At 37.4% G+C, this 72,089-nt stretch overlaps 1 protein-coding gene and 2 long non-coding RNA genes across 3 annotated transcripts; 1 reads left to right on the top strand and 2 right to left on the bottom strand.

Annotated features, from left to right (window-relative positions):
• Window positions 1-15,757: 15,757 nt before the first annotated feature.
• Window positions 15,758-55,926, bottom strand: LOC140164501 (squalene monooxygenase-like). The gene is made up of 9 exons (XM_072187796.1): window positions 55,614-55,926; window positions 53,303-53,510; window positions 52,545-52,716; window positions 22,073-22,169; window positions 21,137-21,431; window positions 20,187-20,408; window positions 19,748-19,864; window positions 18,792-18,891; window positions 15,758-17,370 (listed from the first exon to the last, which is right to left on the bottom strand). Exons 1-9 carry the CDS (start codon window positions 55,653-55,655, stop codon window positions 17,196-17,198), a joined length of 1,428 nt encoding a protein of 475 aa, XP_072043897.1. The 5' UTR covers window positions 55,656-55,926; the 3' UTR covers window positions 15,758-17,195.
• LOC140163947 (uncharacterized) lies at window positions 25,402-29,389 on the top strand. Its single transcript, XR_011860439.1, has 3 exons — window positions 25,402-25,542; window positions 27,739-27,935; window positions 28,776-29,389. It is a non-coding gene; the product is annotated as an uncharacterized lncRNA (long non-coding RNA).
• Window positions 42,551-50,851, bottom strand: LOC140163946 (uncharacterized). The gene is made up of 3 exons (XR_011860438.1): window positions 50,740-50,851; window positions 44,853-44,959; window positions 42,551-43,388 (listed from the first exon to the last, which is right to left on the bottom strand). It is a non-coding gene; the product is annotated as an uncharacterized lncRNA (long non-coding RNA).
• Window positions 55,927-72,089: the final 16,163 nt, after the last annotated feature.

The raw sequence follows: 72,089 nt of genomic DNA, 5'->3' as shown, positions 1-72,089 counted from the left end.
ATATCTTACTAATGGAATTCTTTTTTGAGTATAATACTGTTGAGTATTGTGTAATTAACAGAGAAAAATTGTATGTATTTAGTATCATTTATAAAATAATAGGGTCCAAGAATTAAACCTGGGGATACATCATAACTTATATTTAGCTTTTTTGAAACTTTAACTTCAAACATTTAATAAAAACATTTCCCACAAATGTTGGCGTAATATGATTAAGAATATTGCAAGTATAAAAAACATTTTGACCAAACGGCTCGTAGACCACCATTCTCACTATAATATTGATATGACTTTTTGCTGTCATAAGAGGCCGTGCAATAATTATGCATTATGCATTATACGTTTGCATGTGGAATTTGTGTTTATCCGGGTACCTTACAGTGTTTAATACGGTATGGCGACTTATAGATGTCACGTGCGAATTTATAAAAGCGCATTTATATATATAGCCGAAGTACACTGTACTTGGTTCACTAATTTTCAGGAAATGTTAAACAGTACGCAAAAACCCACAAACTCTGCCAAGTTGCATGCGCACTGGTGCCTATGATTTCATAAAATTACAATATCTGTAAAATGTTAATCAGAAAAGAAAATGTTTGGATGATTTAGAAGGGTAGGTTTTCATTTAAAAATATCAATCCATCTAATTGAAATGCCATGTTACTAATCTGTAGCTCGATGAAAGTACACAGCTGGTTTACTGATCGGTATTATGTTTTAAAATGTTAATCAGAATGCAAAAACGCATATAAACCCTGCATAATTATGCATAATTAATTAGCAGGTATGTAAATTAGCTCATAAATTAACCAAATATGCGAATTAAATGGCGGGCAAATATGATACATTACAAACACGCTTAAGAAATACTTTGACCAAGTTTCAAGACAAAATAGTGCAAAATTAAAGTACCCTCAACACATATGTATTGATTTAGCAAAACATTGGCACTTTTTTTATTTTAGGCCTGGTATATATTACTAATGGAATTCTTATTTGAGTATAATAATGTTGAGTGATGTGTAATTAACAGAGAAAAATTTGAAGATCATTGATGTATTTAGTATCATTAATAAAATAATAGGGTCCAAGAATTAACCCTGGGGATACATTATAACTTATATTTAGCTTTTTTTTAAACGTTAACTTCAAACATTTAATAAAAGATTTTCCACAAATGTTGGCGTAATATGATTAAGAATATTGCAAGTATATAAAACATGTTGACCAAACGGCTCGTAGACCACCATTCTCACTATATTGTGATATGACTTTTTGCTGTCATAAGAGGCTGTATAATAATTATGAGCCCTGTGGTAAAATTTGGGGTGCGAGAATTTTTTGGCCAGCAGAAAGGGGGACAAGCATTTTTGACAAACAGAGAGGGGGTAAATGGCTGATTTCCTTTACACATTCATGTGGCGCCTTTTAAATGAAACACTCTGTAAATGCTTATGAAAACAGTACAGAAACGCTTCCTGCTCGCTGCGATCGCAATATAATTATAAAAGGTTTTCAAATATGGAGTCCCAAAATTCATGTGCAAATTCACTAGGAGACATTTTTCCGTGAAACATATGTGACTGGTTGAAAAATCCGTGAAAAAATCTGATTTTCACGGATTTTTTAACCAATCACACATTTTTGTCTCATAGTGAAATGGGGTGCAAATATTTTTGCATATAATTATTGCCCACATAGCTACATAAATAGACTTTGAAAGTATATATGACTCGATTTTTGTTGTCATTTTACGTTCATGAAAGGACAGACCTGCTTGGTTCACTAATTTTCAGAAAATGTTAAACAGTAGGCAAAAAAACACAAAGTCTGTCACATTGCATGCGCACAGGTGCCTATAATTTCACAAAATTACAATCATCTCTGTGAAATGTTAATCAGAAAGAAAATGTTTGCATGATTTAGAAGGGTAGGTTTTTAAATATATATATATATATCCGTTTAATTGACTTGTCATTTTACTTAGCTGTAGCTCGATGAAAGTACACAGCTGGTTTACTGATCGGTATTATGTTTTAAAATGTTAATCAGAATGCAAAAACGCATATAAACTCTGCATAGTTATGCATAATTAATTAGCAGGCATACAAATTAGCTCATTAATTAACCAAATATGCGAATTAAATGGAGGCAAAATATGATACATCAACACGCTTTAGAAATACTTTGACCAAGTTTCAAGACAAAATAGTGCAAAATAAAAGTACCCTCAACATAAATGTATTGATTTAGCAAACACATTGGCTTTTTTTGTCATTTTAGGCCTAGTATAAAGTTATTATATTGACTATTTATAAAAACAATAAGATACAACGAAAATGTAAATTGATGTAGGCTTATTATGCAAATCGTAGACCTATATCTGATCTGCCGGAAAAAAAAGGTATATTGAACAGTTTGAAAATAGCAAAAACAGTCCTTGGCTATGCCTCTGACTAGAACTGACTTTATGTATATTCAACAGACGCAATAAATATTTCAGTAATCATATTAATGGCAATAATAGTTTATGGACACCATTTTGAAATAAGGGCCCTAACGTAATCTGAGCAGAGTAGTGTTTTGTCAACTCAATTTTATTTCATGCTTGAAGTTTTCTTGTTCTTACTTCTTGACTATTGCCTCTCATAAATACAAATGTGACGTGTCATATCAAAAGGAGACGCTTTTGGGCAGGTTATCAATTTTGAGTGTTTTACATATAGAGATATTTTGCTCCACAAAGCCATTTTCTCCGATGAAATTGGACATTCCTAAGCGAAGATATTGAGTTCGTAAGTTATGGTATTATAAAATTGGAAATTGAGATATCGGCCTTTACAAATATTATTGACAATGTTGAGAGTAGGAATTACCTTGAGAATGTCTCAAAAAATAAAAAATAAAAATTTTAAACATCACAAATTTGCAACAAACCCAAACTGTGGGCAGTTTTTTTGCTATTTCTCCATTTACGATCCTTCCCAAAAGTGTCTCCTTTCGATATACCACGTCACACACGCGTTTTAAATCATTACGTTAAGGGCTGGGGTATGAACGTTTGGACAGTATTTATTGTGGGACATTAGAGCACATCAGACATATCGAATTGCATTCTGAATACGAAGAATGTCATTCTGATATCAAATAATTTTGATTTTTGAAATTCGCAATTTAATACACATTTTATGGCAAATCATTAAAATTGATATTTTGATATTTAACAGTACTTGAAGTTAACTTTATAAATCTGATGATTTATACTTAAAGTGTATGTAGGTGGGATGAAAAGCCGACGATCAATTGAAAATTTTGTCCTTTCGTATTGAAGATATGGATTTTTTTTCCCAAAACACCCAAAAAAATTAGGTCTTTTTGGGAAAAAATCCATATCTTCAATATGAAAGGTCAAAATTTTCAATTGACCGTCGGCTTTTCCTCCCTGCTACATACACTTTAAGAATATGTCATTAGATTTATATAATTTACTTCGAGGACTGTTATATATCAAAAATTTGAACAATATCAAATTTTTATAATTTGTCATAAAATTTGTATTATATTGTGATTTTCAAAAAATGAAAATTATTTGATATCAGAAAGACATGCTTCATATTCAGAATGCAATTCGATAGGTCTGAGGTGCTCTCATGTCCCACAAAAAATACTGTCGACACGCAATAAACGCTCATTTTAGATCCCTTAAGCTTTGAATAAAAATCTAGCCGGGCAACTAGCTGTATCTAACGTTAACTGGACAAAAATGACCGGTCTACCAGAAAGCAATAAATGGCCTCTCGCGGCATAATCATTTTCCCATATTATACACTTTTGCAATGATGATGAATATCTTTAAATAGATTTTGCTTTTCAGTAATTATAATGCATTTACTTGCTAAAGTATGATTTGAATCGACAGGTTTAATAAATGAATCATAGAATTTGACTTGCTGTAAATGATTACTTGTTCGATACGTGTTTACACTTATATCCCTCTCATACTTTCATGTCGCTTGCCGCTGGTGCAATCGGCTTGACGTATCGGCCAATCACAAGCCTTGATTGTGTCCGTTTGTCTGCATTGCGCGTGCGTTACGCCGTTCAGCGGAAGCGGCATGACATTATGAAACCAGCATTAATAGTTACACATTTTATTCATCAGCACACCTTAAAACGGTTCAAACTTCTTGCTCATACTATTAAAATGGCTGCTGAGATAACAAAAGTCACTGATTATTCAATTTGGATATAAATCTTAGATTTTGTATTATGATAATCGAGTATTGCATGAAAACAAATGTTTATGTTGGTATCATAGTAACGCTGATAAACCAGTTAATTCCAGCAACAACCAGTAGAGATGGAGGCAAGTGACGCAAATTCATCGACGTTTTTGCATCTAACTAGTGGTGACATTGTATTTGTATTAGTTGCTGGTGTGTTATCGTTCATTATCGTAACTGCCAATTTATTTTGCCTTCTCGTCCTGTACCGAGCTACTGAATTACGTCCAGCCACAAAAACCTTCATGACATCATTAGCAGTTTCAGATCTTCTCCTTGGATTGTTTGCAATGCCTATAATCGTTTTGTTTGTTGCGCAAATTGGGCAATTTCACACTCAACACTTTTCTGTTTCTTAAATACATTTCTTGCTATTTACTTAACCAGTACAGGTGGATATTCTGCATTATACTTTCGAATATTGATGCTTTCATTGCCATCGTGAAGCCACTACGGTATCCAATGATTATGACTAAAACACGAACTGTATTTTACCACTCTCGTTATTTGGGCTGGAATTGGACTTTGGGCTTTACTAAGCAACACATTGAGTATGTTCGAGAAATCCATATCCTACAGACCTGATTTCCGCATATGTTTTGTTAACATTGAAGAGAGCATGACTACCCAAGTTTCAACGTTTGTTCACTGCGCTGTAATCAACATCGGTCCGGCCTTTGTTATTTTGATCATTTATTTAAAGATTTACAGCGTTTCAAAAGCACGTCTCCGACAACTGAAAATGCTCTGTATGAACATGAATGTTTTAGATCAACAATAATCTTTGCAAAAACACCGAACCAACAGGAGAGCCGAGACGTCTGTTATATTAGTGACAATTGGTTACTTCTTAGGCTGGTTTCCATTTACTATTTGCTTTTTATTAAGTATTAAATCTCAATATAGCGCGCCTCTTTGGGTAAATACATTTTCCATACTGTGTTTTTACATCAATAGTTCATGGAATGTTTTCATTTATTATTTCAGATTAATTTATCATTATACATTTTAGTCAATATTTTAAATCTAGAACATTTTAGAATAAGCGATACAAATTACAGCTACTACAATACATCATTTTGCATCATGTGCGACTTTTAAATGTTATGAAATCTACAGAAAAATCTAATTAGAACAAATCGCATCTACTTTTTTGACTCACCGCATAATGAAACTATTTTCTGCTGAAGAAGAAAGAAAATAAATGAATACGGCAAAGTTCTGTTTGAAGCAGTGCAATTGATTCCTGTGAAAGGGCTTCAAAGAACATAACGATATTATTTGGTTATCAACTTCTCCGATGCCGAAGTCACCCGCTTTCATTAGTATCAAGATGACACTTCATGATTTGCACACGTCGGCCAATTTGGTCAAAAAATTTTCTGTTTTTGAAGCAGCGCCCGCAGGCAGATGCTTCCCAATTTAATTTCACCGAAATGACTTGCATACGAGTAGGTGATATTCCTCAACTTTCGTTGATACACCATTCAAAATACATTACGATAATTGAGCTCAAATGAGATCGAAAATTGTAGGTTAGGCGCATGCACATTCTGTATTTTTATGAGTTTGTTTTGTATGGCAGTACATGACTGAGAAAGAGAATAAGCATAGTTTGTCTTTTTAACAGTCTGTGCAAGGGTTGGCCGGTTTGTAGTATGTATTAACAGTCTAAGTGGAGGTTAACTACGGTGAGACCACCAGATTTTGAAGGGGTTATACTATATTATTCAGTCGTGAATTTGCACTATACTCTGATTAAAAACAAAACGACACGCCATTTTATAAAGTGACTGTAGTGCCCTTAGTGAAACTTAGTGAAACTTGACACCTAGCAAACACAAAAACGTTTTAAAAACGTTTTAAATAAGTTATATTTTGGCTTTTGGTTTAGGTAAAAACGTTTTAATAACATTAAAATGTCGGGTTATATAAAGGTCATGATAACGTTTTAAAACGTTTTGTATGAAAACACACTACAACAATATTATTAAATGTGTTCAAAAAATGTTATTGTAAACTATTTTTACAAACATTTTTGCCAAATATTGTGTCAATACTTAAATAACATTATGTTAAAATGTTTGAACCCAGCAAACACAGAAATGTTCTTAAAATGTTTGTTTTTTTCAAAACCGGCAACCTTTTAAAAACATTTAAATGTCGGGTTATATAAAGGTCACGAAAACGTTTTTAAAACGTTATTGAAAATATTTTGGGCAAACATTTTTCGCAAAATATTTTTCAACCCCAAAATAATATTCTGTTTAGAATGTTTTGTATCAAGTTTTCAAGAATGTTTTTTAAATGTTATTAAAACGTTTTATACCCTTTATATAACCCGACAATTAAATGTTTTCTGTCAAACATTTTTGTTTGCTGAGCAGTAGATTATCAAAAAATGTTTTCTAAGGTTATGAAAACGTTTTCTACTCTTAATATACCCTTTATATAACCCGACATTTAAACGTTTTCTGACAACCTTTTATAACCTTTTGCGAATGATGTCGAAAACGTTTTGTGTTTGCTGGGCAGGGCCTTACCAATTATAATGGTGTCTTTTGTGTGTAATTTAGGAACACTCTTGATTTGCCAGATTACAATTTTATGTTTCCCTAAAAATATAATGGTATGTCTTTTATAACTTACGCAGATCTTCCGAGTGACGTAATTGGCATAGTGACATTCGTTTATGGTGAAAGCTTCAGGAAATGGTACACGGGTATATGCAGGGGGTTATTCTGTGAATTCAAAGAGTTTGCACTATTAATAACGAAACAACACGCCATTTTACAAAGTTACTTGTGTACTTAGTGAAACTTGAAAAAGCTTATCAACTATAGCGTGTCTTTTGTGTGTATAAATTTAGGAGCAAACTCTGATTTGCCCGATTACAAGTTTATGTTCCCTAAAAATATAATGGTATGTCTTCGTTATAAGCTTGGGCAGATTTTTCTAGTTACGTAATGGACACAGTAACATTTGTTTGTGGTATAGGGGTTCAGGAAATGGTAGGGGGTATATCAATTACGTGATTGGTGTATCATAGTTGAACTTGGGGCAGATCGTCCGAGCTACGTAATGGCCACAGTAACATTCATTTATGGTATAGGGTTTCAGGAAATGGTAAGGGGTATCAATTACGTGATTGGTGTATCATAGTTGACACGATTGCTCTTCGTGTATTATGAGCATGATGAGGGCTTCAGGAGGTATATTGTATGTAATCTTTCAACACAACCTTACTTTTGCCAGTAACTAATATTTTTATATGTACATCTGAACGTTATATTTTTCCACCAAATAAACTGATACGAAGTACAATTTCTGTGTTCAAGTGCTTTACTCCAAAGTGTTCTTACAGTATATAGCTTAACTTCTTTGCTTCCACTTCAAACAGTGTTTATAAAACACAAACCTATTTAATGCCCAACATTTCGTTGAACATACACTGTAAATTCAAGTGTTTAGAGATTTTGTAACACTTTTGAACACTGAAAAGTGTTTATTTAGGCCTATCCAATTCACACTAAGTGTATAAGACACCTAAACACCAAAGCAAACACAAAGTTAACACATAAACACAAAGAATAAACATATGACAGTATTAAGAACCTAAACATCGGACATGTTGAGTTCCAAAATTGTTTAAAAAGTAATGAAATAGAACAGTAAAACATCTAAATACTCGTCAGTGTTTATTCTTAAGGCCAAGTAAAAATTAAAAAAACATGTTTCACGTCCGGGTTTTTGAAAAAAAGGAGGAAGAGGGGGCTTTTTATTTTTGATTTTTTACCGCAAAATCGGTGTAAATACCCATATAGAGCTGTTTTAGCGCACACAATAATACCTGGAAAAAGGAGGAGGCATCTTTTTATTTGTTGTTCTGAGAGATATGCCCCTCTTATTATCACAAAACATTCCAAAAGTGTTTCTTGATTAGCAAGGCTGTAGAAAGCATATCTCTACTTCTTAGACATATTTTTGAAAAGTTATGACTGAATTTCAAAAAATAAAAATATAATTGAAGAAACCTCAAAAAAGGAAGCGGGAGGGGACGTGAAACATGTTTATTTGTTTATTTGGCCTAATATTTATGTGTTAACTTTTGTGTTTTGGTGTTATACCTTTACTGTATAATGCCAAAATTGTTACAGACACCCTAAACACTTGGACTCACAGTGTACATTTTAACCCATCCTAACAAACTTAACATTCGTGTCAACACATTATTACTTTGGTTTGTATACCTCATTAAGTAACTCTATCCACCCCCCCCCCCCACTCAAAATCATCACAGCTTCCAAAATTTCAAAGATTTCCTTTGACGCTGCTTAACCCTTTTAAAGGTTTTTTTTTATTCTCACTTGAGGCAATTGAGGTAAACTCTGATGGCACTTGCGCACAATCTGACAATTGAGTTCGTCAACTCTGACACGTCATGTTTGCGCATGGCACTTCATGTTTGCGCACAATGTTCAATCAGGCAATTGAGGTCAACTATTGCACTTCAATGTGGCAATTGCGTTCAACTCTGACATTAATGTTTGCGCACTGTCAGGCGATGGAGATCAAGCTTGACGGGACTTTATATTGTACACAATCAAGCAATTGAGATCAACTCTGATGGCACTTCATGTTTGCGCACAATCGGACAACTGAGTTAAAATCTGACACTTCTTTGTTTGTGGTAATCTGGTAAAGAAGTTTAGATATTTTCGGCATGAGGGAATTTTGAATATCGCATGTTGAGAGACGGCTGTAATCCGGAGCTATTTTAGGCGAAAAAGTCACTGCATGTTGGCAAGTTTAGTTACTTTGCCGCAGTGGTCATCGGAGTGACTATTCAGACTATTTTAGCCCCCAATGAAGGTGTAAATTTTGATATTGTGGGCCAATGCGCACGATGCGCTCAAAATTGTGCAATTTTACCCTTTTTTGGCCCAAAACACAGTATTCGTCGGAATAAAACGGAGGATCCACAGGGCAAATATTGCTTTAATTTTATTAGGATGTTTAGGGGGAAGTCCCCCACTGCCCCGCTTCCGCTACCTATGCTCGAGATTTTTTTAAATCACGCGTTAAAATCTCACATTTTTTTTAGGCAGACCAGCCAAATTTGTGACCTCACGTAGACTTCCTTTAGACAGACCAGGTGGGGAGCGGCAACATTTTCAAATTGACCCGCAATACGCCACTAACATTAGTTTACTGGGACAAATGGGCGCTCAGCGCGCGAAAATGTGCAATTTTAATGCTAAAATGAGCCAAATGTGGACCTTTATTATGATCTAAAACCTGGCCAAAGAAAGATACACATTACAGCTTTTGATTAATTTTGTCCTGGTATTTGGAGGCTTATACCCTTCATTACGCGAGTATTAGCGCTCAAAACTTCCCACATTATAGTACTAAATTTAATATGGCAATAATGAGGGTAAATTTTGCGAAGCGCACGAAAAATGTTCAATTTCAGACTATTTTAGCTCAAAATGAAGGTGACGACTGGTATTTGATGGAACAGCAGTGTGCGCAAAGCGTGCAAAATTTAGTCATTCTATTCTATTTTAATGGCGTATATATATTTTAAGCACGGATTTTGAATTTTCACTGCACGGATTTTTAATCTCACTGCACGAACGTACCAGGAGGCACGTTAAAATAGCCCCTGGATACTGTATTGATTCGTTTTTATGGTCAATATAATTTTTTTTTTAAATAAAACCATCTGATTCGTGCTTCATAATTATTTTTATAACATATGAGGCATAATATTTTGATTGCCGGAGACACCCTTTAAACGTATAAGGTCATATAAAATACATGATATAATGTTAATCACATGCATATTGCTAAAGGCACATACCACTTCATAATACTACCAGGGTCATAAAAGGAATCCGGTCATGTTCTTCGACAATGATTATGATATTTCCAAATGCGCAACTTTGCGACAGAAAACCCAAACAAAACTACACTACAAATAGACTATGTTGATCTTTCTGTTGGTTTTTGGTCGACGTCTTACCCGGCATCCCGATAGACAGAAAACACAAAGACCTACCTATTGTACTTCAGATATAAATTAAGCTTCTGATTTAATTTTCTCTATTCAACTGTTCAAAGTTAAAGAAATATAATAGGGGTTTTGCGTTTGTTTAATTTGAATAATTTGAACCTCAACCCACACAATGCAGTTGAACAATGTTATTAGAAACTAATTACATTATGTGGTGCGCCGTGATAAAAAAATTAAATTAATGCAAGTGCAAGAGTACGCCTACATGTAGTTCACATTACATGTACTTTCGTATGTATATAGCATAAATGTTTGATGCCCATGTATATCTGTGCGATAATAAAATAAAAATTCCTTTATAAGGAATAGGGCGGGCAAATGAAAAATTGTCGTCATCAAATTCTAGACGTGTGGTGTCATTACCAAAGGTGGGTGTTCATAAATATACATTTCAAATCAATTATGTTTACTGACCTGACAGTTTCGACCAGCATCTTGGGCGATGGTACTCTTCAGAGTGATGATTTTTATTCAACTTCTGTACATCAACAGAGGGCGCACCAGCACCCAGAAGTGGATCGTATACGTGACTAAGATAATGGTCCCCTTGTCTCTGTTCATAGTGTTTGGTGCTCTCTTCCTTATCCAGATTGTTTCTCTGATACGGCGGGCTCCCGAATAACATTCCATCTCGAGGACTTGCGCATCTTTGTAATTTATGACATGATTTTGTTGAACGGCATGGTTCGCAGTCGCTGATTTGGATTTTTCACTGACCGATTGTTTTCTTGTTTGGCGAGTAAAGGTTCTTATAAGTTTTAATTCCTGAGATGACCAAATTATCACTGTCATACAGATCCAGATAGTTTAACAGTTACATCAGATGATCGTGTTCAGTCTAGCTTTCCAGGAAGTGACCTTCATTTGAGGTAATCAGGTGTCATGCTGGGAGTCTTGTTCGGCCATAGTATGGGTGAATGAGTTCACCCATTTTGAGCTATTGGTAAAATACGACCGAATAGGCGTTTGTAGCGTACTGCAATAATGGACAGAAAAAAATCGCCGTAGACGTAGTGATGTAACAGGATATATTACCATCGCAATGGGTTTACAATATTTATAATGTATTGCCCCTCATTATAAGCAGATTACACTCATCACCTGTGTATGTGTGCAATGATAGATAGACTACGATATCGCTGTTTTCAAAGGTACTCAAAGGGATCAGCATGATGTGAACATTTCTATGAAATTACGATTGTGGTTTTTATTTTTGTTCTTTAATAATCTATGTACAAATGTAGAGGAACGGCGTAAAGTGCAGCACATACATTCAAAAATTGCTATGGTAACAAATCCTGTTACATCACTACTTTTGCAGTGAATTACAGTAACTCTGATTCTTAACATTTTATTTATCAGCTTGGTCCACCACCTACGTTCACTGGTTCTGATCCAGATATTATCGTCGTTGGTGGTGGAATCCTAGGGGCGACTTTTGCAGCAAGATTGGGTATGGATGGCAAGAGGGTGGTGATGATAGAGAGGGATATGGGTACACCGGAGACATTCCATGGAGAGACACTTCTACCAGGTGGAAGAGTTGCCCTGGAAAAGCTTGGCATGAAAGGTATTTCTAAACACAGTAATGGAAAAAAGTTGATAATTAATTTGATTTAGCGTCCAATCAGTCAATTATCATGCTGTCACAATATATTGCCCTTAAAAGATCACCACTATCACCATATTCTGGGAGGAATTGGAATCGGGATTTTGAGGGACTTATGGAAGCGGTCAAGGTCAAGTGACAATTGGACTTGAATTTGTGTGCACGTTGTTTGGATTCACGGGTCACAGTGTCGATACCCTATATTATAAATATAAGCTTAATACTCCGTTGGTGAGCGACGGGCGATTGGTATTTCACCGAACGCAAGAAAAGGAGTTCTATCTGATTGGCTAGCAATCGATCGCTAGATCGCTCAGTGGTGAACTACAAACTCAAAATGGAGAGATGTATTCAATTCGATTGAAATCAATATTCTATTATCTTGACGCAGATAAAGAAAGTGGCATAGTGTGTATTTTATAGACTTGTGATTTAATATTATATACACGTGTTGCTTTATATTATTGGAATTCTCAAACAGTTGAATTTATCACAATTTTGATGAACGATTTCAAAATCGTTACGGATAAAATGCAGTAAAATATATCCACAGCAAACAGCAGTCCCCGCTAATTAGTGTATTGCATTTCCAGTTAGTGTATTGGAAATAAAACCTGGGTTTTACCTGACAACAAATCGAATTTTCTTGTAATAGCAATATCATATGGGATACTGATCATGCGCAAATCGTAAAAACCTATAATAGAAACTCTGTGGCAGGCTCTGTGAACTCTCATATCGTGTCAAATGAGATTATGCAGTGGGTTGACGAATTAGTTGTCATTTATTGTCATTAGTAGATTTCACAACATTTCATAACATACTACACACAATGTCATAAAGTCGCACCAGATGCAAAATAATGTATTGTAGTGGCTGTTGTTTGTATCGCTTATTCTAAAATATTCTAGAGCTAAATATTGACAGCAAATTAATTTATATGATAATTTATAACATAATAAAGAGAGTGTCAGCTTCATCTTGATACTAATGAAAATTGGTGAATTCGCCATCGTAGAACCAAAATATCGTTATGTTCTTTGAAGCTCTTGAACAGGATCGATGGCACTGTCTCAGACTGAACTATACTGTATTCACTTCTTCAGCAGGAAATAGTTGCATTATGCGTACAATCTTCATCTTGATACTAATGAAAAGTGGTGAATTCGCCATCGTAGAAGTTGATAACCAAAATATCGTTATGTTCTTCGAAGCTCTTTAACAGGATCGATGGCACTGTCTCAGACAGAACTATACTGTATTCGCTTCTTCAGCAGGAAATAGTTGCATTATGCGTACGTGGGTCTACAAAGTAAAAAAAAAAAAAAAAAAAAAAAAAAAAAAGCGCAGTAATTTATAGTGCGCTACGCACAGGCACAACGCCTAGACGTTGATCCACAAGCCTCAGCACACTTTACAGGTTGACGCTGACCACTACGGCCCCACATCATTCCACAAACCATTAAACAACAAATCAGGGACTTTGCTGCTTCAAGAGCGCACACCCTATACATTCCACAAATATCTATCGCAACCAGGATCAGCTCCCCGAGTTTCGTACGGGTTACAACGAGACAAATTAGCAGTGAGTTCCTTGTCCAGGGAATTTCAAGCTAACTCAATTTTTCCACGTGAGCGTACTAGGCACCGCCAGGGTTCGAACCCGCAACCTCTCGCACCACAGTCGAACGCCTTATCGATTGAGCTAACTTGACTGCTATTGAGCTAACTTGACTGCCATTTGTTGTGATTAGATATGTCTGTAAATTTCACATCATTATGCACAATATTCGAAAGTCGCACCTGTGTTGTATTGTAGTGGCTGTAACTTGTATCGCTTATTATAAAACGTTCTAGAGCTAAAATATTGATAATAAATTAATGTATATGATAATTTCTAAAAGTGCCAGAGTTTACCTCAATTGCCTGATTTTGCGCAAACATGAAGTGTCAGTGTTGACCGCAATTGCCTGATTGTGCGTTGTTTACGCAGCGCCAGTGCCATCAGATTTAAACTCAATTGCCAGATTGTGCGCAAACATGAAGTTTCAGTGTTGACCACAATTGCCTGATTGTGCGTAAACATGCAGTGCCATCAGACTTAAACTCCATTGCCAGATTGTGCGCAAACATGAAGTGCCAGAGTTAAACTCAATTAACTGATTGTGGGCAAACATGGAGTGCCAGAGTTAAACTCAATTGACTGATTGTGGGCAAACATGGAGTGCCACAGTTAAACTCAATTGACTAATTGTGGGGAAACATGGAGTGCCAGAGTTAAACTCAATTAACTGATTGTGGGCAAACATGGAGTGCCAGAGTTGAACTCAATTGACTGATTGTGGGGAAACATGGAGTACCAGAGTTAAACTCAATTGGCTGATTGTGGGCAAACATGGAGTGCCAGAGTTGAACTTATTTGTCTCATTGTGCGCAGAGATAAATTGCCATCAAAATTGACCTCAATTGTCCGAATGTGCGAAAAACAGAAAGTGTCAGAGGTTGACCCCAATTGGCTGATTTTGTGCAAATCATGAAGTATCAGCTTCATCTTGATACTACTGAAAGTGGGTGAATTCGACATCGGAGAAGTTGATAACCAAATTATCGGTATGTTCTTTGAAGCTTTTTGAAAGGAATCAATGGCACTGCCTCAGACAAAACTTTAACAAACAGTCTATTTGATGTCAAGTATTTGCTTGGCTACTTTTCTGAATGAACTTAATCTAAAATAATAAATAAAAACATTCCATGAACTATTGATGTAAAAACACAATATAGACAATGTATTTACCCAAACAGGTGCGCTATATTGAGATTGAATATATAATAACAAGCAAATAGTAAACGGAAACCAGCCTATGAAGTAACCAATTGTCACTAATATAACAGATGTCTCGGCTCTCCTGTTGGTTCGGTGTTTTTGCAAAGATTTTTGTTGATCTAAAACATTCCTGTTCATACAAAGAGTTTTCAGTTGTCGGCGATGTGCTTTTGAAACGCGGTAAATTTTTAAGTAAATGATCAAAATAACAAATGCCGGACCAATATTGATCAAAGCGCAATGAACAGACGTTATGACTTGGACAGTGATATTCTCTTCAATATTAACAAAACATAAGTGGAAATCGGGTCGATAGGATACGGATTTCTCTAACATACTCAATGTGTTGCTTAGTAAAGCCCAAAGTCCAATTCCAATCCAAATAACGAGAGTGATGAATACAGCTCGTCCTTTAGTCATAAGTATTGGATATCGTAGTGGCTTCACGATGGCAATCAAAGCATCAATGTTCAACAATAATACGGAATATCCACCTGTAGCGGTTAAATAAATAGCAAGAAATGAATTTATGAAACAGAAAAGTGTTAAATGTGAAATTTCCCAATTTTGTTCAAACGCAAATAACAAAACAATCGAAGGGATTGCAAACAATCCAAGGAGAAGATCTGAAACTGCTAATGATGTCATGAAGGTTTTTGTGGCTGGACGTAATTCAGTAGCTCGGTACAGGACGAGAAGGCAAAATATATTGGCAGTTACGACTATGAACGATAACACTCCAACGATCAATATAAAAGCAATGTCACCACTATTTAGATGCGAAAACGTTGTTGAATTTGTATTATTTGCCTCCATCTCTACATTGGCCGCATCTAGAATTAACTGGCTAATCAGCGTTACGATGATAGCAACATAAATATTTGTTTTTATACAAAATTCGATTATCATATATACAACAAATCTGAGATTTATATCCAAACGGAATAATTAGTGACTATTTTAATCAGCTCCGCGGCCCATTTAGTAAGACTTTTAAAACCGTTTTAAGGTGTGCCGATGAATCAAATGATTAGCCACTAAAGCTGAATTTATACTCCATCGCTGAGTGACGAGCGATTGGTATTAGACCAATATGGTAGCACGCTTTTCCCAACGCAACAAAAAACGCAAAATCTCATTGGCTGAACTAAAATTCAATCGCTATCGTTCAGCGATGTAGCATAAATTCAGCTTAATTGTAAACACGTATCGGGCAAGTAATCACATATAGCATCTCAAATTGAACGATTAATTTATTAAACCTGTCGATATATAAATCAAATTGCATTTTATATACTGAAAAGCAAAAAGGTATTCATCAACATAGTGAATGTGTAGAATATGAGAATAACTTTCATACAGCAAGAGGCAAATTGTTACTCCTTGGCAGACCGGGCTTTACTTCCCTACATAGGACCAGGATCCTGTGACCACTAATGGATCTTCAAGATGTTCCAGCAGTGCAAGTCCTGCCCTGCAGATCCATGACAAAGGGTTAGCTTGGTATACTAAGGGGTGATGGCTTGGCACGTTGGTTTCAACACCTTATACCAACAGTTCCTGGTCTGCAAGAAGGGAGTTGTCACTACTGTAATGTGATTCCCTGATGTCAACAGTTGCTGCACTGGAGAGGAGGGTTCCCGGGAACAAAGCGCTCAACCCACCACCACCCGTCCTAAGTCGGGGGCAGTGCAGCAGAATGTTAGATTGATGGAACAGGATTTATAATATGTCTACCTGGGCTTGATATAGCAAACAACAACTTGCTTCATCTGTACACGTCCTTAAAAAAAGGTAGATTGCAGGACAAGCCAGGAAGCAGATACTGCCATTTCAATTGTTATACCGTTCCGGTTGGTTTATTGCATACACTCTATATGTTAACACGTATGTGTTGAACAACTCAGTTGTTCCCTTCACCTGTTAAACACTTAAAACTTTTAAACAACTGTTTAAAACCATTTAGGTATGGTGATAATTTTTTTTTAAAAGCGCAGTGATTTATAGTGTGCTACGCACAGGCACAAAAGCCTAGACGTTGATCCACAAGCCTCAGCACACTTTACAGGTTGTCGCTGACCACTATGGCCCCACATCATTCCATAAACCATTTAACAACTATTCAGGAACTTTGCTGCTACAAGAGCGCACACCCTAGACATTCCACAAATAACCATCGCAACCTGGATCGGCTCCCCGAGTTTCGTACGGGTTACAACGAGACAATTAGCAGTAAGTTCCTTGTCCAGGGGAATTTCAAGCTAACTCAAAAAATCAACTTATATCCCCGAGAGGACTTCGAATGTAATGGATTTCCAGCGATTATGGATTATACATCAACAGTATTAAATTGAACATGCTGCTTCATTTGTCCAATGAGTTTTAGTAGATTGACTTTTATATCACAGCTTCTGACGTCATAATTTCCTTCAACACGGCATTCCATTTCCTACGTAACTTATTTGCTTTCCAGACAGCATACAGATACGGTTGGTTGTCATATATCTCCTGTATTGTGCCTTCCAGGATTCCGTTTAATACACTCTCAAGCACTTTGGGATCGGTTTCAACTCTATAATAAAGACACAAATTCAAATATTCAAATTTAATTTTCTTCAATGATGGATGAAGTGATATCAGGGCGATATATTTCATTCATGAAATGTCTGACAGTGATATTTTGCATTCATTCTTCTTTAATAAATACAAACTATTCCCCATTCCAGAAAAATACAGCACTATTTTTTTTTATTAAAAGGTCTGTCAAATCAAATATATCTCAATCCTAATCATTCATTTAGTCCTAACTGGAGATAAAAGAAAAAAATAACTATTTTACTAATTCATGCATTTTCGGCATGTTTTCTGACATTCAATCGAGTCACAAAAATCAAAGACTTTGAACAAGTCTTATATCAATTTGTAAGTGCTCTTAGCAAAGTCATATATTGAATTTACAACCGTATGAAAAAATAGGCGAAAATAGTAACTTTTTGCACAAGATTTGCAATTTAAAGAGAATTGGCCATTGCTCATTCTAATGACGCTAGTATATGGACAACAAAGTGTGCTTTTTCATTTAATGACATAACATTTGAAAAATATTGTAAGGAACACTAAGGTTTTGACTTTTAAAACCTACATTTTGGCCAAAAAATGTCTTTGATAGGTAGTTTTCAACATATTTACCACATTCGCCTAGCTATAACATAGAATTGCGTTATCTGTTGACCTAATGACGAAAAGTGTTTATAAATAAAATTCTGATTGGATGAAAGGAACACTTGAGGTTTCGACAAAAACCAATCACATTTCCCATTTCCCAGCCAGAAGCTCCACATCTCTTACGATACTATGCACTCAACCGTGTAATCAAAGACTGTGTGGAGACAATTCACTGCGTGTTTCGAAGCTCGTGGACGGAAATGTGTGCTCAGGCTGTGCATAGATGGTTTATAAGAGAATCGTTTTTGTGTAGAAACCTTTCCATAATTAAGCAGTCAAAATCTTAGGTATATGCCAAAATTTTGCTCTAAATTTCACTTTTTTGTGTTACTTTAATAAAATGATTCGTTATAAAAATGAAACATGTGGTTTCCAAAAATTAGAATGCATAAACTAAAAGTAGTCTAAGTACAAGTCTTTGGGCTTCATTGTTACAGCCTTATTTCCCAAAATTGACCAGATATTAAAAATTGATTTTTATTGCCAGTTGGGGATTTCGCTGTTTCATTTGACAAAACAGGTTAGCATTTTTTATTTCAATCCCAAAAAAATAGTGCTGTATTTTTCTGGAATGGGGAGTAGTTCTATTTGCCAGTTTATATTGCATATTCTAATACGGGAATACAGAGCACTCACTATGTTTCACAGCTCTCGTTATTGTTTGGGCGCACAAGACACAGACATAGTGTTTATGTACGTTTCCGTAAAAAACACTTCAGTGCAATGTTTAAAAGTCAAACGGTCACACCCACTTTTAAAGTAACTTACCCTCCAAATATATTTGCGGCATCGTTGGGTTTGGATCGTTCTTCTTCTGACATACTCCTCAAAGACTTGAACATAAACTGCTGCATCCTAACAAAAGTTTCTGAAAGACAAAATGGAACGCAAGTCAACTTGATTCGACAATAGGCTACGGATTCTTCTAAGAGGCAGGAGGGCGCGTATTCTGGACACTACACATTAGGTGGTGAAAAATATAAATCAACATAAAATATAATCAAATCGTAATTTGTATGATTGTTGTTGTTGTTGTTGTTGTTGTTGTTGTTGTTGTTGTTGTTGTTGTTTATATGTTGCATTGGCGTTGGTATGAATGTGCAAGGTGGGCACGTCCCCCGGGAGTCGATATAGGGGACGCCTTATCGCTTTATATGTGAAACGTGTGTTGACATTTTTTTTAAATATTGATATGATCCGCCGTTTAATTGACACAGGCACAATTATTCATTGAATCATACTATATATTGCCACATAAGTTTCCAGCATGACATAATGTTAGGAACTGTCAAGATTTGATAACCAATTGCCTCAAGCGATCTCGAAGGACACTTTCTGGAAAGCGGGCCAAAGCAAGGTCATCTGATGTAATTGTGGATCATATAATTGCCCTTGCCTGCATGACAAAGAATTTATTTGCGAACAAAAGATGACAACTATATATAAGGTACATGTGGACTAATAGTGTCCTCTTAACACTAAGGTAGAACTAGCCCTGTTTTCATGACATGAAGCTTCATTTAAAAAAAACTGAACTAATAAAATGAATTTGCATGCATGCCCGAAAGAATTCCGGGTATGCACTTTAATAGCAGGACAAAAATGATGAGCGCATTATCCCACTGTTTTGATAACAAACACAGAATCTCTGCAAACAATTTGTATGTCTACCGAAATAGAGCAGCCCATTTTTGGCAATGTTTCCTAATTTTCGGGGCACCTACCGTCGCGATCACACAGAAGCCGGTGTGCAACTTCCGCCAAGACGTTGGTGGAAAACGCCCATTTATGTCGCTCTGTACGAAACTGAAGCATGTGATCCATCATTGACTTGTCATCGGCTGCAATTAAACAGTGTGGATACATATAATTTTATTCTTGTCTTGAATTCAAACTATCTTGATCCGTGTGAAACGAATCATTGTTTAATACGCACGGATAGCATACATCTGTGTGTTGCATCCTAGAAAACCCGCGACAAAATCTTATTCATTTTTGCAAAGCTCCAAATTCAGTTTTTAAACTTTTAAAAAATCGTAAACATGTATGGACTATATTTTTGGACATTTATTTGCAAAAGCTTTAGATTTTGTTACTTCATCTGTATAATATCTTTTTTCACATTTGCGGTACATTTGACGTATCACTATATTGTACACCTACTAAGATCAGTAACTTTGTTCTTGAGAACATCCCACCAAAAGGCAATATCCTGACAGGCCACCATCATTCCAGATGCAGCGATCGGATGACGAGCATTAAAGGCATCGCCTAGCACCAGTACTCCAGGTGTAATGTCAAAATTTGCTGCCATGCGCTTACATCGTACAACCGAAATTCGTGGGTTGTCGTTTAAAGTTTCGATAAAATATTTCTTCATGTGATCTGAGAGAAAAAGAAGAATATATTCATCACGAACCAGTTAGTGTTGAAGTCAGTTTTATAAGCAGGTCACTCGACAATTTCTGTTATATCTGAATTTCGTTTGTTGCGATAGTATTATACAGGATGTCCCATAAAAGTCGGGCTTTAACAAATGAGATGATATTTTAAACTAATAAGCTCTAGGTGTAAGAATGTAACGTAGCGTCGTTATTTTTAGGTATATTATGCACACTTTCACATAATTATTTATGATTTTTCTGTTTTATTTTTAACTATTTTTTAAATGCCGAGAGGTGCTCTTGTATGTTGTTTCATATTCCTCGTATCATGCTTGACGATATCGGTCATACAGTTATGTAAGTTCATATTTTTCTTATTTATTTCGCCCCTTGTGTATTTCTTTATTTTTGTTTTTTGTTTTATATCATTATAGCGCCATCTATAGTTTGATATATTCGATGTATTTTTGTGGTACTGGGGTGAAGTCTTTCGAATTTATCCCGATTTCGTTCTATGACAACCCAAAACCCCCGTGTCGTGTAAAATTCAGATAAGGTGGCTACCTTAAAGACGCTGGTTTTTTTAATATTTCTTAGGAAATACATCGATTTGAAGCGTCAAATTGCAGGATGATATTGAGGAAAATACGAATCATTTTTCAAAAACTCATCAACAATTATAAATTGTGATTGGATGATGCTGTTGATTAGATTACGTCCTTTAATTACCTATCACATAAGGTGCCACATTCTCTTCGCAATACTTTTTCGCATTGGCTGGTGTTGGTCCATCCACCCAAATCATACATCTCGTATCGCGTTCATTTAAGTTGTACACAGACACTTGAGCGTTGGGTTGTCCGAATGAGTTCTCAATAACGTGTGTGTTATTTTGATAAATGTAGTTCTTCAGAAAGAAAGCGATAACGCATGAGTCACTGACTTCAGAGTTGTTTATGCAGAATTCTTTGGACAGCTTTGAGTAGTGACCGTCTCCTACGACTACCAGTGGAGCTCTCTTTTCCTTTAACAATAATTGATTATAGAAAAAGAACGTATTTTTGTGATTGAATGACAATTAAATACATAATGGATTTGGAGAGTTCATTTCTCGCAAATTTATTTTGTCATGGATACAAACATAGATTCTAAACGGCATTGGAGTTCTGGGGAAAACGCTGATCTTGTCGTATTGGAGTTTTTGGCCCGAAAATGGCACATATTGAATAATGTCAATTACCACTTACATAAATGTAACTGAAAAACAGTGAAAATATATTTGAACTTTTGAGGGGTATCATATTTCTGCAGTTCATTAATATCAAGAATAAGACGATAAAATTAAAATGTAATTAATATTATAAGTCAAATTTAACTTTCAAAAGAACGGTATTTCAAAGTAGCTTAATTATTTCAGGACAATAAACAGGCACTGCGTCGGGGCTCGAACTGCCATGCCTAAACACCAAATGCCTTACCAATTGATGAGCTAAGTTCATTTGGTAAGGGTTGTGGATCTTCTTTACCCTTTAAGCTGCTTTATACCAAAAAGAGACATGGTCATGATGGTCAGGCAAATACCCGGGTTTCAGGAGTGGTGGTTATACCGGAGGTTATACGTGCCAGTGTGGAAATTTCGCACAAAGAATGTAATATATTTTTTACCAATATTTCTTCCTTGCCCTTTTCGTGGTACTTGACTCCAACCACACGACCATTTTCTTTTATAAGCTCCTTCACAACTGCCTCTATTACAGTCACTCTGAAATATAAAATAAACGGAAGTGACGTAAAGTGTGATTTTCAACATACTTTTAAATTATTTTTTAAGATTATATATTGTGTACTGAATTTTCTCATTTTAAATTAAAATTCCTGTTAAAGCTAATCATGCTAATGGGCAATTGCAGTTGAAATCCATAACCCCTTGTGAAAGACATGACCTTAATCTCCCACACAGGTATTGTGTTTTTACCCAGCTGCATAATCTTGATTAAAATATTATTGTCGATTAGAACCAGGTTAACAGTTAGGCAAATATACCATATTTTCAATATAATTCACTTATCACTATCAGAGCATAACTTATTCTGCAAAAAATCAATATTAAATAAAATACGTCACTATGTGAAAAGGACTAATGTCAATTTCGCCGTTCAAATGACAAATACGTCGTGCAAATACGGTAGTATGTGAAAAAGTTGCACAAATACGTCAGTATGTGAAAAGGACAAAACAGCAATTTTGCCGTGCAATGACAAAGTCGCGCAAATACGTCGTGCAAATACGTTTGTATGTGAAACGGCAAATTCTGCAAATTGCAGATACGATATACTGGGCATGCGCAGTATAGGTGATCGGCAAATACAAGTTTTGTAAATACGCCGTAAATAAATAAATTAATATCTTACTAATTAGGCCACTTTCAGGCATGTTTTATGGTGAATATATAGAGTAGAACATAACAAACTAATATACTAATTTTCTCAAAAATGTTAAAAATGTCGAATTCGTCAGTATGTGATACGGTCAACGAAATGTAGCAAACCTAGTCATTACTCAGCAGTATATCGTGGGGCAACACAAGTTCCTAGGTACAGGTATTCCTGTATGGAAGATTAAGGTCACGTCTTCCATTGGGAGTATATGAATTTCAACTGGAATAGGTCATATCAGCCAAATCAAAATGCATGGCCTTTTTTAAACACTATACATAGTGCAGTTATGTCCACGGCAAATTCACCGTGACTTTTCCAGCCATAAACCCGCTTAGTGAAGATTAAACCGAGATATGCAGTACTAAACCATTATAGTAATCGATTGTCCAATGCAAATTTATTACCACGTGATAATATTAATCCAATGAGCGATCGCATTGTCCGCTACGGTCGACTAATCCAATCGATAATGACGCTATTGACATGTATGGGCGGAGCTCCACTGACCGAGTTTTGGTGTATTTTTCAATGGTTTGCTGTCATTTACTCATCAAGGTGGTCCCCCGTTATAAAGGACTATGCTAATGATTTAAAGATTGACATGTAGAGAATAAACCATACGTGACTGAAAGTACTAAATTTGTACCTAGTAGCCAGGGCGGTCCGGTGAAGCAAAATGTTGAAGCAAAATGTGCATTGGAATAACACGGGAGTTTGGATATAGATGGTAGGATTTCTTTCTCATACAAAAGTATGGTCCCCCGTTATTAAAGCTTGTACCGGGTTGGAAACTCAGGTATTTTGAACAGAATAAGTAATTGAAACATAGAGCAAGTACTAAAATCATAGCTTTTATACTTTTCGCCAGCCCATAGGGCTGGTATCTAATTCTGAGATGGGATTTGTGTACACTAAAGATTAGCTAAGATTATAGCCTTCTTCTATTGGTATGAATTATTTTTTTACTTCTTGTGGTGGAAATGTTTTTGATGTCTGCTAATTCGATTTGCAAGGAAAAGAAAGTATGTTTTGCCGTTTCAACGAACGAAAACGATTGAGTATTGCCAAAGTTATGTTTGAATTAATTATGACTTAAAAAGTTATCATAGGTTAGGCCTACACATATAAACATAACCTTGTTCAGCTATCAGCATATCAAAAAAATGATGTCAACAATTAGTAATTTAGTAGCGGGGAATGATCACTGGAACGAGGTCATATCAGTGGACTACTGAGCATAGCATATGTTTGGTTGACTGTAAGTGCATAATTGATATGTTGATAATAGATCTAATAATGTTGTAGAATCAAAATCTTCATTATATGGACCACATTGAAGTCAAAGTAACTATCTATCCTATCCTGTATCGTTTTATGGATAAAATTGACTCAAAATGTTATTGATGATATTATTTTCTTGAAGAGGTTCATTAGGTTTGTAGAAACTCAAATACAATATTTCATCTTGACAAAACCAATTTGGATGAAAAGGACAAGAGAGACTCCATGAGTACTACGGATTGCATTTATGAAATCCCCTGTGCAAATTGTGACAGTACTTATGTAGGAGAAACTGGGCGTCGCTTCGAAACAAGACTGAACGAGCATAAGAAAGAGACAGAGAAAGTAGCGCGTAGTAAAGGAACTTTTACTCGACAAACAAGGAAACAATCGGTCAGTGAACAGTCCAAATCAGCGATTGCGGACCACGCTGCACAACAAAATCATATTATCAATTGGAAAGATGCCCAAGTCCTCGAGAAAGAATGTAATTCGGGAGCCCGCCGTATCCGTGAAGCAATCTGGATAAGGAAGAGAGCACCGAACACCATGAACAGAGACGAGGGGGCCCATTACCTTAGTCATGTGTACGACCCACTCCAGGGGGGGAAGGAGGATTATGGCCTGTTGACTAACTGAATACTACTATCGCGGATTCAGGGAAACATGATTGCTCAAATACGCAAATTAACGTGGTGTAGGGATTTTTGAGCATATTCGTTAGAAATATAAAAACAAAGAGAAACATAGACATTCATTTGATCTGTGCCATTTTATTACAGACTGGAATCACTCCAAATGAATACCATATGAAGAAAAACATAAAATCTAAATTTTAGCCATATATATTCCAGTATCCATGGGCCGTTTTCGAGAAAATTTAGCTTTTGTAATAACCTCATAGAGTCAAAGTTCAGTTACAGGTCCGTTTATGTTGGCATGTAAGCGATCGGTTAGGTCCGGGGTTGAGTCTGTTGAGACTGTGAATTTGCCGATACTTCGATTATTCAGGTGAAAATCCTGTGAAAATACGCAACGAACGGAGCCGCAGAGAGATCGAGACCGGCGGTCAGGACAGCTGCAGCAGACGACGTTTTGCACTCATACTCATGCACTGATTAAGCTTAAAACGTTCCATCAGTCGGAGTTGATATTTATCCATTCTAGGCATCCATTATATAAAACCCAGAGACCAAGGCACTCATATGATTATGAAGTAAGATCAACTTTCAGTGAATTGCATTGCATTGGCATTGCCATTGCTGTACACAGGCCTGGCTGTACACACAGCATGCACAGCATCGTGATGGGCCATTGCAATGCTACTGCTTTTTAGTGCTAGCCTTTATATGTCATGGATTTGAATCTTCTAACGTCCAGCTTTCAAGAAAAGACCTAAATACTGCACTGACTGTGGTAAGTTTATTTAGGGTCATATGCTTATTATCATAGTAATTACTATAATCAAATTAAGTATTTCTTGGCCAAACTGGAACACTCAGTCTCAGACTCAGTGAACGCTAGTGCAAGTGGCTCCAGCGATATTAAACACACACTGAATATAGCATGGTGCGGTACAGAAGAAAGTATCACACCGCATTTGCGATGCGTTGCTTTGCGATGTCGATATATTGATTACTTTTTGCCGCAACTCAACGCAACTCGTCGCATTTCCAAGTTAAAATGTATTGAACTTTAACTTTATTGCGATATCGCAATGCAGTACCGTACCAGTACTAGTTAGTAGTTTGCAGTACCATGGCATGGCAGCAGTGCGACAACGCACTGCATGGCAGCAGTCGACAACGCACCGCATCGCAAAAACGCATCGCAAATGCAGTGGTAGTATGAACGGACCTTTACACTGCTGACTGCGTACACGCTTCATGGACGCAACGCGCATGTTCCAGTTTGGCCAAGAAATACTTAATTTTATTATTTTTTTATAATTGAATTGATACTACTACCAGCTGACTACAACTATTTAGAAGACCGAATTAAAGCGACTAGTTTGCGTCTGACGTCAGGGCAGCGGCGCCGTGTGATTGGTTGCTGATCTGCGCGGTACGGCATTTTTGGTCTGGTTAACAGGACGTCAGACGCAAACTAGACTTTTTAATTCGGTCTTCAATAATACAGCCAGGTAAGTAAAATTCCAATTAAATGAACGCAGCGGTCGCACATGCGCAGCCTGACAGTGACATAGCGTGACGTTTTTTGCGTTCACTGTGAGATGTACGTCAGTGTGAGCTGTCATGTCATGATGTTAAGCTATGTTAGTAACGAGGAAGTGAATCAAACCATGGCAACGCACTTGGTGTGATTGGTTTGTATCAAAGGTTGTGTGTTTGCGTTGTAGTTTGAAATATGCGATATATACGATCATGCGTGGTGTCGTCCATTAAATGTATGATGTAGCATATAATGACTATGTAAAGCGCGTGTGTATGCCGGGCATGCTTTCTTCTGGCCATGCATGCTATCTGCGCATGCGTTCATAATGTTCGAGTTTATTTATTTATTTATTATTTCACCTGGGGTGACCAATCAATGCACTGGCACCAAGGGCTAGACAGCCAGCCGTGTAGGGAGTGTTTTACACACCCAAATTTGTAATGACATACCCAGTTTTTGCCCGCATGGCCTGATACTTTGTTACACAAATCTTAAATTTACACATCCAGTTTTTTGAATTTACATACCCAAACCTTCAATCCTGCCTAAGACCCTGACTGGCACACTGTTCTCCCTTGGTTCCCTTGGCCAAGAATTAGCTAATTTACCTGATGTATACAATTATTCAATCAGGGTTCCTTTTAGTTTTATCATGTTTATGTGTTAACCATCGCGTACTATGCGCGCAACATCTAGAGTGCAAAGGACCTTGTGGAAGTTGTGGAAAATAATATGCACTGGATGGCTGGCAGTGCAATTAATTTGTTGAAGAAAATCTGGAAAAAATAATACCAGCAGTGATGTACGAACTCAGTCCTTTAAAAACGTGCCCGGGCGCTAACCTTAGGGGCCGCCAAATTGACCAATTCAGCATCGATTCTGTGCCCCTCCAAGCGATGAAAGTCAAAATTTTTGTTTGCTCACACACATTACAGCACAAAGTCAGTTAAAAAGAACACTTTAAGACCGATATTCAACTTCTAGTGACCAAAATTAATAAGTGGTAGGCCTTATTTGTCCAACATTTTGTGCGCTCCACGCGCAATTGTTTCAAGATATTCTCGGGGGAGGGGGGCAATTTCGTTTCTTGTCCCAGGCGCTACCAACCCTAGTTACGCCACCTATTGGGGTAACCCGAAAGACCCTAACTTTGGCCTGACCCTGACTTTTTTTTTCAACAACAAACAAACAATACAAAACAACAACAAAAATACATAAAAAAGGAAATGATTGAAGGAATCCAATTAGCATTTAATCACATTCCTATAAATTGAGTTTTTGAGAAAATCTCAAAATTTACTTTACTGACTCGAGGTCCATGATGAAATCGTGCATTTTACATTTATACCCCGGTTAGTCCGGTTACGGTATATCAACAATGCAAAGTGTACTTCCATCATGTATTTATTCAATCTACTGTTAATTTCATGAATACAGGTAATAGTATCATCAACGCCTGGTGAAGAATCCACAATGTAGTCATGATAGTGGCACAATCTTGGTCAAGCAGCATGACGACAGTAAAGCTGCAAGGACAGCTCAGAAATTCTGGCTATACTTGAAAACCATACATTGATGATGACCTCTGTTCGAGACATGAGCTTAGCACAGAAGCGGAGGAAGACATGCAATAGGTAATTTATTTATGATTTTTATGAAAGCGGGAAGTAGGCATGACAGTGGCAGATCCAGAACCCCTCCCAAATCCGGCACTTCGTCTCCCTGTATCATCGATAAAACACAAACAATATTTCTAATATAGGGCCAACACCTTTTTGTCGGAAACGTGTAGGACATATTGCACGACACTGGACTACGGTTGTATGCGACATATAATAAATTGATGTGATGTAATGTGCACCGCACAGAATAATGAAACGTGCATAGGATTGTGATTCGTTAATGAAGAGGGTCTTTTTTTAATTTTGCAAATAAGTGGTATGAAAATGACCCCTATTTGTTGTGTTTCACAAATCTCTTTTCTTTATCTGAAAATACCCCCAAATTTCGTGAAATTTAAAACGAGCATTAGTACCCATGGATACACTGAGTGCCAGAACCGGGAGCCCTATTGCCAGGAAGATTGGTTTTAATTAAAGCTTTAATGTAGTGTTGTATAAGGTTCTCCCCTTGGAATTAAGAAGATTTAACCTTTAACATGTCCAAATCGCCCATAAGACGATAAAAAAAACCCTGTCCTATGATCGGACGGGCCTCAGGTTCAAGTATGGTCGGTCAGTCTGGCTTTTTTTTTTTTTGAAATGACCCAAAAGATCACCAAAATCTGTATATATTTTTCCATTGGGGGAAAAATTGTTCTTGAAATGTTCAAATTTGGGTTGGCATTCAGTTGTACAGGAAATTTTTTTTCCCAATTTGTTCAAAATCTAGGTCGGTCAGGCCTGTAGAACAGGGTTTTCTTTATTCATTGTCTAATATAACAGTATCTCTCTCTCTCTCTCACTGATTTTCAGAGCTCAGATCCCCCAGGATATAAGTTCTGATTGAACACCTGAATGGTCACCTCAAGAAGAAGTTCCCCTGCTTTGATGCCCGCTTTGATGGTGCTGGATAGTGTGCCTGTGATAGTGTTGTTTGCAGCATTCTGGTCAACATCAGCCAGGATTGATCATTCATGTAGGCCACCAATCATGTGGAAGCTGCTGTTGCTGATGAAGTAGACCTGGGACCTGGCCCAGTGTTGATGTGATGGACCCTCCCTAAAATAACCAATTGCACTACCCCGCCCCAGAAACTGATGAGTCATTGTTATACCAAGAACAGTGGAAACTCATTACAATAAAATCTGCCAACATAAAAATTCCTGATAACACAAAACTTTTCCAGAGTATATACATTATATGTATCAATTTTCCTGATAAGTGATAACACAAATTCCTGAAATGTGAACTAAAATTCTAGGCCCTGGCACTTTTGGGTTTTAAGATTCCACTGTTCTTGGAATTGCTATGAATGTTGTTGCTGTCAGGGGTGGTGCAATAATTATGTGTACCCCCAGGGTGGTGAATTCTCAAAATGGTCTGCCAAAAATTGCTTGCCCGCCCTCTGGCTGTGCCAAAAATCTTTGGCCCCCCTTTGATGTGCCAAAAACCTTTTCCCCCCCTTTTCATGTGCCAAAAATCTTTGCCCACCCCTCCTTACACAGCAAAATCTTTGGGAACCTGAATTTAAAACCTTAAATTGTCTTATCATATAATGCGAGCAGGAAATTTTGCATATTTTAATGTGTTCCTAACGCTTTCCTACACCTTTTAGGTCGTAATATAGAAACGGTGCACAAAATATCTGTGCCAAAAACTGCTTGCCCCCCCCCCTTTTGACCTGCCAAAAATTGCTTGACCCCCCCTTTCAACCTGCCAAAAATCTTTGCCTCCCCCCCCTTTGGGCCTGCCAAAAATCCCCCCATAATTCACCACCAATTCGGGGTACACATAATTATTGCACCACCCCTCACAGTCAGGAATAAACTACAATTGTTTTATTTAACTTTTAGATATGTTACCTTTTATAACTTTATTTCCCATGCTGTATGCATGCATTTTACAAAAGCTCACACAAAAGCTTTTTCAAGTCTTGTGTAGTAGTGGAATAGCCAGTGCCTAATTTGCATAATTCTAAAATGACAAATTAGCAGGGTGAAATTTCAATGTTGGTCAAACTTAGTTAAAAAAAATACCAATGTATTCCTCTCATCATGACGAAGTATTTCCTATTCAGTTACAGCAGAAAAGGGGCAAATTTTCCCAATGACCTATAGTTAGTATAGGGCGCTATGGGGTGATATTTGAGTTAGCATTTCGTCTTGCTACATTAGTGGAACCAATAATTTTGACATCCTTACACCTCAAATTATAAAACTTGACTTGGTTCCATTTTTTGCTATGCCCCCTATGCTGCCCAATAGGGGTCAAAGGTCATAATGGGGCCAAACTGTAAAATTTGTTCTATCATATTGTAATATATCTCATATTGCTAGGAATATAAAAGTCAATTGCCATATTACACTAGGGTGCTTAGTTCAGGAGTTTGACCTTAGTTAAGGTCAATGTCAAATATCTCATGCATAGAGGCCAAACTTCAATGCACTGATTCAATCACGCTTTATCTCATATTACTCCTCTTGACAAACTTTAAATAAGAAAATAATTTGTTTGAGAAATGTTTGACCTCAAAATCGGATGTACATATTTCTATTGGACTTTGGCTGCATTAAATCTGATCGGGGGAAGGACAATACAAATTGCACCAAAATTATGAATTAAGTATATGTTTGAGATTTCTTATGTTAAGGGGAGTAATTTAACGCCAGTTTCGAATAAATCGGACCATTTCTAAATTTTAATCTCTGTGAATGAAAATTTTGACATTTGACCTATTCGGCCTTATAACTCCTGAACTAAGCACTGTAGAAAAATATGACAATTGACTTTTTTATTTCCTGTAATGAGAAGAACAATTTGAGATACATAACAACATGATGGGACTGTTTTTAAAACTTTTAAACTTAAAAGTTTTGGCCCCATCAGACCTTCGCCCCTTGTGGGAACCACAGGGGCATAGAAAAAATGGAACCAATCAAATTTTCATCCTTTCAGGTTAAGGATGTCAAAAACATTGGTTCCACTAATGTAGCAAAAGAAAATCCCAAACCCATAGTGCCCTATACAAAGTGTGGCATTATCTTAATTATATCCATACAGTATCTATGCATAAACTATTTTTACTTCAATTTACTCGGGCCGGGAGCTAGGACCACTTTCTGTGCACCCCCACAGGACCAAACCAAACCAACTTATTTAGGTTCCTGAGATGACCCCAAAACATAATCAGGATGTTCCCAAAAATATAAACTGGCCCCAAGGGGGGTAAAAGGTCATCGAACTTTGCATAGGGTCAAAATTTTAAACTTGCTCAAATTGTGTTAAAAACCATTCCATTGTATTCCCCTAGTCACAAGGATTCAGAAAATGTATAGTTTGACCTATCTAGGATGTACCGTTCTTGAGTTATAACCAACAAGGTCAAAGGTCACGTTTTTGCCTCTATGGGGGTCGAAAACATCAAAGTGCTCCGATTTTGCCAAAAGAGGTATCAAAATGTTCGAAAAAAGTCTAGGGTTGGGCCTATTTTAGGGTCGGTCGGGTTACGCCAATCAAATGATTTTTTTAGGCCTTAGGGGCTATCATTTTCTTCGGAAGGGGGGGTTCCAAATATATGGGGGATCATATTTTTTTGGAAAGAAAAATTTTGGGGGGTCATCAAAATTTTGATGACCAAAATGTAGGGAGTCACTAGATGACCACAGATAGTGTGTTTATTTTATTCAAAAGACTGATTTCAATACAATTTTGGCCTGTTAGGGGATAAGGTGTATTGGTGGTTGGTGGGGGGTCATAAATGCAAATGTAAATTTGGGACCCCTTTCAGAAGAAAATGATAGCCCCTTACCCAAGGTTGATTAAAATTCTTCTTGTATCATGTTTATGGGAAGGGTGAAGAAGGACAATGGAATCAAAAGTCATCCAGGGGCCGTATACATTTTGTTATTTCAGGAAATGGTTCTGATTGGGCAAAAACCAGGCATGAGAATTTTCAGTTTTTTAAACTTAATTCAGTTTTTTTCTTGGCCAAAATGTCCACAACTTTATTTAACTTCAGCCTCTTTTTGGTACTTTTTGCCCAACTTCACACACATTTTTGGTTTTTAAGGAAAGTGTACATGTATGTCGCATGCCTGAAATATTTGCTGGAATATATTTCTGCTATGAAATGCTTCAGTTCATGGAAAATCAGTGGCATCCATATGTGACATGGGGTTTGCAATTGCTTGCTCAGAGCAAATAGCTTAATGCATTTCTGGTAATACTCAAATCAGTCACAAATTTCAAAGACTTGGCACATTCTTAGTATTCAAAATCTTGAATACAGGCTAGTTAGCTCAATATTTAAATATTTTATGTTAATTTTGATTATCGCCGGTTATGATAAAGATTAGAAAATGTGAAAAAATAGAATGCAATTAGTCTTTGTACAAGTATTTGGGTTTGATGTCACAGTCCGGGGGCACTTCAATATGAAATGGATATAGGTGTAGGGCTGGCCTTTTTTTCAGCACTAAGGGGCATTTGGTGAGATCAAAATGTAAAAAATATGGGGTCATTGGGTGAGAGCATGATTTTTGCCATTCGGTGAGAGCAAAATGTAAAAAATATGGGGTCATTGGGTGAGAACATGACCTTTTTTTAAATGGAATCTTTGGGTGAGAGCTGAAACAGCGCCACAAAAACCTCAAAAATTTTCTAGTCCTAAATGGCTTCAAATTTCATTGTTTTTTCAAAATAAGTAACAAAATCAGTGATAAATGAAAGTAAGGGTCTTTGGGTGACAGATCAAATGGAAAATGGGGGTCTTGGGTGACAGAGCATGTGTTCAGTAAAAAATATGGGGTCTTTGGGTGACAGCGATGCTGAAAAGGGGGTCTTAACAGCCCTACATATGCATCACCTCCAAAGTTGGAGTGCCCCCCGGTCACAGCCTACAAAAATGCCCTAAATATGCAAGTATTTTGCCCTTATTTTAAAAAAATTGACCAAATATTAAAATATGATGACTTTCATTACCATTAGGGACTGTTCACAAACACTTGTTGGGGGCTGATGCAGCAAAAAAATTTCATAGCAAAATTTTTTCGGGGCCCCCTTGTCAGATCTCAAAAATTTCAGGGCCCCCCTTTTTGACATGAAAATTATGGGTTAACCCCATAGAAAAGCATATAAACTCAATTTTCCCAGGAAAATTTCAGGGCCCCCCTTAAGAGGGTCAAAACATTTAAGGCACCCTCATTTTGCATCAGGCCCCCTAACAATGGTCCCTGATTTAACTGTTTCATTTGGCAAAACAGGATATTTTTTTAGTTAAAAAAAATGGTACAAGGGTGCAACTTGCTAGACTTGAGTCCGGTCCTCGTTTACGGAGGTTAGGGTTGGGGTAGGGCAGAGCTGCCAACTCTCCCTCTTTTCGCAGGAGACTCTCTACTTTTAACCCTTCAGAACCCTTAATTTTTGGTCATCTCCCTGAAAAGGAAATGGTTTCGCCCATTAAGGAGGCTGTGTACTCTCAGACATGCATGTAGTAAAAGTGCAATAACTTTGTAAATATTCGCATAAGACATATAAAAGTATACATTTTATGAAGGCAAGACATCAGTAAATCTTAATATAAATACAGATTTGGGGTAAAAACAACAATTATGAAGAAAATCACAAAAAAGTGAGTTACATCATAACAAAAAAACACTTTCCAAAATATTTTATTTTGTTTTGAGCTCAATCTTGAGGCTCCATTCCAAAAACGGTTTTTTTATTTTTTTGATATTGGTCATATTTTTTGAGATATTGACCATATAAGGCGTGTTCACACTATGCCTGTTTTGCCCTGGGCCCCGGGTATAACCCGGGTTGATTATAAGTGTGAACAGGAAAAAACCTCCAAAAATCGAATTCGGTCAATATTTTTCAACCTAGGAATGAGCAGGTTAAAACTCGGGTCAAACCCGGTATGACCCGGTCAATTGTAGTGTGAACAGAAATTCACTGTTTGACCTGCATTACTAGAAGTATAAACACAACCATTATCATTCCCTTTCTATTGTTTCTGTCTGCACTTGGAAAAGAATGATTCAGTTCTTTGGCAATAAAATCAATAAACATCTATTCCTGAGATAAGAAAGTTATTCATGCAAACAAATTACTAGTATTATCAAATCAAGAAGTAACAATTATTTTTGTGAGTTTTTAACCCAAAACAGCTACAAGAAGTAACTAGATAAGATTACATAAGGTGGAATTAGCCAAAATAATCAACCCGGGTCAATTTTCTTCATGAGAGTGGTTATAGTGTGAACAGAATTTTTTTCAACCCGACCCGGGTACAACCCGGATTAACTCGGGTCCCGGTAAATAATTTATATGTGAACACGACCTAATTCATCAAATTGAACGTTTTAAAATTCACAAACGCCTATTTACACAAAATGATGCCTAAAATCGAAAATAGACCAAAATATAAAAAATGAGAAAACTGTTTCTGAGTCGATCATGCTTTTTACGATGATCATATTTGCTTACCTATAGATGCTGTATTTATTGAGTTATTGTGTACCTAAATCGTCATTTTACCGAGAAAATGAACATTGAAATAATGGCTGTTGAAGTTTAAAGTGGTCACATTTTGCGCTTTCATCGAATCTCGCAGGAGAATGCAGCAGTTTTTATTTTTCTACCTTACATTATATAAACATCGGGTAAATCCACGGCCCTTGAGAAGTTTGAGCGAAATCCATTCATAACTTGATATTTAAATCGGGAAAGAAATTGAAAAACCCACATTTTATCAGCTAAAACGGAGCCATTTGACCACTAGGTTTTTGTGCTTCCGTGGTGTCTCCATAAGATGCGCCGCGCATGCAGATAAGCGTCGGCGTATCAAGCGTAAGCGTATTTGTGCGTTAACATGCGATGCGTTGTTGCGCGCGTGTACCCTGTTGGTACAACAAAGATTTTCTTTCCTTTTCAATTTCAAACACGAGTGGAATAGTGAAATAAAATCCTTAGAATATTGCAGTTGGAGTTTACAAATCTGGATTTTCATTCCTTGTATTTATAAAAAACATAACAAAGTACAAACATATCAAGAAAACTCAATTTTGCGAAAGAAACAATGTCTAGAGTACACAGCTGCCTTAAGATGTACACATTTTGACAAATCTCCTGATTGCAACAGGAAATCTCCCTTTTTCAAGATTCAAATATTGGCAGCTCTGGTAGGGCAGTCTTGTAATAAGACTAGTAGAGTTGCACCCTATTCGGCAATCGCTCCAAAAAAATAGTGCTGTATATAGTAGGATTGAGTGGCCTAACTAGGGGAGACAAGGGGGGCGGCAATGTGCCCCAGGCACTACCACTAGGGGGGGGCGACAAATCGGCCTCACTTAAAAAAATATTGAACCTACCATTTGGCATGCATGAGCATGATTGCAATTTCATGTCTTTTTATCACCCCAGCGTCCAAGATATTCTCGGGTGGGGGTAGGGGCGCCAATTTTGTTTCTTGCCACGGGCGCTACCAACCCTAGTTACGCCACTGATAGGATTTTGATCAGATTGAATGATTTACAGGAAAGGTGTATCTTGTTCAATTGATCATATCATGGAAGTATGTACTTCCATGAAAAGATACTGATAAATCTAAATTGTTATTGGTCAAACGTACCTTTTGGAAATAGTACTGCTGATTATTTAAAATTTATTGGGTAAGTGTATCCTGATCAATTATTTTTTCTACAACAAACTTTATTAAATAAATATAAGAATTAATTTGCTGAACAATATTACCTGTTTTTTTGGTGTGAATTTATTTTGTCTCATATGTAGATAAGGTTATCAATTAACTTAAAGCACCATTTTCCCTTTCCTTTTGCCAGCCATCACTACCCATGGCCAGAGAATTACTTATCTAAGTTTGTTTCACAGCAGATATTTATTATTTACCAAATTTCACAAGTCCCTGGTCTGTGACATAAAGTTTGACATAAAATGTGGGAATTTTCACACATGTAATTGTGTGTGCTTTGCCAATTTTGAACTACAGGATACCAGTTTTTTTGCAGTCCTATACATGAATGAACACAATTATTATTTGAGCAGTTATTATTTTCGTGGTATCTGCATTAAGGGATCTAAAATGAGCGTTTATTATGTTTCGACAGTATTTTTTGTGGGACATGAGAGCACCTCAGACCTATCGATTGCATTCTGAATACTGAAGCATGTCTTTCTGATATCAAATAATTTTCATTTTTGAAAATCACAATATAATACAAATTTTATGACAAATTATAAAAATTTGATATTTTTCAAATTTTGATATATAACAGTCCTCGAGTAATTATATAAATCTAATGATATATTCTTAAAGTGTATGTAGGAGGGAGGAAAAGCCGACGGTCAATTGAAAATTTTGACCTTTCATATTGAAGATATGGATTTTTTTCCCAAAAAGACCTAATTTTTTTGGTGTTTTGGGAACAAAAATCCATATCTTCAATATGAAAGGTCAAAATTTTCAATTGACCGTCGGCTTTTCATCCCACCTACATACACTTTAAGTATAAATCATCAGATTTATAAAGTTTACTTCAAGTACTGTTAAATATTAAAAATATCAATTTTTAATGATTTGCCATAAAATGTATATTAAATTGCGAATTTCAAAAATCAAAATTATTTGATATCAGAATGACATTCTTCAGATTCAGAATGCAATTCGATATGTCTGATGTGCTCTAATGTCCCAAAATAAATACTGTCCAAACGCTCATACCCCAGCCCTTAAATGTGAAAAGCACAAATGTTCTGTGAAAATGTCCACGCTTTACATTATTCATGTGCCGGGGAGAATTAATTTTGGCAGGCAAAAACTATATGGGATAATGGGAGGCCATATTACAGGCTGTATCAAAATGATTGACATATTAAATAAAGTTGTGATATTTGCAACATAGCATCCTCTTGAAATGATAGAAATTTATATATTGATTAGGTGATTTTGTGTCTTTTTGTACTTGTACAGGAAACTGTTGGGTAACAATCATTTTGATACAGCCTTATAAGGTCTACAGGGATGTGCCACTCCAGAGGGTTGATTTCTTGTAAGAAACACCTAAACTCAAATCAAAAAGTCCCTAAATATGCGTCCCAATTGAAAAATTGTCCAAAACTGTCAAATCAGCAGACTTGTAGTTGTAGTACTTGTACTTTCGAAAGTGCCAATTTCCATGCCCATGGCTATGTTCCCGTACCCATACTCATACCCTATTTTGGTTTGGCTTTCAGACCTGTACCCGTACCGTACCCATACTCATGGACTGGGAGTAGCTTTTGTACCCATATGTTATTAAAAAAACCACTAAATACAAACAAAATAATCAAAGTTTCAAAGCATAAGCAAATTTTGGGAGTCATTTTATTTATTGCATACACAACATTTTGACTTTTTGATACACAATTGACATCTTCAAAATACATTTAATATCCCTGGCATGGACCTAGACTACTTTCTATTGGTGATTTGGTTCTGTGGAAGGTAGATGCCCAATTTTCCTAATTTCAGTGGTCTTGGTGTTCGGAAAATTAATATAAGGTGTGCGAAAACCTGTTCTATGGACGGACTTGCAAAAAACAAGTTTCTGCAATAGACTAAATGACCCTAAAATATCACCGAAAGCATAATTGAAAAATAATACCCAGCTGTATTCCATCAAATTTTGGTTAAAACATGCTTTTTTTTGATTTTTATAATTTTTTACCTAAAATGCTTTTACACTATTTTGGGGAGTGAAAATTTATTTATTTGACAAGAAATGTATATCAATGTATTGAGCTGGATCTTTGAATTAAAAAAGTTCACACCAACTTATTTCTGTGACCCATAGTTTTTGATGAACCGTAAAACCCGTCTACAAGCATATATAGTGTTTTTTATGAAAGCTAAATTAATTCAAGCAAGCGTAAATATACCAATACAATAGATTGGTCTTAAGATAATACTTGTTTGTATATGCTTGGATCCGTAATTTATTTGCTCAAACTCCATAATGGCGCCTGGATTAATGTAGCTTTCCATCAGAAGCATTCTATATGCTTGTAGACGGGGTTTTTACGATATGCCTTCCAGACAAGGCGGTTCTCGAACCACGAGTCTCGCCTGCTTTCGTGACCACCTGCTTTTGCGATTACTTTTAGTAGAGGTAAATGAATTTGGTGGTTATCGGCTGGGCACGATTATCTGGCTGATATTTGACCTCAGATGACCTTGAAATGACCTTCCAAAAATTAGGCTTTAAATGTTGACTGTACCCACCAAGTTTCATGCCCATACGAGTTTTTACTAATTTGACCTCAGATGACCCCTGGTGACCTTGAAATGACCTTCCAAAAATGTGGCCTTAAATGTTGACTGTACCCACCAAGTTTCATGCCCGTACAACAGTTTTTACTAATTTGACCTCAGATGACCCTGGTGACCTTGAAATGACCTTCCAAAATTTGGCTTTAAATGTTGACTGTACCCACCAAGTTTCATGCCCATACAACAGTTTTTACTAATTTGACCTCAGATGACCCCTAGTGACCTCGAAATGACCTTCCAAAAATTTGGCTTTAAATGTTGACTGTACCCACCAAGTTTCATGCCCATACGACAGTTTTTACTAATTTGACCTCAGATGACCTCTGGTGACCTTGAAATGACCTTCCAAACATTTGGCTTTAAATGTTGACTGTACCAACCAAGTTTCATGCCCATACGACAGTTTTTACTAATTTGACCTCAGATGACCCCTACATGACCTCAGTGACCTTGACCCACTAACCAATACAAACCGGTTCTGTCTCGGGTCAAGATGCACCCACCCACCAAGTTTGAGGAACGTGCGACTCATAGTCTCCGAGAAAATAGGCGGAAGGCAAACTTTAACCAAAACTTTAACCAAATTTGTCACATACACACACCCACCCCTACACACATACATACGGAAAAGTGATTATATAGTCTCCTGCCTTATCAGGCGAGACAAAAACCATATAGACTATTATAAGCCACCCGTCTCTACGGCCCTTGGTTTTCCACTTTCGTTGTCCACTCTTGGGCAGAACATGAAAACACAACAAATCAAGAGTTAAGATATGTCTGAATTAATATTCAAAAAGTTCCCACGCTTTTACTTTACTCATTTAGGAGTTATTTGGGGTTAAAATGTGTTTTTCGTGATTTTTTTCCACTATTGCCCAAAAAAAATGACAAAAACAAGCTATAATTTGAAAGGGCCATAGATCAAAAACTATAGGTCACAGACATTCACCATCATTAACTTTTTTGTTCAGAATAACTAGGTTGATATAATCATGATAATGACATATTTTTTAAATCAATAAAATATATATTTATTTTTTTTTTTTTTTTAAATTACATTTTTAGGTCAAAAATGGCCAAAATAGCACAAAAATATGGTTTTTGCCATTTTTTATATTTTAGAGTTGTGCTGTGACATTTTATTCACTAGTGTTAGACATCCATGTGACATGTAACATCTACTATAGAAATGAAATTTCTACTCAATTTATTTTGAAAGTTACAGCTATTTTAATATTTGACATTTTTGGGCAAAAATGGAAAAAAATCACGAAAACCCCATTTTTAACCCCAAATAACTCCTAAATGAGTAAAGTAAAACGTGGGAACTTTTTGAATATTAATTCAGACATATATTTACTCTTGATTTGTTATGTTTTCATGTTCTGCCCAAGAGTGGACTACGGAAGTGAAAGATAAATGCCCATGTCTCATAGTCTAATAGGCTATTTCAGCATGAAATACATATTACACTAAGCCAAAAAAAACTTATAATTTTTACAAGGTCATATCTTAAAATCCTGTCTATCAAAATTAACCAAAATTACACACAGGATTGCCTCAATACTCTACTCTAAACACATGTCACTAACTATGCAGTTGTCCAACTGACACAACAGCAAAATGCACTGACATGCAACACCTTCCTGGACCACATTCACAGCGCAACAGATTTCTTTGGCTACGCTCCAATTATTCGCCTGTGAATGTGATCCCGAAGCTGTTCTGTGTCAGTGCATTTTACTGTTGTGTCAGTTGGACAACTGCTTGGTTACTGACATGTGTTTAGAGTAGAGTATTGAAGTAATCCTGTGTGTAATTTTTGTTCATGTACAGGCGAATAATTGGAACCCAGCCAAAGAAATCTGTTGCGCTGTGAATGTGGTCCAGGAAGGTGTTGCATGTCAGTGCATTTTGCTGTTGTGTCAGTTGGACAACTGTTTGGTTACTGACCAGTGTTTAGAGTAAAGTATTGAAGTAATCATGTGTGCAATTTTTGTTCATTTTTATGGAGAGGATTTTAAGATATGACCTTGTGAAAAATTATAAGTTTCTTTTTTGGCTTAGTGTATTTGGATTTTTCCACTTTTATACATGTAAATACATAGACCAAATAATACATTTTACCCAAAAGGTTTTTTTACTCTAAATTTTTTATTTTATTTTATTTTTTTTCGCTTTTGGAGTGGCCCTGGACCAAGAGCTAAATGCTTAACAGAGATGTCACATTTCCGAATTTTCAGTTTCCAGATATGAGAAAATCTCTAATTTTAAAATGAAAATTCCTTAGAACCCTGACTGGATGATTTATAGACACACTGTACTGTGCAAAAATGGTGATGCAATTTTTCATGTGTACGTGTGAATGATATGATACTGGAAGTATGTATTCACAGATAATAAATGTTTTTATACTATAAAGTGAAGTATTTTTGCATTTTGCCCCATGAAATTGCATCTCCAGTGGTGCTCAAGTGTGTAAAACCCCTCTGGCTTCGCCCCCTCGACCCCCACCGGGGCGTTACCCCTGGACCCCACCAGGGGCCCTTAGCGGCCCCTGGACCCCGGCCGCAACAGGCAAGAGCTCCGCTCGCTCCGCTTCGCAATTTCATTGCCTTGGTTTTTTTTTCTTAAAGCACCAATCACACCCCTGCCTTTGTTTCCTATTGTTTATTGTTAAGTTCAATGGAGCATATCTCAATAGTGGCACTGGCGACATCCGGGCTCAGTTGTGGTGGATGGTCACATATTTACTTTCAAAGTTATGTCTGTTTTAATAATTGGCATTTTGGTTTTAAAAAAGGAAAATAATCACAAAAACTGCATTTTTCAAACCAAATATCTCAGCTCATGTCGCTTTTCAGAAATGCCTGCCAGAGTAATCAGAAAGATGGGACTGTTATTTTTGGATAATTTCAACCTGGCTGACACTTTTGCCTAAAAATGATAGAGCAGATAGACCGCTGTGATCTTTCTACTATGATCATGCAGTGTAAATGTAGTCAACTTAATATAACAGATATACCACTGATTACACAGTGTATAGTGCTATCTACTGAAGATAGCAGACACACTGCTGATCATGCAGTGTAAAGTGCTATCAACTGAAGATAGCAGACATACCACTGATTACAGTGTATAGGCCTACACATTGATTACACAAAGTACCAGTCCTCTTTCCCCTTCTCTCTCTCTATCTCCCTTTCTCTTTCTTTCTCTCTTTTACCTTTTTTAGGGATCTACTTTTTTAGTATATACGCCGTAGAAGTGACGTAGTTAATCGGATTAACTACCATAGCAATAGATGAATACAATTTTGGCTATATCGCCCCGCACTACAGCGTTCATGCGGTAACCGATGCATTGAACCACTAATGTCAAAGAAATCCTGATCACTTGCACCTGTAAGATTAGTCTCTTTGAAAAGAGTGGTATTCTATTATATGATTGAAGACAGGTGATGAGTGCAACGTGCTGCAGTGCAGCGCGTATATTCAAAACTTGTATTCATCTATTGCTATGGTAGTTAATCCGATTATGACGTCACTTCTACGGCGTATAGTGTTACATACCTCATATATAGATTCCTGTCATCTGATTGGTTAAGGGGGTACTACACCCCTGTGGTAAATTTGTGACTATTTTTGCATTTTTCTCAAAAAATAATAACACACTGGTAACAAAAGTTATGTATATTATTGGGGCAAGGGATCCAATTACTACACTGAAATTTCAGTAACTCAAGACAAGCGGTTCAGCATATATGATAGGAAATGAGGTACATCCTAGCAGTACCTTATTTCTTATCATAAATAATGAACCGCTTGTCTTGGGTCACTGAAATTCCAGTGTAGTAATTGATTCCTTGCCCTATAATACATAACCTTTGTTACCAGTGTGTTATTAGTTTTGAGAAAAATGCAAAAATAGACACAAATTTATCGAGGGTGTAGTACCCTTTAAAAGTGCAGTCATTGAATTAGCTATGGCCTCCTTTTTTTTTTTTTTTTAAAAACTGAACTATTCCCCGGGCATAGTCATTTTCACATCATCGGTGTGCTTCCCGATCAAACTCTACGCGCGCGATGACGTGTTCGCATTACACACGCGGCGCCAACCCGCTGCCTGCCAGTTGCGGTGACGCGATCAGTTCATAACAAAACTTTCTTTGTAAATTTTACCATGGCCTATGAACAATAAAATAGGCCTTTTAACCAATCAGATGACAAAAGTATATAAAACAAATATTGACTGCTTTATTCGGTCATAGTTAACATTATAGGCCCACGGTGATCTCAAAACCATGCTATGACCCTCCGCTGTGCCTTGGGTCATAGCATGGTTTTGAGATCACCTTGGGCCTATAATCATAACCATGCCGCTCATAGCAGTCAATATTTGTATACTATCTACTGAAGATAGCAGACACATTGCTGATTATGCAGTGTAATCAACTGAAGATATCAGATATACCACTGATTACACCCGGGATTAGTGCTATCTACTGAAGATAGCAGACACACTGCTAATCATGCAGTGTAAAGTGCTATCAACTGAAGGGTTTAGTTTGAAGGTGATTATGTTCTTATTATGCTTTTTTGAAATTAATGGATGATAAATAGAATTACCCAATTTGCAATTAGCGAGCCATTCCCAAACCAGCGAGCATCTTAGTTCATCATACAGGTATAAGAGTCCAGCACAGAGCCTGCACAATTCTGTTGCAATTAGTGGTGGGTTAAGCCCATTATTTATCTTAATTCGCTACTTCTTCCACAGCAGTTTTTAACATGACACATACAGTGTCATTCACGTGAGGCCACAAATTAGTCCCCAGATCATTAAAGATAGTCTGATAAAATGTCACTTAATATTGCCAAAGATAATTCAATTCATCTCTTGACTTTTGCTGAAGGCTGGTACTTTACATAAATACTAATTTATAGCATTGTTTGACAAATTGTGTAGGTTGAATAAACGGTACCAACAAGAAAATGTACGCTCCATTCAAAAAGCATGCTTTTTTTCTGTAACCATGGCAGCTCTATAAGAGGTAGATTGATGTCCTGAGGTCCCCTTTTCAAATCATCATGCCCCTGTGAAAGAAGACAATAATAACAAGAACATAATTATTTAAAAAGCTTTAAGTATAAAACCATTTGATGTATAATCAATGTTATTGCATGCAATGCATGGACGAAATCTACCAACATGAATTTCAACCAATGAATTTTTGGATCTTGGATTCTATACCTCCCTGTAAACTTAAAGTGGAGGTGTGATTGAAAGGTCTATTTTTGTTCACGGAGTGAACATTTCCACTTGGACCCATATCTCATGCACAGTTTATCCCTTACATACACTGTGTCTTGAATAGCTATTGTAGCCCATCAACCCTGTGGTTAAGAGGCTAGGAAATAATTTCTAATGTCTCATACCGGTTTATATCCCTTTATCTAATCCTGCCCCACATGACAAGGACCAGTGCAGAGTCCTAGTTAGATATGAAAATGGAAAGTTAGAACAAATTACTATACACCTGATCCATGAACTGTGTCTTTGTTGAAAGACTCTTCTTGTTTGTTTGAATCAGGGTCCTGCGTCACAACATTTAGCTAGAACAGATAATTTTGAAAGCTGAAGTTGTCTGATGAGTAACAGGGGCAATGTGGCGCAGTGGTACAGGCTCTACCTCACAATTGGAGGGTTGCAAGTTCAAGCCCTGGCGGTACCATCGTGTTGTGCACTTGGGCAAGGCACTGTAAGCTTAAGGGGGTACTACACCCCTTTGGTAAATTTGAGACTTTTTTTGCATTTTTCTCAAAACATAATAACACACTGGTAACAAAGGTTATGTATATTATTGGGGCAAGGAATCAAATTACTTCACTGAAATTTCCGTGACTCAAGACAAGCGGTTCAGTATAATATGATTGGATATGAGGTACATCCTAGCTGTACCTTATTTCTTATCATAAATAACAAACTGCTTGTCTTGGGTCACTGAAATTCCATTTTAGTATTTCGATTCCTTGCCCTATAATACGGATACATTTTGTTACCATTGTGTTATTAGTTTTGAGAAAATGCAAAAATAGACACAAATTTATTGAGGGTGTAGTATCCCTAAAAGATTTAAGGAGTGCTTTAAATCACACTCAGTATGATCATTTAAGGAGTGCAGAAGAGTGTGATAGCACTCACAGAACTCTCACACTCCTCAAAACTCTAAGCCTGTTTTACTGCATGAAAGAACTGAATATTGCATAATGCTTGCCATTATGAACATTTCCTCCAAAAAATAATACTTGACTTGGTACTTGACTTGACCCCGCCAAAAAAACTCCTGGCGCCACCACTGGCTGCGGCTCAAATAATCATGGCTCAAAATGAACATCATAGTCGACAAACAATAATTTCATCCCGGTACACCACTGTTCGACAGTGTCTCACGCCAAGCAATTCCAAAATGTTGAAAGCCCTGCCACCTACCTTTGATCTGAATTTGTTTACTGTATAGGCCTAACAGTAAGTTTTACTGTTGTCATGACTCTACTTACCAAGTTACAGTTAAGTATGTCAATTGTGTCCTTACACACCCTTCATAGAAATTAATCAATCCATTTACAGATTTTAAACATCTCCACACATTGATAAGCTGGGCCAACTGCAAACCAAACACAAAGACATAATAGCATAATCAGTAATATCAACTTGACTAATATTGAATGTTACTGCAAAAATACCCACACATGTAATATAGTTTGGCAGTGATGTATGTGTGTATTTTGTCGGTCACATTTTCGAATCACACATATAAAGTTAATGTATACGCACGCAAATTAGAAATTCAAATTTTAACGATTAATTTAGAGAATCATTGTTTTTAGATTCAGGATGTATACCAAAATTGCTTTTTAAAAAAAGATTATTTTTGGAATCTAATTAGGAGTTTTGCACACTAGTAAACCCTAATTTAATGATTTTGGTATGTAAATTTTGACCAAAAAAAATCAAAAAATGCAACGGCCACTGTCTAGTGCAGGGCAATGCATTCCGAAAATAGTGTATCCATTGCTATGGTAATTAATCCTGTTACATTGCTACTTCTATAGCAAATACCCTTTATACTTTGTTTTTTGCATTTGTTTACCATCGGGACACTTTCAGTGGGGTTGGCAGTTTTGCAGCATACATGTTTCTACTACGGCTAAATGGGCCACTCTCTGTGACAAAAAGTTGAAAATAGCCCGGTACCACTTTAATTTATTGGCATGATACATGTACATATGTCAGCATAATTATTTATGAACATAATTATTTATGATTAGTGTCTAACAATCACGCCAGGGTTGCGTGCCTTCGCGTATCGCAATAGAGCTTTGCGTGCCTTCGCGATTATGGGATAGACCTAAAATAGGCGGTACTGCATAGCAGTTTTGCCCGTCTCATTTCATAGAATTCGGGTGAAGCTTTGACTGCTCGCACTCGCACACAATGGCGGCGGGTCCAGAGCCAAAATTCCCGTTTGTGGTGGGACGAAATTTTGATAGACCTTTTACATTGTAGCTCTGTGCCTGTTATTTTATGGATTCTTCATGTTCTTATTAAAAACAAGTCTGTTACAGACTATATATATTCAAACACAAGAAAAATAGTCCAAAGAATCAACATGTTGCCATGGTAACACAAATTTATTGATGTGGCGGGACGGAATGATAAACTTCATGTATTTGTGAACACAGTACGTTTGTTGAATTTGTATCAAAAGTACTACTGGGATAAAACATTTGTTTCTAACATGGGTATTAACTTCAACTATCCTTTTGTTATGGAAGGAATTATAAAATTCACCCCCTCTTTATAGTGCGCTCATTAAAGCCATATTATAACATTTTCAAACAAAATAGATTAGCATTTCTTTGTCATAAAATGTTAGCTTTTACTGTCAGATATATCCCCTTTTATTTTTTTTCTGAACAACTACGGCAAAGCAAAGAAAATTGGAATTTACTACCAGCACACATGTCGCCAAATCGTACCACTCCTTCGGTCATGTTGTGGTACGACCCTTTGTGTGTATCACCGTCAGTATGCATTGTGTGTTATTCGACTAACAATTCCATCGTAATAATAAAGCGCCCGTTCCGCGTTTTATTCAAAATCTCGGATTTTGACAAAACTATAGCACCTAGAGTCTTGATTTTTGCAGGGTATATTGGTTTAATAAAGTACAATTTAATCGTGTAAAAAAAGGAATTTTAAAATTTCAGTGAGGGCGTCTTCAGCAAATGTTATAATATGGCTTTAATTTGTAAAAATCAGGACGGAATGTGGCGGGACGGAATTTTGTCCATTATGTCAAAATCAACAAAAAAACAAACAATTGATTCACTTTAAAACTTTCACTTCCAATGAAAAATTATTGCAAAATATTGACTGAGAAAGAAATTTTGTATGCCTTCCTGAACTTAAAAAAAAAAATCATCTCAGAATGTAGCGGACTGGCGGACCATGTTTTACACCATAGACCCTGAAAATAGAATTATTGCTGACATCCTACTACAAAAGGCCTGAAAAAAAAAAAAGTTAAAATGACTCTGAGTCTAGCAATGTTGATGAATTCAAATTTTGTGTACTCAGGAATATTTAGTTGATATTTTGAAAGTATTGACTGAATTTTTTTTTGTTTCTTTTTGAACTTAAAAAATCACCTCAATATGTGGCGGGACGGAATTTTACACCTATTTTAATTTAGTTCTTTATTTTTGCAAAGTCCACTGAGATTTTTTTTAGTGCTAAAATTGTCTATATAGAAGACCTTTATAATACCATGAACAAAAAACCCTATCTTTTTTAAATAATGTAGTAACATCAAATTTAACAATTCCGTCCCGTCACACCGAGAGGGTGCTACGTGTGTATTTTATTGCTTGCATTCCGAAATTGACGGGCAAATTTTACTTTTTTTTTTGCCGATTCATAATCTTTGGTTAGTAGTCTAACCAGCTCTCGGAGAAATTCACTCCTGTGACAATTTCTAAATTTTAGGTTGAGTGATGACCATTTTGGCTCTGGCCAGCGGACTTACATTGCATACACGCTTGCACGCTGGCGGGCAGTGGCGGCTACATGATGGACGTAACGCGTTCATTGTTGTATGTTCCAGCTTGGCCAAGAATTATCTAATTGATGTATGCATTTATTATAAACCTATATAAAGACCAATGGGGCATTATGATTGTTGAAGAAAATATATGCTTGGTGTTCACGACATTTATTTAAAAGTGGCCAAAACAATGTTGACAATATCCGTTCAATGAATGATTCATGCATTCAATTTCAAACTTGACGTTGAATGCCGGGCAGGTCCCCACTGTCAAAATCGGACCAGCCAAATTTACACGCTACAGTAGTACAGAGCCTGAAAAATAAGATCCCGAAAATCACAAATTGACACACGTATGGGAGCTGCCATGGGGTGGTCGGGGTCGCCCGGTTAAAAGCGAACGCGTCACCAGCAAGCGTCCCACGCGATCAATAACGTGTATAGGGCGCATAATCGCGCATTCAAGTGCGCTGTCACGCGACCGGTAGTTCCTGATATATGCGATGACAGGGTCAATGGCCGCTTCTGCCCCATCAGACTTTCCTGCCGCTGTGGCAAGTGGCAGGCGTTTCAACCAATGACAAGCCTTGATTGGGCCCTCTTGTCGCAAATGCGTGTGTCCCACACAGCTCAGCGGCAAGCGGTCCAGCACCCTCAGTTGTCAACCGTCTGGATTGACGACTGAGAAAACTATGTGGAAAAAAAGTGACGGATTTTGCAACAGGATTCCTGTGCCGTGGTATAGAGCATGTATGCGCAGTTATGTCCAAATTGACATTTTGACCGAGTTTGTTGTTTTTATAACTTCAGAGCGCAATCTTGTCACAGCGGTGCGGTACAGCGGCGCGGTACACAGGCGCTGCTAGCATGCTAGTCAGTCGTGCTACAGCGCACAACCAAGTCGCATTGAATAGTTTTCAATAGTACAGGGAACCCATACCATAGTGGCTCTGCACAAAAAAAATGATAGGGCAGCGCCAATACCGATCATACCGTATGTATGCCAAATTTGCCATCAAACAGCATCATTTTATATATCAAATTAAAGCCCTTGAGTGAAGAAAGCCAATGAAAACCTTTTTGTCATAGCACTTTCCGTAGCAAAGTTACATCTAGTCAAAGATTGACTTTCATCAAAAAGATTCAGCTTGCAAAATTCCCAAAAAAACCATTTCGGGGGTGTTTCTAGATCTTAGTCTCATGACGATAGCAGCTTTTTTTAATGGAACTGCTATCAAAATCCCTCTGAAATTCCATGTGTGAGTCTCTCATCACCAAAAAAAATCATATATGGGTCAAGTGAAGTAGACAACATATTTATGTAGGTTTCCTTGAGCAAGCGGTTCTTTTAAATTATTTCAATGTAAATGTGCATTGCGGTTTAGGCCATTTTGGCCGACTCTAGCAAATGTGTTAACTGACGTTTCCCTCTCATACCTATTAGTAGGAATTCCAATTGAATGAACGCAGCTTTCAATAGCTGTACTCGATCCAACCGCGACCGTATATCGCGTATCAAACTACAACGCGAACGCACGACCTTGGATACAATGCTAACCAATCAAGAGTGCATTTGGCATGGTTAGATGCACTTCTGTGTTAATCACGCACAGTCGCACACGCTGGCGTACATCGCACAGTGTACGCAAAAAAACCTCACGCTATTGAAAGCTGCGCTCATTCAATTGGAATTCCTACTATACATACCGATCAACAAATGATGTGTCTGTTTTGCCCAGTTTTTTAAGTTTGCGTTGCTATAACTAGATTGGAATTATGCTGGTTTCATACTACCCTGACGCTTGCCGCTTAGCGGCGTGGCGCTACGCATTGCAGACAAACGGACACAATAAAGGCTTGTGATTGGTTGAAACGTCCTGACGCTTGCCGCAGCGGCAAGCGGCAGGAAAGTATGCTGGAGCAGGGACGGATTTAAGCAGTGGCCCGGTGGCCCGGGGCCAGTGGATTTTGCATCGGGCCAGTAAACTTCCAACAACGCTGGCCCTGCGGGCCACTAGATTTTTGAGCCAACACATATGAGACAAGATATAATCAGTCATGGACATTATTTACACAGTTTCTGCTCCACCTATCCCCAGTAATTTATATCTTTATTAAATGATCTTTCGTATATTTAAATTCTTATTCTTGCATTGCTAGCAAGTTGGAAATATATGGCCGCTTTTTACGGCGATAGTAGGCCTACGTAGCTACTTCCAAGCTCTTTCATGCTCTATCTGATGATGATAGCGATACCGCAAATACCGCATAATTGAACCTTTGTGAACTTTTGGAACTAAAAAAGGCAGGACCAGTGGCATAACTACGGGCCCAAGGGGCAGAGGGGGGCAACATGCACCGGGCGCCACCCTTAGGGGGCGCCTAATTGACCAATTCAGCATCGATGCTGCGCCCCTCCGAGCGATGAAAGTCAAAATTTTCGCACGCATTTCAGCACAAAATCAATTGAAAGAACGGATATTCAACATCTAGTAACCAAAATTAATTAGTGTATAGGCCTTATTTGTCCAAATTTACGCACGCTCGGCGCGCAATTGTTTCGAGAATGGGGGAGCATTTATGTATCCTTAGCCCCTGAGCTATGCCACTGCCTGCGTCTAAGATATTCTTGGGTGGGGGTAGGGGCGCCAACTTTGTTTCTTGCCCCGGGCGCTACCAACCCTAGTTACGCCACTGGGCAGGACTACTGACTGAACTCGTCTTAGTGACTATTACACTCTCTACATTGAGTACATTCAGTACAAAACAAATGTTAAGGTTTGCTTGACTCTAAAAGGCTCGCATAGCGACCTTTCCACATATTTTTTGTGGGACTTGAGAGCACATCAGACATATCAATTGCATTTTGAAAGCGAGGAATGTCCTTCTGATATCAAATAATTTTGATTTTTTAAATTTGTGATATAATACACATTTTTATGGCAACTGATTAAAAATTGATATAGATTTTACCCCCCAAACACCAAGAAAAAGCTGGGCCAGTAAATTTATTGCAGGGCCACTAGATCTGCCATTTCACTGGCCCGGAGGGCCAGTAGAAAACTGAAACCTAAGTCTGTCCCTGTGCTGGAGGCTTTAATTTAATAGTCTAAGCAAGCGGCAGGGTAGTATGAAACCAGCAATCAGGGTCCTGGCCCGGGTTGAAGGGTGACTGACACTGTTGACATTGGTCATTGCCGATTGCATGCAGCACATGAGCAGCTGCATAGTGCATGCAGCGTCTCTGGTTTGTAACCTAGTCGTACTCGTTAGTCTATTTTATTTACTTTAAAATGTATAAAAATTATCTGTATCTACACAAGTGACACAATACTTACAAATCTTCACACAATAACGCAACCACACAGCTAGCCATCGTTGAAATAAAAGCAGAATCCATTGCCGTGCTGGTACAACGCACTACCGCCGACATGGCCATGGCTCAGCAACACAGCGAGATGAGCGAGTCAGCGAAATACCGATACATCGATTAAGCCGTCATGGCCATGCAAGGTTGCCAGTCATCAAGAAATCCTCCGTCCCCCCCTGACCCACTCCTGGGCGCTGGTGCGCCCTCTGTTGGTGTACAGAAGTCGAAAAAAACATCACTCTGAAGATGACCATCGTCCAAGATGGTCGAAACTGTCAGGTCAGTAAAACAAATTGGTTTTGTCAAGATGAAATATTGTATTTGATGATATTATTGCTATCTTTAACATCAGTTTTGTCTTTTCAACGGGAAAAATCCGATGGAAAATAAAGTTTTTAGGGGCTAGCTATAATATTGAACAATATTATAATATTGAACAATATATCCCATATTTTGACATGCACTTATAGAAAATAAATAAATTATTGTCTTACTTTATAAATTATAAATACTGTAAAATGACACATAACTAAAGTGAGGCCACTTTCTATCTTTTTTATTTGATTCATAAAATTACATTCAACAAAATGATTGAAGACTGAGAAAACACACAATGCAGACTATTACAGAATGGAGTAGGTAAGATGGCATGTCCATAGCTTTGCAGGAGTTTCGGACTAACAATCAACACATTCAAAAAATACAGTTTAAAAGTGAAGATTGTAGTGAATGATCATGTGCTTGCCACTATCTACTTTATAGTAAACTATACATTGCGAAATAATATAAAAATCATTTTAAAATAAAATGTGCATGTAAGTTGAGTTTACATAGCTAACAACTGCAGTGTATTTCTTGATTTTAATAATAAACATGGGTAAAAAGCAGTAAAGACAAAATACAGAACAATTTGGAGTAATGAATTAAAGAGTTGACAGGAGTTATAGGAGTTAATGCTTTTTGCTTTTTCAGTGTGCATGTTCTCACCATTGATGGTTTGGTGAACTGTCATGTAACATGGATGTAAGCGTGATCCTAAAAATGCCTTTCACGGTGACCCAAACTATTTACAAGACCTCTTCTGCATTGAGGCTGGCCTAAAGGGAATTTTTATTGATATATGACGCTAACTAGTTCATCTCCTATATCTACAAAACAGCGCTACCAGGGGTCAATTGCCTATTGTGAGTGTTCCTGTGTTGTGTGCATACATGTAGGCAACAATAACTGCATGATTATACACCGAGACACGCTATACTCCAAGAACTGCTAAAACCCATGGCCAGCGACCACTCCGCCCCTTTTTTTATCGGGTGGCGTAAGTAAAACAGTTCCTTATTCAAGACTACTCTGCTGTGCCCTATATTGTCAATGTGAGATATTATTGAATACAAATTATCATGAAATACGAAAGATAATGAAAGAAACCCTATTGACATCTCCGAAAATAAACACTGAGCCTTCAAGAACATTATTATGACAAGAACTCCGCTTAGCAAACAATCCTTAAAAACAGCCTCAGTGGCAGTTGAGAGTGGATTAAAAAGTTTCCTTTCTCTTGACCCAGAGGCTAACAGTACAATTGTTCACCTGATTGTTGGGAGTGGCCTTCTTTTCCTTAATTTTTATTTTTAAATCTGTTTTTCTCCTTTCTTTCCATAGACCAGCATGCTATAGGCTTTTTAGCCTGACTTGAGCATTTGTTTGAGCTTTATCCCATCAGGTCCTAAGTGTGTCTTCGCCTGGATCGATTAAACAAACAAACAAACTTACGACTTCTGAGCCAAAGCCTTTTTCCTGAGAGCATTTACAATAGACCCATGTCGCATAGCAAGACTACCTGGTGCCGGATGATTGTAAATAGCTGGTTCCGGTTGCCCACCTAATTCAATGTCATAGAATGCTACTCTTGTAAGCTCATTACCATCTACATCATTGAATATATCTGCAAATAAACATACAACAATATTTACTAGGACCTAAACACGCTCATCTGTTAGGACGCAGTTCGTTAACCCATATATGTTCGTTCATTCATAAAATGACCTTTGGATGTCTTGGGCATATTGACTCGTACTCCGTCGTACCGAAAACTCTCTACACTCACTCACTGCGCCTTTCAAGCCTCATTTCTCATGTGATATGACCGCCACGGTGCAAGGGAGTAACAAAAACGATTACACAATGTTCTTTATCATTCGGGGATCAATCATCTCTATTAGCGGATATATGAAGAGGGGCGGAGGGCATTATTTGGACAATTAGTTCCACAAAACCCGCCCTGTAAGAAATTTTATATCCGGAACGGCGCCCATTGAAACCAAACAACACGCACACCAATTCAGGTCCAACTGTCACTTGAGCTTAACCTAAACCGTAAGTCCCTCACAATTCCGATTCTCACCCCTCCTAGATTACCACTATGGTGATCTTTTAAAGGTAAAATAATGTGACAGCATGATTATTGACTGGCGTGACGCTAAATCAAATTAGTTATCAACTTTTTTTTCCATTACTGTGTATAGAAATACCTTTCATCCCAAGCTTTTCCAAGGCAACTCGCCCACCTGGTAGAAGTATCTCCCCACGGAATGTCTCCGGTGTACCCATATCCCTCTCTATCATCACCACCCTCTTGCCATCCATACCCAATCTTGCTGCAAAAGTCGCCCCTAGGATTCCACCACCAACGACGATAATATCTGGATCAGAACCACTAAATATAGGTGGTGGACCAAGCTGATAAATAAAATGTTAAGAATCAGAGTTACGATAATTATTCTGATCATTATTACGCTACAGACGATGTAAATAAAACGGGCATATTTACCGACGTAATAGCTCAAAAAGGGTAATAAATAACTCATTCATTTCTGGAAAGCTGGACTCAATAAGGTCATATTGCTGTAACTCATTCCCCATCTGAGCCGTATGACTGTATGACAATGGTATAGGGATGAACTCAAAACTCGACCGGCGGTTGACAGTCGGTTAAGTCTGGTTCCATTCGGTTTCTATTGTTCTAAGGAATAATAAGGGGTGGTGCAATAATTATGTGTACCCCCGGGGTGGTGAATTCTCAAAATAGTCTGCCAAAAATCGCTTGCCCCCCTTTGGCCGTGCCAAAAATCTTTGCCCCCCTTTCGACGTGTCAAAAACCTTTGCCCCCCCCTTTGACGTGCCAAAAATCTTTGTCCCCCCCCCCTTACACATGCAAGATTTTGGGGAACCCGAATTTAAAACCTTAAATTGCCTTATCATATAATGCGAGCGCAGCGAGCATGAAATTTTGCATATTTGAACGTGTTCTTAACATTTTCCTACGCCTTTTTAGGGCGAAATATAGAAACAGTACCCAAAATATCTGTGCCAAAAATTGCTTGCCCCCCCTTTTGACCTGCCAAAATCGCTTGACCCCCCCTTTTGACCTGCCAAAATGCTTGCCCCCCCCTCCTTTATGCCTGCCAAAAAATCTTTGCCCCCTCCCCCATAATTCACCACCCCGGGGGTACACATAATTATTGCACCACCCCTAACCGGACGGAACTGTCGGTCAAGTTTTGATTTTATCCTAATTCGGTCATCTTGGGGACAGAGAAAGATTTGCGTCACGAAATTTTCCTTAAAACCTACAGGGACCTACGTATACGGAATAAGCTTATATAAATTTCGTTTTGGGCGCAGTTTTACCGATTCCTTTCCCCTTCCACATGTCAAAAACAAACACGTTTACCCCACACCGTCTCGCACTCTATCATTCCCCCTCAGTGACACACACGCGAGTTCGTACATTTTCTGAATTATTTGGTATACTAGAGCTATACCCGTGTGCGTAAATGATTATTAAGCTCAATATGCCGGTATCTTACTATAAAAATGGTATAGGCCTAATGCTATAGGGACTTTTATTGAGACCGATTCCTCCAATTTATTGTACCAAGTTTAAACCCAATCCAGCTGAGAGGATACTGTTTTACCCAATATGACCATTGACCGAAGATGACCTGTTGGATGACCTGTGACCTCAGATGACATTACTTAATTACCGGTAGTTAATTAAATTAATTAATTTATATATTTACTTGTTTTGGTGACTACTCTTTCTTTCTTCCTTCAAAACCCACAGTAGTGGAAGACATTGGCTTAATATAGATTTTACCAAGTTCAAGTACATACATGTATCAGAATGCATCAGAGCTATTTATAGAACACAGGCAGCAAGTGCAATTGTTTATACCATGGTCACTGACTTGGGTACTGTGGATTTTTGAAAATTCACATTTTCGCGGATTTTGAGCCCAATCCTTTACCGATCTCAACCAAATGTGATCCCCGCATTCGACCTAAAGTAGCTTAGGACACTCCCCGTATTTTCCTTGATCTCCCGTATAAATTACAGCCCAATCGGACCAAGTTTAAAATTTGACCTTTGACCTTCGACCTCCGATTTCGACCGAAGGTAGCGTAGGCCACTCCCCATATTTTCCTTGATCTCCCATATGAATTACAGCCCAATCGGACCAAGTTTAAAATTTGACATTTGACCTTCGATTTCGACCGAAGGTAGCTTAGGACACTGCCCGTATTTTCCTTGATCTCCTGTATGAATTACAGCCCAATCGGACCAAGTTTAAAATTTGACCTTTGACCTTCGAGCTCCGATTTTGACCGAAGGTAGCTTACGACACTCCCCGTATTTTTCTGTATCCCTCGTGCGAATTTGGCGAGACTCGGATCAAAACTGACGGAGCCTTTTACCCACATACACACATACACCTCCCCCCCCCTAGACGCATACACACAACATTTGGCAAATTATAGTAAGATAATGGCAACACCCACCTTTGGTAATGACACCACACGTCTAGAATTTGATGACGACATCAAATATTTCAGCAGTACCACGTACAAGACTTAGCACACCGACTATCCCTGCTAGGACCAGTTGACTGGGCACCACTGGATTTATTGCCATGATGTTCAAAGTCTATCTGAAGTTGGCATTTACCGTACACACACGATCTAGATCACGATTTGTACAAAATATGTTTTGTACAAAATGCTGTTGTAAGTGAAATGCACTTGATTCTCGCCTACTATTTTATGATCGCACAGACATACATTGGCACTGCATGGCCACATTGAACAGGTATTATCCTACATACATACGATAATAATGTGAGACCTATACTTGCACTTGCATTAAATTATTTCAGGGCGCACCACACAAGGTAATTAGTTTTTAACATTGTTCAACTGTATTGTTTGGATTGATGTTCAATATCGCTAATAAATATATTCAAAACGAAACTGTAACTTAACTTTAAACGTGTTAATATTTTACAGACAATTTAAACAGTGTCACAAAACATTAATATGTATCTGGAGTATAATAAGTAGGCCTTTATGTTTCCCCTGATTATCGGGGTGCCGGGTGTCACGCCGCACACCGACATCGCCCGGTTAATAATTACATTATACAATCAGAGACACTGAAATGAATACACGGGATCGATACACGTAAATGTGCTATGCACGATTGATATTTAGACGATAAATCTTTGGATACCGGGGTAGAAAATGATGAATATCTCCCGTAAATGATTTCGTATAAAGAAACCAGATCTGGTTCCTTGCACTTGAACATATAGCGTGCGTCTTGACTGAGCTGAAAAGGTGACAAAAATTCAGATTTTAAATAGCGCAGCGTAGACCCTCGTGGAGGTAGTCTCGGGCCAGACTGTATGTGGCTATCACGAACATACAGGATCGAAGAGTGTCAGACCGACTGACACAAACTGGCTGTGTAGGAGACTATCGTAGAGGCAGTCTAACAGCAGATGACCATGGCGTATGTATGCTCGCTGACCGTACAGAGGTCAGTCACAGGCTAATGTCATTAGCCTTAGTCGGATGTCCTTCAGCCCATTATTATTATTATTTATTATTATTATTATTATAGTAGTAGTAGTAGTCTTCTCCTTTCTTTCTTTTCTTTTTTCTTTTTTTTTTCACAAAATTTCCCATTTTAAAATATTTCAATTATTGTCGAAGGACATAGCCAGATTTATTTTCATGCCCTGGCTAAAGGCATTCACGTAAAACGTCGCTGCCTTATATTAAGTGGTATATGTCCTTAATAATATGTGATTAACATGTTCTCATGTATTTTACATGACCTCATAAAACGCTTTAGATCAACAGTCATACATGTATGTGCAGTGCGTCTCAAATTACCTTTTTTTGCAGAGCTCCATATTTAATTTGGAATCATATACTGCAAATGAACTTGGAATCTTGTTGTTCTGTCTGCTGAATATCATGTTCAAATTCTCAGTACTTTTAAATTATTTGTGACTAAACAAGGGTGTGTTGGAACCACTTCAACCAATTTTCAGGTCTATATCAATCATTAAGCTTCATTACATGCATACAAAACGTATGTGACAAAAATGAAAGAAAATATCTGGAGGGCAGAGAAAAAGAAAATAGGCAAGGAGCCCCTTTTCCCCGCCCTTTTCCACCAAAATTCACCCCGATCATGGGCAATGATAGTGTAAAAGCATATTATTACTGTAAAGCCTTTTTTTATCCCGATCATGGGCGAAAATAGTGTAACATTCAATTTTTTTGAGCGCTACGCGCGCACATCCTCACAATAAAGCCTTATTTGTTATTTCGAAGACATGTACAGTCTCTCTAAAAACAACACCGGTATATGTATTGTATGATGCAACTGTAACTTTCTTTCGCCCCCTAAAATGTATTTTGCCCCTCTGACCAAGAAAGCTGGCTACGCCCCTGCAAAAAAATTCAAAGAAACTACATAAGATACAAATTCTATTCATAATGAATCTCGTATTTTGAGTCGAGTGGAAAAATCAAAAATATCTTATTTATTTTAACCCCCAACTTTATTTATAAATAACAAGATTTAAGAGAATATATGTTGTATTGTTTGATTAAAGTTTGATTCAACGTTTTAAATATTCAGTTGATACAATTTGTGCTCATTTCATCAAAGTTCCAAAGGAAACATGTTCTTTTACCAAATAATTTCACTTTCACGGATTTCAAGCTCAAAAATTTATTTTGTGTCCCCGGTTCTCATCCGTATCCCCGGAATGTCTAGTACCGGATGACTGGTTGTTAAGAGACAAGAATGCTATATGCAAGGAGGGTATTCTGGAGGTGACAATTCCTCATTGGCATGTGTCCTGTTGTTATTATAATGAGTCGGTAAGGCTATTTCAGTATGCAGACAGAGCAGACTCAAAAGTGTGACTGTGATGACATCTCAAATAGCTTCAAATGATGTTCCGTTGAGTTGCATTGAATGTTGCGTTGAATGCACAACCAAGATTGCCTTTCATACAATTGCTTGATAAACTGTATCACTATGGATTTAGAGGTATTACATACAAATGGTTTGAAGATTATTTGAGTAATAAAAAACAATTATGTTTATTATAATGGCTTTCCCTCTATAAACAACAAAATCTTACTTGCAGAGTGCCACAGGGATCAGGGCCACTGCTTTTTTTACAATACGTTAATGATATTCACCTAGTTACTGATTCACTTGGTGTGATTTCTTTTGCTGATGACGCCAATTTATTTTACTCACACAACAAATTTAGTGTAATTGAGGAAGTCATCAAAAAGGAGCTTGTAGATGGTTCCATCTAAGGGACCGTTCACAAACACTTGTTAGGGGGGCTGATGCAAAAAGGGGGGCCCGGGGCGTCCGGTTATCATTGCTTTGGAAAAATGTTGACCCTCATAGGGGGGGGGGGGGCTGAACAAAATTACCACAAATTTTCCTGGAAAAATTAAGTTTAATGCTTAATTTTCATGTAAAAAAGGGGGCCCTGAAATTTTTGAGGTCTGTAAAGGGGGCCCTGAAAAATTGTTTCGTTGAATTTTTTTGCATCAGCCCCCCCCACAAGTGTATATGAACGGTCCCTAAAAAGACAAACTTTATGTTACTCGGTACAAAGAAGAACACCAAACCTGAGTATAATTTGCAACTACATCTTGAGTATGCACTCTACAGTAAGACCACCGCTTGAAAAGGTACCTAGCACTAAGTTTCTAGTTCTAGGTCTACAAATATAGCAGATCAGAATATCACTTGGACTTGAACTCAGTTGCCTGATTGTGCGCAAACATAAAGTCTCTGAGTATAACTCAGTTGTCCCATTGTGCTCAAACATAAAGAGCCAGAGTTATCTCAATTGTCTCATTGTGCATAAACATGAAGTGTCAGAGTAGAATTAACTCAATTGCCAGATTGAGCGTAAAAATGAAGTGCCAGAGTTGAACTTAATTGCCGGGTTGAGCGTAAAAATGAAGTGCCAGAGTTAAACTCAATTGCCGGATTGAGCGTAAAAATGAAGTGCCAGAGTTGAACTCAATTGCCGGATTGAGCTTAAAAATGAAGTGCCAGAGTTGAACTAAATTGCCGGATTGAGCGTAAAAATGAAGTGCCAGAGTTGAACTCAATTGCCGGATTGAGCGTAAAAATGAAGTGCCAGAGTTGAACCTAATTGCCGGATTGAGCGTAAAAATGAAGTGCCAGTAGTAGTAGTAGTAGTAGTAGTAGTAGTAGAAGTAGTAGTAGTAGTAGTAGTAGTAGTAGTAGTAGTAGTAGTAGTAGTAGTAGTAGTAGTAGTAGTAGTAGTAGTAGTAGTAGTAGTAGTAGTAGTAGTAGTAGTAGTAGTAGTAGTAGTAGTAGTAGTAGTAGTAGTAGTAGTAGTAGTAGTAGTAGTAGTAGCTCCTTGACAGGAATCAATGGCACTGCCTCTAGCGGAACTGTATCATACTTCTTCAGCAGAAAATAGTTGCATTCTGCGATGGGTCGACGAAGTAGATGTCATTTGTTGTCGTTAGAATTTATCTAAATTTCATAATGAATATTGAAGTGGCTGTAATTTGAATCGCTTATTTTAAAATGCCTTTCAACTACAATATTAACAAAAATAAATTTATATGATAATTTTTATCATATTAAAAACAGTCTATTTGATGCCAAGTATTTGCTTGGCTACTTTTCTGAATGAACTTAATCTAAAATAATAAATAAACACATTCCATGAACTATTGATGTAAAAGCACAGTATGGAAAATGTATTTACCCAAAGAGGCGCGCTATATTGAGATTTAATACTTAATAAAAAGCAAATAGTAAACGGAAACCAGCCTAAGAAGTAACCAATTGTCACTAATATAACAGATGTCTCGGCTCTCCTGTTGGTTCGGTGTTTTTGTAACGATTTTTGTTGATTTAAAACATTCATGTTCATACAAAGAGCTTTCAGTTGTCGGTGATGTGCTTTTGAAACGCTGTAAATTTTGAAATAAATGATCAAAATAACAAATGCTGGAATGATATTGATCAAAGCGCACTGCACAGACGTTGTAACTAAGGCAGTTATGCTCTCTTCAATGTTAACAAAACATATGCGGAAATCGGGTCTATAGGATATGGATTTCTCTAACATACTCAATGTGTTGCTTAGTAAAGCCCAAAGTCCAATTCCAATCCAAATAATGAGAGTGATGAATACAGCTCGTGTTTTAGTCATAATCATTGGATATCGTAGCGGCTTCACGATGGCAATCAAAGCATCAATGTTCAACAATAATACGGAATATCCACCTGTACTGGTTAAATAAACCGCAAGAAATGCATTCATGAAACAGAAAAGTGCTGAATGTAACAATGCCCAAAATTGTTCGAACGCAAGAAACAAAGTGATCGTAGATATTGCAAACAATCCAAGGAGGAGATCTGAAACTGCTAATGATGTCATTAAGGTTTTTGTGGCTGGACGTAATTCAGTAGCTCGACGAAGGACAAGAAGACAAAATATATTGGCAGTTACGACTATGAACGATAGCATTCCAGCGATCAATACAAAAGCAATATCACCACTAGTTAGATGCGAAAACGTCGTTAAATTTGTATCATTTGCCTCCATCTCTACTGGTTGTTGCCAGAATTAACTGGTTAATCAGCGTTACGTTGATACCAACATAAACGTTTTGTTTTTATCTAAGATTTATTTCCCAATTGAATAAATCAGTGACTTATTTCATACGCTCCTCGGCCATTTCAATAGTATGCGCAAGACTTTTGAACCGTTTTAAGGTGTGGCGATGAACCAAATGTTTAACCGCAACGGCAAGCGGCAGGAAAGTATGGGGAATAAGTGTATACACGTATCGACAAAGAAATCACCTCTGAAATTCTATTATTAATTTATTAAACATGTCTACATAAATCATATATAGTGAAATCAGCAACATAGTAAGGGACTGTTCAATATTTATGAGTTCCCGGGTGGTAAAATTTCCAAATGTCATGCCAAAACTTGCTTGCCCCGCCCCTTCCCCCCCCCCCCCCCCCCCCCCTTCTTGGCCTGCCAGGAAAACTTTGCACCCCTCCCCCATCCCCCATTTGTACATGCTAAGCGTCCGGGCTCCCAATTTTCACAGCTTAAATGGTCTAGATATATCATGCAAGAATAGCGAGCAGGAAACTGCATATTTGAACTGTTTGCATAAGCCTTTTTTTATAAGAATACAAAGCTGATATTGCTAAGAGTTGTGTCCAGCTTTGACTGAAACACAACTAGTTTGCGTGGACACGATAAGAAGAATAAGAAGGTTCAGCACATCGATTTACATAGAGACAGTTTATAGTAATTGAATATCTGAGTGGAAGAAGTGCCCAATTCCATCAAAACTGTTTTTGAGATATTAAGAAAAAACTTAATATTTGGAAAAGTTTTATAGGCAGAATGTTTTTACCTTCAGGGGACCTTTAATACATTAACATACAATACTGCATACATTCGAAATTATATATGATGTTTCCATGGCAACGGTACAGGTCTTAATACGATCTGGAATTGGGCAATTCTTCCACTAAAATACTGCAAGTGCCAGTTCCGTAAGCAGATGTGTCATAAATAGCTACAGAAATTTTTTGGTAATTATCCATTAATTCAACAAGTAGAAGCATGTAATATGTTAGCAATAAAGTTTATTGTAGTGAAAAGCAGATTTCATGGATGAACAAAATTTCTCTTTAACCCAATATTTGTGGAAGAAGGGCCCAACTCCATGAAGTTTGGCCTTTCTTCCATGAAAACCGTGATTAAGTGTACGTGGAAGACTATTTAGAGAGTGGATTTTGGCTCATCTTTCACACACAAGGAAGAACAGTCTGCTGGCAATAAAATGCTGGGTCTAACTCATTTTTGTAAAAACTTGGAGTTGGGCCCTTCTTCCACTCAGGTATTCAATTGTTTTTGTCACTCTGCGGAATATAAGATCTATACATTGGTTCGCTTCAAGTTCGGTGGTGACGTTAATGCTTGTTCACGGTTGCGCCGCAATCGTGCCGATAAAGTAATCTGCGACCAGAAATGCGTAGGTGTGTCACTACCAAACTAGAGGTGGACCAAAGAATTGTTTTAGGTTCAGGTTTCAGATCTAATCATTAAGCTGACTATTATATCACAGTCTCTGATGTCATAATTTCCTTCACTATGGCATTCCATTTTCTACGTAGCTTATTGGCTTCCCAAATTGCGTACAGATAAGGTTGAGTGTCATAAATCTCCTGTATTGTGCCATTCATGGTTTCGTCTAATTCCTTCTCAAGAACTTTGACATCCGTTTCCATTCTAAAATTAAGACATAAATTAAATTTTCATCCAATTATGCAAGAAGTGGTAAAGCAATATTTTATATAAGAAATTAATGTATTTGATGATTTGCATTTCATCCATCTTTGTCACTTATGATAGTTAATACAAAATGTCAGTTATCATTAGTCATATTTGCCAGTAGGCCTATATATATAGTATACAGCCGGAAAAAAAGTTCGCTCCCGGAGGGGCACATCAACAAATTTTGGTGGGTATGTTGCCCCCAGAATTTTCAGGTGGTGGGTCTTTTGGAGCTCCAAACAAGTAAAATGTAGGCTTTTTGGAGCTGTGAACAGTCCAAACCAAGGGTCTTTCTTGGCTTTCTGGTTAAAAAATCGCCTGAAAAACCCGGAAATATGAGGAATGAGCAATTTTGAGGTCTTTTCGAGCTGAAATTAAGGGTCTTTCAGAGCTCTATTTTGGTCAAATATAGGGAGTCTTTCTGAGCTCCGAAATCGAAAAAGGGGGTCTTTCAGGGGGAAAATACCCATTTGTGTTATTTGTATTATCTCGCTATTCCACAGTCTCCGTAAACGCATAAAACTCCCATCAAATTTTGTTGCCCTTTGGAACTTCAGCGAAAGCCTACATTTTACTTGTTTGCAGCTCCGAAAAAGGGGATCTTTCCGGGGGAAAATACCCATTTGTGTTAAGTGCCCCACCCCCACCCCCGGATACAGCTCTCGCTATTTTACAGTCTCCGTAAACGCATAAAACTCCCATAAATTTTTGTTGCCCTTTGGAACTTCAGCGAAGTTGCAGATTTGTAAGATATCGACGTGAATGCAGTTTAGAATGCGAGTGTGTGTTGCGGATGCGAATGGATTCTAGTTGTGTCGTTTAAATTACATGGGCAGTTATAGATGAATGAATAAATGAATGAATGAATGAATAATAAATGAATGAATGAATGAATGAATGAATGAATGAATGAATGAATGAATGAATGAATGAATGAATGAATGAATGAATAGGGTTAGTTATCTCAAACGTTTCGGGCAAAAGGTGCCGTAAAACAACGAACAATATAGGTGTGAAACTGTGAATAGATAAATATATAGTAATGGACGAATATAGGAGTACGTATGTATTGTGTTTATTTTGTGTAACATCGCTTTTGCGTATGTTTCCACAAAAACACTGAATATTTTCAGAACCAAAGTCAAATGGCCACACCCACTTTTAAAGTAACCTACCCTCCAAAAAGATTTGCCGCATCGTTTGGTTTGGATCGTTCTTCTTCTGACATACTCCTCAAATCCTTGATCATAAACTGCTGCATCTTAACCAAACTTTCTGAAAGACATTTTAAATGGGATTAAAATCAATTTTGATCCCACAATTTATTTATTGATTAAAGAGTTTAACTTCAACACTACACTATTTTTCGCTCATCTGGAACGTTTTCACTAGTTCGACTAGTGTCTTTAGCAGATGGCGATGCTGTGATAATATCTTGTCTACAATCGTGATATCCTATGACGTCATCCTGTCAATCATATGACGTTATCAGTGAGAGATATCCAGATTGTAGACAAGATATCATCACAGCATCACCATCTGCTGGAGACGCTAGTCGAACTAGTGAAAACGTTCCAGGTGAGCGAAAAATAGTGTTGTGTTGAAGTTAAACTCTTTAATCCTTTTATCTACCACTACGTATGAATATCCACTCGTATTATTTATTTATTGTTATGATTTATATATTACGTAATAATTCTTCCAGCATGATCCGTGTTATGCACTATAAAGATATGACACCCAATTGTCTCAGGCGCAGGTCATTTTCTGGAAAGCTGGTCTGAACAAGGTCATCTAATGTAACTGGCTCCCCTTGACTGCACGGGAGTCTAGTAAACGGGCCATTTCAGGTGCAGGGAAACAATGGGAACTTACCTTTTTTGGAAATATCGTCCACAAGAGGAGTATAGATTTCAAATGGATTTCACACACCCTCTGAGAAAGATCGGAGGGGGGAGTATGGATTTTAATTGAATTGGCACAAAGTCTTCTAATTATCGGGGCACCTACCGTCGCGATCACACAGAAGCCGATGTGAAACTTCCGCCAAGACGTTCATGGTAAACGCCCATTTCTGTCGCTCTGTACGAAACTGAAGCATGTGCTCCAACATGAACGTGTTAGAGGCTGCAATTAAAAGGGTGGATAAATAGGTTTGTTAATCTTTTTTTTTTTAATCAGATATCTTGCTACCGGTACCTTGAACCGTGCAGCGAATTATGATTATCAATACCCAACATTACGTTATCGATCATGCTTTTTGTGCAGAGCGATTTAGAATCGCATATTTCTACCAAGCGTGGGATTCGTGATTCATGAACCATTTTGACCGATTTTCAGTAAATTAATGATTCACTACAATGCTGAACACTACTCGTTAGATATAAGAAATATATATTTACAAAATGTGACCTTACTGCAGTTACTGTTCATTTTCCTATACAAAATACACAGTACTCTCACCATTGACGCGTGACCTCTACAAACAGTGTATGTTATAGGTATAGGGAATTGCCTAGTTAACGTCACTGTGTGAAAAAAATAACAGGCCAATATTTAAAGTACTCTTTGAAATTCTAGAAATTATAGTTTTGTAACATATCCTATATTTTTAGCTAATTTAGGTGTTTGGAAATATTCGCACTTTGGTGATTTAGGAAGGAAGGGCACGGCACGGCCTGCAAAATTTTCTGTGTAAATCGAATGCATCTTTTACTGGCTTGTGTACCGCTTTCTTGCGAAGGGCATTAAGCTAAACCACTTGACGGATATTTTTTGTACATGCTGTCAATCAAGAATAATGGATACATTACATGTAGGCTAAAAACTGAGTAGGTTAGGCATCTGCAAATGGTCGTACCTCCCTGATATGTAAATGACAGATAACACAAAAAAATGAAGTCTACAACCATTATGTTTCTCATTTTCAAGAATGCTGGTTAACAATATGCAGACTATTGTCTCATTTGGGAAACAAAGGATCACCCAGTATTGTTACCTTGCGTTTGCTTTATAATCGTTCACCCAACTGAAACTATAATATCAGCTCATTGCAATATCGCACAGGTAAAACAGAAACATGTGTAGTGTGGATTTAACCAGAAAAGATCTGATTTAAAGCCTTAATGTACGATCTTTTTAAATTTTTAGATTATTCTTTTTTTCTTCCAAAATGATATTATGCAATCATTATGAAAGTTCCCAATACATTTGGACGCGAAAAACATTGGGAATTTGCAAAGAAACAACATCATAAACTTCACCTCTATCACTCGAAATATCTCGCACTATTTGGATTAGGATCACACCACTCCACGCCATACATAAATTCTCCCAGTCACATTTCCCCAATAGGAAATTTAAAAAAAGTAAAATTTTAATTTTTTTAAAAAGTTTGGCAGAGTAGGGGTTCGAACTCACGGCGAACCGCTTTGGATACTCTATGAGCCAAGCGCCTTAGATCGCTCGGTAACTTGTCTTGTTGGTATCCATCTGAAACCTATTTGAACATATATATAATCGCAACTTCAACATACGCCTACCACGTGACAAGCAAAGGCAGAAAATGTACCATATTTTGGAATTGTATTTGCCTAAACATTAATGTGTATTAATAGTACTCAATTGTTGTTAACTGCGTGTTCTACATACAGAAATCCAACAATAAACGGGCCTCTACATGGACAATACATTATATCGATTTTGACTCGCCGGACATGTGCGCTCTTACATCGTATATACATGTGTGTCAGTATAATACTATAGTGGAGCCTAAAATTTTTCTTGTATACACGTCCGATGTTTTTATCATTTATATATCATCATAATCTAAAAATTATGATAATATGTCGGACCAACAGAAAAACATCCCGTTTTACTACAAATGGGGCGAATTTGACAGTTTGCTCATAGATTTAAGTTGTAACATGTGTAAGTATTACAAATAGGCTAAAAAATCGGTTTTGAAAAAAATAAAGATATATTCTGAAAAAAGATCGTACATTAAGGCTTTAACATAGTTGAGCTGTTTCAATTAGTGTTGGCTTGGCTTAATAGCTTTTAGTGGGGTTTAAGTCCTGCAAAGGTCGTGGTGAATTCTACTGTAGACATAACCATGATAACTGCATCATGCTCCAAATTACATCTTGGGCTCTACCAAAACATACAGTATTGTGGGATTTCTAGACTATTTCTGTGATACAGTGTAATTATGTGCACCTACTAAGATCTTTAACTTTGTGCTTGAGAACATCCCACCAATAGGCAGTATCTTGAAAGGCCACCAACATTCCAGATCCACCAATCGGATGACGAGCATTGAAGGCATCACCTAATACCAAGACTCCAGGTATAATGTCCAAATTACCCGCCTTGCGCTTACATCGTACTACAGTCATTCGTGGGTCGTCGTTTAAAGTTTCGACAAAGGATTTCTTCATGTGATCTGAAAAAAGAGAAAAGTGGTGCAATTTTCATAACATAATTGTAACGTGTCATGTCAAAAGGAGACACTTTTTGAGCAAGATCGGAAATGGAGAAATAGCCAAAATTTATTAAACACGATCAAATCTAAAACACTAAAATAAAATCTTTCAAAATAATTTTTTATCGATAAAATTTCTCTACGATATGTCAAGGTAAACAATTGTCCACACTGGGGTGATTTGTTCACAATTTGGGTTTGTTGTGAATTTGTGATGCTATTAATGTTAATGATATTGTCTGACAGTTTCAAACCGGAATATAACTGGCATCTTGTATTTTTGAGACATTTTTCAAGGTAATTCCTATTCTCAACATTGTCAATAATATTTTTAAAGTCCGGTATGTCAATTTGTAATTTTATAATACCATAACTTACGAACTCAATATCTTCGCTTAGGAATGTCCGATTTCATCGGGGAAACCGCCGTTGTTGAGCAAAATATCTTTTTATTTAAGATGTGTAAAACCTCAAAATTAATTATCTGCCCAAAAGTGTCTCCTTTTGACATGACACGTACATATTTTTTATCATTATCATGGTTCCGCAATTTACAGACGTTAAACGGGGTAACAATGTGGGCACGTCGCACGGAAAAAATCCATCCTTGCCGTTCAGTGCCAACAGAAGGGTTTCAGTAATTGTGTGTTCATCTCAGGGCTCGCATTCTTGCGTGTCTGCGTGTCCGGGGACCCCTTACTTTTGGTTTCGACCCCTTAAATTACAAACTGAGCTACAGGGCCGATCAAAACTTCATGGACCCCTTAAATTAACACTATTTTTGCACGGAAGCTTTTATCATGTAAATTCATTGTAGAGTTGCTCATAAAACATTTTCGTCATTGTCAATACAAAAAATGAACCACTTATGACAGAGAAAACATAAGAAATCTTCCGAATAGAGCGTTCAAAAATCATGAAAATAACCGATCAATACAATAACAATGCAATAACTCAACCTTGACAAGTTACAATTACTTCGCTTAACGGCAAAACTTCGGAACCCTTAGATTCTCTCTGGACCCCTTAAATCTTGGATTTGCAGTGCTTAAAGGGTCCGGAAAAAATCAACTGGGTCCTTTACGTTTTTGAGGTCGCGCTATCCCTGAAACTTTATCTAGGTAATATGTGACAATAGTTTGATTCAAAAGTTACTTGTTTTTTAGTGTTCGTTTGTTTTGTAATTTGAATATATGTTTTGTATCTCACGTTATACCTGGGCAACCCTGTTGTGTGTCCTATTCAGAATTACAAAAAATATTCCTTTGTTTGATTTCGCAACACCAAAAGAGCCCCTTGTACTAGTTCGCAGCTTCAAAAGACCCCCTTTCACCGGTACGCCATCATCTCCCAAAGACCCACCCTCTAAAATTTCCGTGGTGGAATACCCACCAAAATGATGTGCCCCCCCATTAGCTAATCCAGAGAAAGTTTTGTAAGAGTCATCCAAAACAAATTATAATACCCCGGAGTTGTATTTGGAAGAAACAGAACTTTCATCTAAAAAAAGTTTTACAATTTAACGCTACATACTTCATGCGCACATCGTTTCTGTGGCATTAACCTTACGCAATGATTTTCCACACCTCATTTGTTGCTCTGCGATCTCATTTGAAAAACATTTAGTAGCTTTTAGTGATAAAGGGTCGGATTTCAAAAGTTGCATTAGCCCCTATATATATATAGCAGCATGCATTGGTTTCTGGAAGAGTATTCAATGCAGTTCTGCTTTATTATTGTGTACGGTTTTTATTCAAACTTGAACAATTATGTCTGCCGGATATCTGATTAACCGATGAAAAGCAATGACAATCAATCAAAATGTGTCGATCTCAATGGGGAACAAGAATCACTATGGATTCGCATCAAGTACAGCATAATTTATCAGAGAGAAAAGCGGACATTGCCCTGTAGAATTAACCATTGGATGGCCACTTCTAGGATGGTCATCAACGTCTTCACACAGTTTCTATCTGCATTATTTGTGACGGCTTCTGTGGTACTGTATACGAATCCAGATTGATCCTTGTTCTCCATTGACATTGATTACATTTTTACTGTTATTGTTTTTCTTTGATTAATCATGTTAATTAAGCGTGCGAACGGCCCGCCAAAAATCGCTCCCCCAACCCCAACCCCCATCTCAATTTGCAAACCTTAAATGGTTTAGATAAATGTTGCGAGCACAGCGAGCATGAAAATTTGCATATTTAAGCGTATATACGTACTATTTTCATAAGCCTTTTTAGAGCATTTTATATAAAAGGCGCCCCATGAATGTGTGCCAAAAATTTGTCCTTCAAGAATGACTCTCGGCTTGAGAAGTTTAAAACTATATATTGAGGCGAAGCCGAAATAAGACATGTAAGATGTCAAACGCATACCCTTTACACTAGGATCCAAAACAGTTTCATCTATTAGTGCACAGTTCTTTAACCCCAACACATTAACGACCTTTGAAACTCTAGGTACAAAAACTCATACTCTGCAACTGGATGTCAAATTTTGCACTATGATGTTTAATTGAGGTTATTGAACTATGCCATTGGGATGAGGCCATTGTGATCCATAGTGTTAGTTTATAAAACATGACGTGTAACGATTAGCAGTTTACTCAAATGTATATGAAGGACATTTTATTTTATATTACTTAGTTACTTATTAGAAAAGTTACACTTTATAGTCCTATCAATTGAAGTTTACATGTTACAATGCAAGGACGCTGGTTGGAGCATCCGAAGTAAAAATCATTGTTGGATAATCTTTTTAACATATAAGTTTAAAGTAAAATGTTATTTCCGGAACTAACACGCAGTAATTTTGCGTAATAAAAGTGCGGTTATGACTTTCATCGCTAAACATTAAAGGCACATTCAGTGATTTGCTCATCCGGAGAAACATAAATATCTTCAAAATTCAGCTTTTGGCATCTGTGATAGCGTCAAAGATGTGTAACATGGCCTAATAGACCATTTTGGAAAATATCTAAAGCTGAAAGCCGTATATTAAAGACAAACATGAACTTGTAGTTTCTCTACTTAAGTAGAGAAATAAGCTACATACATTTGAATGGGGCTCCAACTTTGTCAATACTGCTGTGATTATCATTTTTTGCCTAATTTTCCATTTCCAAAAATACCATACATGCATAATTATGGTGTTGCCCAGAACTCGTGCCCTCCTTAGCCCGTAGCTACATCGCTGTCAAATTTGATAGGTAAGCTTAAATCGTTTTAGGTATGCGTTGCGTCTAATGAATGTATACAATTCTCGCGTTTCACAATACGATGCGCCGCCAGCGGTTGCTTTTGGCAGTCAAATTTTCGACTGCAGAGTCGACATCGTCGTTCTAGCTGCTATTGAATTTTCACTCGAGTGTGATAATAAATATGCTGAGAACAGCACCACGAAGGATTCCCTGTGATCAATAGATAGAAAATGGATCTACTATAGTTGTAAATTGTTGTTTAGTGTGCATTCGCATGTAACATCATTATAGTGACATTTAAACCCGCAATGATGCATGTTCCTGTATTGTATTCGTATTACGCGGGCTTTGGATGTCGACACATTTTCCCATGATGCACTGCGTATATTGGCCTCGACCCAGCGACCGCTGGAGGCGCATCGTATTGTGAAACGCGATAATTGTCATGTACCTGCTACAAAAGGTGCCACTTTCTCTTCGCAGTACTTTTTCACATTGGATGGTGTGGGTCCGTCAACCCAAATCAGACATCTCGTTTCACGTTCATTGGCTTTGTACACAGTACACTGCGCATTGGGTTGTCCGTATATTTCATCCATAAAGTGCGGATTATTTTGATGAATGTAGTTCTTGAGAAAGAAACCGATGGCAAATGAGTCACTGACTTCAGAGTTGTCTGTGCAGAATTCTTTGGACAGCTTTGAGTAGTGACCGTCAGCAACTACTACCAGTGGAGCTCTCATTTCCTTTAACAATTATTGATATAGACAAAAAGAGAATTATCTAAGTGAACACATTCCCTCATTTCAAATATTTAGTTTTGGTTTCTCTTTTGTTCAGAAACCAAAAATCAAGGGATTAAAAAGTAGAGCTGATCTGTTCTGCAATCATAACACTATTATGCTGGGAGGACACAGTATAGGGTATATAACCAGAAGTATACAATAGCCTATTGTGCTAACATAATTATTATCATGATTGATATCGGAAATCTATCCCCGGGACGACAGTTGATGCTCTCTGTCGAAGGTAGGTGGCATATTACACTCACGAGTTCTAGGCCTAGAAATCATATACATGCGCGTATATTGAAGGATGGGCGGGGTGGGGGATTTGTTTGTTTGTATGAAACATAAACGATGCATGGAGATGATTTGATTATGAATTAGTTTATTATCCCCAAGAAGCACAACCTATACCTCTTTAAGAGGGGGCTCCCCTCCCTATATAACCACCTCTTCCCTAAATTACCCCTTTCCCCCTCCTCCTCCCCTACATTCGGTATCTTCATCTCGAGCTCTCCTCTTTCACTTCCAATGCTCTCTCTCATCTGTTTCTCTCTCCCCCGGCCCATATCCCCCTTGCCCCCCAACCACCCCCCCCCCACCACACACACACCCCCACACACACACACACACCCACCCACACCCCACACAATCTATTTTCCCCTCTATCTTCTACTTTTTGCCATAAAAATTGCTTCAGTAAAATTCATTAGGTTATTAGAGGTCATATAATGGCCTTCCATCGATTCTGCTACATGGGATTAAGGACATGAATCGATTTTGTTTATAGCACGTATACAATTACAATAGTGGCCCCTTTTGTAATGTCGAATGCAAATATTTCGATGGTCTATATTTTTTCACAGGTGAATTAGCCTAGACTTATTCGGTTTTGTAAACCACGTCTTTCAATGTAGATTACCATGCTCGATTTCTCTCCTCGTGAATATTGCACTGCGAAATTTAAACATTTCTTTTGTATACTTAGAGTAGGTAACTTCAAATCAAATAATTTTACGATTCACACCACTGATAAGAAACTGAAACCAAAACCGAAACTGACTGACACAAATGTTCGGTTTTAAACAATAGGTGGAAACA

This window comes from Amphiura filiformis, chromosome 11, assembly GCF_039555335.1.
Source record: "Amphiura filiformis chromosome 11, Afil_fr2py, whole genome shotgun sequence".
Lineage (NCBI taxonomy): Eukaryota > Metazoa > Echinodermata > Ophiuroidea > Amphilepidida > Amphiuridae > Amphiura > Amphiura filiformis.
This window is presented reverse-complemented; position numbering and strand designations above follow the sequence as displayed.

What these genes read in the sequence shown, in the direction of transcription:
- LOC140164501 (XM_072187796.1), bottom strand. Translation starts at nt 55,655, where the DNA reads ATGTCGTCATCAAATTCTAGACGTGTGGTGTCATTACCAAAG. An exon ending in TGTGGCACCTTATGTGATAG is followed by an intron (nt 20,409 to 21,136) that starts GTAATTAAAGGA and finishes TTTTTCTCTCAG; the next exon opens with ATCACATGAAGAAATATTTT. An exon ending in GCTTCTGTGTGATCGCGACG is followed by an intron (nt 18,892 to 19,747) that starts GTAGGTGCCCCG and finishes TTTGTCTTTCAG; the next exon opens with AAACTTTTGTTAGGATGCAG.